Consider the following 57,519-nt stretch of genomic DNA (forward strand, 5'->3'; position numbering starts at 1 on the left):
TATGAAAGTGAAATGTTTTAAAGATGTTGTAAGGAATTGAAATCGACCCAAATCTAAGGTGGTAAAGTGTAATTTATCCTTTTTGTTTTGGTACTTACATGTCATTTTACAAGAGGGTAAAATTGACATTAAAATTTAGGGGTGTGATATCCACACACCCTTTTTTACTTGCCACACACCCTTCTAATTTTCGGCCGTCGAAGCAGATGAATTGAAGAAGATCAACAAACAGAAATTAACAAAGGGTGTGTGAGAAGTAAAAAGGGGTGTGTGGATAGTACACCCCTAAAATGTATACTAAAATGTGGGTGGGGAAATAAGATAACGGAGTGGGTTTATCAGCACTCTTCTCAAATTATCATGACATGTGATGTTTCACCCCCGTATTTCGGTTACACTGAAGAATTTTAGTGAGGGTGGTGAGTGAAAAATGAAAAAGGCTCCCTATTCGTCATCATGTTTCTACCAACCACTTATTAATTTCAATAAATTAAGGGAATTGCAATTGACACTCCAAAAATCTTATTTTGCATTTTAAACTTTCTATAATTAGAAAAAAATTACAGTGCTCAAGAGTGTAGAATTAAATTTTTGAAGTGCTAATAATAGTTCCCCAAATTAATATACATGCCTTTCGCTTTTCTCATCCAAAATTTGGAATGTCTTTTGAAATTTCAAAAAATTTCATCCTTTATTTGCGATCCAATATATCCTGAAATCAAACCCCCAACACGAATATATTAATTGTAAAAGTGTTCCAGTATGATACAATAATTTTTTTTCGACGTGCATACGTGGTACATGACCATCAAAATCAGGAACATGAAGTTTCTATGTTATTTTCTAGGAAACAACGTACAAATTTATGTGGGGTTGATAATATCAATAGCATATACATACATATTGATACATCACAATTGAAAGAATAAACACAGAATTAAGATTAACATACAGCCGGTAGGATGGCGGCGCAGACATTCTAATTTACAAATAAGAAGCAGGTTTCGGAAACGGATTTAAACGCCGGGTTTAACACCGAAAGTTTCATGCAAAACTTCCACATCGATCGCGTCCTAAATCACGTTTGCAAAATTACCTCAAGCGATTAATACAGAGCAAAGATGATCAATCCAACAGCAACATGTCTGAGCACTGCGGACAGGAAGAAAGTGGGGGGCTTAGCTAGTAGAGAGCTTGCTGCACCCTTGGTGGGACGGGGGCGCCTAAGGTAGACGCCGCTACCGTAGACTGGTTTTGCTCTCAGGGAAATCCTTAAATGCTGAACTTCATGCATTCTTTGATGGTCTTTTCTGCTTGATTTGTTCATCATATCATATACATCTGCAAGCGTATAACATTGATACAATTAGCGAAAAAGAACGTTGGGAGGTCGGATATATTTCTCGACATGTCGAGAGAATTTGTGAGCTTACCCTTACGCTTAAGGTGGTCATGCTGCTTCTTCAGAGGTGTATAATCTCCAGTTTTAGGGTTGGAAGTGCTTTCACATGCAGAATGAACAACCAGACAGAGCATAAAAAAGGACCATATTAGTAATTCTGTTCTCATCTTCTCTTAAATATTAACTGTGAAAATTTTTCAAAGGTTGTTGATGAGCAAGAGGGACACACTTAAATAGACTTCTGCTGCTATCTGTTTAAGTGTAATTAGCACTAATTATTAGGCATAAAGATAAAGAGAAAAGCATGGGCGGAGTTACTGAGGGACTAGAATGGTCTCCGGCCCATCCTGCCTTTTTTTCCCCTGCTAATCTAATAGTAGCTTCATGCTAATGCTGTATATCTGTTTAATATCCTTAAAATTCAAATGTGTTTTCAATTCAAACTCTTTTTCATTCCATGCTAGACCTCATTTTTCTCTCCATCCCTCTTATTGCGGTGCAATCTTCACTTCCCCTCCTTATTCTATCAACTTTTCTATTTAGCTTTTAACTTGTATTTTAAACAATTTCTTGCTTACTCTTTATCTCATATTCGGGTGAATTTGTTCAATGTTTTTAGTTCTCTGTATTGAATTTAGGATCTTTCAATTCTGCAAATTACTCCAATTTCACATGTTTTGAGTTTAAATTACCTATATATGTGAAAGACCTCCTTCCACAAACATGAAATCCTTACTTCGTCACCGGCGAAAAGTAGAAAAAAATAAGTTGATTAAGGATTTCTTGGCCAGTGGATAAAGTAAAGATTCTTGTTAATTGGAATAAAATAGATCTACTGCAGGCACATGTATATGTGCATGCGTGTGGTTTTGCTTTCTTGGTTTGGAATCGTATCGAGATTTTATTCACAGTGCATACTTTAAGCCATACAAGGGCAGCACCTAGTCAATTACATATGTAAACATGTACAAACTGGGCTGGGGAATTTGCGATTCTATGGTGGCCGCGATCTATTAAGGTCTGTTTCTGACGTAACCATAGTATAGTTGTAGAATCTCTTTTTAATATCAGAAGATGTTTAAGTTAGAATCTCACTCTTTGCGAATCATAGAAGATTGTGCTCCAAAAGTTATAGTGAGGAGAGAGGCTTGATGAAAAAGAATAATTAGCTAGAGACCTTTTCTTAAGGGTCGACCAAATCACTTTGAATGGATAGAAGAGAATGTGATGCCTCTAATATCCTTTTCTTGGAGAGCCCTCAAAGACAAAGGAATCAATGGCTTACTTCTATTTCCATGTCGATGGATGCTTCGTTTATTTATCAAGGAATATTTTTGCTCACTAGCCTCAAATGATGATGATGCTCACCACCTTATTTATCATCGTTATATGAGTTTAAATTTCAAGATTTGTGTTGTGAATAAATACAAATCTCAAAATTTAAACTCAGTCAATGATAATAAGTATAGTGGTCAATTTTACCACCACTCGAGGATGATGAGCAAAAATGCACCCTATTCATCATGTTTCTAGTTACCACTTAGTAATAAAAGTCAAGGTGATTCGATGAAAAGTATAAAGCAATTAACAAAAAGACTTACGTAATTTAATATGGTGGATAAATAATATCGGGGAAAATAACTAGGTTAATTGAAAATTCAGGTGTGAGCAAATGGAAGATGAGTAAAAATGCACCATATTCCTCGTGCATCTAGCTACCACTTAGTAATGAAAGTCAAGTTGGTTCGATGAAAAGCGTAAAGCAATGAACAAAAAGAATTAGTTAATTTAATAGTGGATTAATAGCTAGTATCTTAAGGGAAAAAAACTAGGTTTGGAAATTTAATTAGGTGGTGAGTATTACTACTACTTGAGGGTGGTGAGCAAAAATACACCATATTCATCATGTTTCTAGCTATCATTTAGTATGAAAGTTAAGGTGATTCGATGGAGAGTATAAAGCACTTAACAAAAAGAGTTAATTTAATATGGTGGATTAATAGTTCCCTAAAGGAGGAAAATAACTAGGTTTGGAAATTCATCTCTTCTTCCATGTCTGCAAATCCAGTCTGAATCTCAATAAATGTGCATGCCTTTTGAAATTTTAGAAATTTTCATCCATTAATTCGGATCCAATACATCCGAGAATCAAACCCTCAACATAAATATATCAATGGTAGAAGTGCTACAATACGACACATTTTTTTTTACATACGTGCGTCGTACATGATCATCAAAATCAGGAACATGAAGTTTCTATGTTCTTTTCTAAGAAACAACACACAAATTTATGTGGGGGTGATGATATCAATAGCATATACATACATCATACATCACAATGGAAAGAATGAACAAAGAACGAAGATTAACACAGCTGGTAGGATGGCGACGCATACATGATGAGAAATTGAGATTGCAGCAGCAGCAGCAGATGTCATATTTGCGTGAGACGAATTAGAAATTTTATTATAATATTCCCGGCAACGTTTCTTCCTGAGGGATGTAGCTCCACCCCCACCACCAATTAACGCACGGCCATGCAACGAAACCACCTCGTTTGTTTGCCCTTGATGCTTCTTGCATACACCTTCCATATAACGGTCGGGATTGCGATCGCGATCGCGATCCTGTTCAGCCAAAGCTCTCTGAGTATGATCGTCACGCGCGGCAACGAAGAGGATTACAAACAATAAAAATATACGTCGAAACGACCTCATCATATTTTTCTCTCTGAAAACCCTAATTCCTTCCGGAGAAAATTAGGGTTTGCACACCTCCTCGGGATAATTTAATTATTAGAGATGATATGGTTTGAGGAGTAACGGTTACGTACATGGTTTTGTTTCTCCCTTCCCTGCGTAGCCTACGATAATGTTCATGCAAATGGAGGTGGTAGGAAAATAGGAATGTAGGGAGACTAACGAATTTACATTAGCCAAACAAAATTGGAATCAGGCTTCTAAAAAGCATATAAAAAAATGTGCTTAAGTAATAACATTTTAGAGGGAGTACACGTTGTACGCAATAAGCTTGATTTGTTGTGTCATTTTTTCGCGTGATTTTTTTAGAATATCGACATTGTATATGTGCTTTTCTCAAATCCATCCTAATCCCAACCCGTTGTGCGATTTGTCAATTTATCGTTGTGCTTGTGCACCGTTGGTATTGAGTATTAGGAGAGACAAAATCCTTTTGCATGACTTTGGGGCCGGAAATTTAACCGCCTTATTTTTTGAGTACCTTTTTGTAAATTTGTGTGAGGTGGACCATTAGAATGGAGAGATTTTTTAATGTGATCGGTACACGGGATGATACACAACGTATCACTATACAAATAATAGGATATGTGTGCTAAAAAGTTAATAACTTATAAAATAAAATTTCCCACCACTTCTATTATAAAATACGTAGTATACCACTTATATTCTCGTTACAATGAAAATTTTCTCATGAGAATGAGTTAATGAGGACCACATGATGTAAAAGTTTGTAAATTGCCATTTGCCAAGCGAAACTAAGTATACATATAAGTCCTTTTCAAGCTTTTCAATACAAGTATGTATACATGTGGGTAATAATAATATTGATAACACAATAACACTTCTAAATTCTAAGAATGGTCGGAGACATATACATATACGCATACGGATATATATACATAGTATACGTACTTGATATAGAGAGAAAAGTATTCCTAATTTGAGTAGCAAGTTGTACGTAAATTGCATCGGAGAATTTAAAAGAGGAAGAAGAAAAGGCAAAGGGATAAACCCAAAGCAAGGGAAGGCATCTGAGTTGAAATTGGGGACGATGATGATTTGGCACGTTGCCCTTTGGGAGTCGGCCTATGTATTATCTTCTTGTGAATCCCAAGCTTCGGAGTACTCAAATCGTAATTGTTTGCAGCGCCTTCTGGTTCCTGCTGCTGCATCCGGACTTGCTGGCCGGCAAGAACCCTGGCAGGATTATTCAGGTGGGCAGTTGCATGGGCTGAGCTGGGAAGAGATTGAGAGGATATCAATAGAAGGAGAACGAGGACGAGCTGCGAGAGACAGACTGCAGACTTCATCTCACTTATCATTCTTCAGGCCAAGAGTAGTTGGTGTTGTTTTTCAGACTTCTGATACTTTACTCTTCCAAAGAACGAATATATACGGCTGGGTTGTAGCATCCATAGGTTCTTCCGCGGGAAGAATATTATGCCCAAGAGACATCACTTTTGCACTCAATCGTGTGGGGTCCCTCTAGTGGATGAGACCAAGTATTGCATAGATTCTTTAGTGTGTTTGAAACACGAGATACCGGATATGTAATATTTTGTCTTGTGTTTCGGGCACACTGAAAAATCTTTTTAAGTATTTGGTTATGTTATGTGTGCATGTGACGATTTATATGAAATAGAATGACTTGCATTGTTGCAAAAAACTGAGATGACAACTTAATGGGTTATGTCGTAATTAGTACATAATAAATACAGTGTTTAAAATATTAGTATAGTGGAAATATTGATATGCAAATTTGTGGAAATATTAACGAATAAATTGAATATTGATATCAGTTGCTTTTGATGGGAAGGATGAAAATTTAAAATGAAACTTTAGGGATTGGCAAACATTCATTTGGACAAAATACAAGAGTGTCTCTGATATTTAACAAATATGTCAAAAATATTAACGATATATGTTAATTTTAGTCTAAATGTAAGAGTGTTTTCGATACGAGGTGAAGTTTAGACTTCACCCACCATTTCCATGTCTTTCTCTGATTTTTTGAATATTTTTATGAAAATATTGAGTGTATCAACAAAATTTTAAACACAAAATAAACAGGAGAATTTATAATGGTTCACTTTAATTAGGCTACATTCATTTTATTTGGATTTGTATTTGAGTATTTGAGGAGCTATTACATTTACATAGAGAGGAGCTAGGATATCTCTAAGGAGGAAAAGGAAGGCTTAGAAAGGCCTCTACATAGAAAATATGAGAGAAAGCAAGTGCCCAGCCAAGAAAAGAGATTTTCTCTGGATTTCTCCCACCAAAATTTAAGGATCTGGAGATTCGAGTTTTTGAAATTTGATCCAAAGGCTACAAACAAGAAACTTCTCTAAAAGTTATAATAATTATATCCGTTAGATCAAATTTTATCCGAATTCCTAAAATTTGATGGTAGAGATCCAGAGGGATCTGTTCCCCACAGCCAACCCCTCCTTCCTTCCAACGATGATTTAGCTCACGATTAACGAGTCTTCCTTTGTAGGTGATGTGGACATGATTGGCGAGTCTTCCTTGATTTATGTGCAAAGTATATAGCATCAGTAACTTGTCCCTTGTATGAAATGGGAACGCCGTCAGTTTGACGTCTCAATTTAGCTATCATGCATGATAAGATTGAGGCACTAAGGTGACAATATATTCATTTCGTATAAGTTGTTCGCATAAATACCTAATCCAGCTCTTTACGCTAGAATTTGTGCTTTTAAGTGAGTCATCGAGCAAAGACTATTAGTCCACACATTTTCATGTGAGTCATCAAAGCAGATAATAAATCGTCTAATTCTAACTTGTTTACAACTAGACATTGAAGTACTACGGTTTAACGATATTTCTTTTACTTGTAAGTAAAAAGTTTTATGTTCAATTCTCGTTAAATGCGAATTTGAACCACATTATTGCTAGCTCATTGTGAGGCTAAGCTCACCTCCTCTCTTTTAATATAGATAATATCGTTTGTTCAAAAAAAAACTTGTTTACTACTAATTATGGATAAATCATAACTATATAATTAAAAGGATAATACTTGAGTACTCACTTTTTAGTTTTGTCCAATAATATTTTAACACATGTTTTATTGTTTTAAAAAACAATGGACATGTTATTAATTTTTTTTAACTTTAAAAAACAAGAGACACATGTCGTTTATTGATTAAAACAAATCCGAAAGAGAATACATAGAGTACTCATTAGTGAAAACCTAAGTATTATCCTCGGGCATCAAAGTTGAATATATTTTCTTGCATCGATACATTGGTACTGATTTCATGATATTATTTAGGCAGTGGTCTCGGGGTTGTCCCGTCTCACTCGAAACCTTTGACCACTAATGTTAAACAGTGAATTCAATTTCTGATTCGAGTCAAATAGCAATGATTCGAAACACTTCTTTATGCACCATTTTAGAAATTCAAGGACTTCATCATATGGATATATAAAATACATCTAATTGCACTTTGCTTTCGAGAAGTTTGAAAAAAAGTCTCAAATCCAACTCATATCAATTCACACGGATGCCCGTGCTCGCATGCGGTACAAAAAATGCAGTGTCGTTATTGTCGGAAAGGAACTTGACTAGGAAATATCATCATCAGCACCCACACGTATTGACACCTCTCACAAAAGCATGTTGACTCCCGCCAATTCTACCTGGCGAGGTTTCCCTCAATTGACATAAATCTCAACCTTTTAAGAAATTTAAAAGATATCTGCTGCGAATTGACAAAGTTCCAAAAGAAAAATAATTCGTAAAATAATTTGCAGAGATGAGGTTTAGTGAAACAGATTGTCAAGAACTTCACGATTGAGCTTCTGCAGGGACATATTTTGGCCCACGAGTCTTGCCAATTCGCCTACCACTCGATCCATGTACATCACATAAAGCCCGTTTCTGCTCTCCAAAACTTCTAATGCTTTACGTGCTTGAAGAACTGATGCCACCCACTCTTCAAACAGCACTGCAAATATCAAACCGCCGTTCGATTATTTCTCACTTCAAAATATCTGGAAGGTAAATTGGCATTTGCTGCATTGTATATGGATAGAAAAAACGCAAGGATGTCGAAAGTTTGTGAAATGAGTAGCAATTACTACACGTACTGGTGTTGAAACCTTCGTCCTTTGACCATTCAGATAAGTAATCGGATACCAAAAACTCAGTAAGCTGGATCCTGTCATCCACATTACAAGAAATCATATCAAAATCTCGTTCCGTAGGAAACTGATGAAGAATGTAAAAGTAAAAAATATGCACTTCAAAGTTATGCTGGTTAACCTTAGGTAAACTGACAAGGAACCATCCACAATTCTGCAGACTCAGTAGAAGAAACATGAGGGAAGAAAGTAGGATGCTTTTTTGTCTAGGGAAATAATGAGACTATTAACGGATTTTTGCCACTCGAAGGACGGATCTCAAATCCCATGGTAATGCCTTTCTGCTCAGTATTTGGAATTGTGGATCCTCAAACAACGTTTTATATCCAAATTGTCAAGGAATAAAAGGATGCCGAAAACAAGCAAGTTGGGTTTCGGTCCCTAATGAATAAGAGTAACTGATGAAAAAATTGGAGAGATGATCACAGTCGAGAATGTGTTTTGTGGATCTGGAATGCTTACAGTATGAACATGCATTGATGCATGTTTGTAAAAGCATCATCAAATGGATCTTTGAAGAGGAAATTTTCCGCCAGGACAGAAATTCTCTGAGAAACTGCGAATAATGCACGTTGTCCAATGTAAGGCTCGCTTCCAACCTTTCGGATCAAATGCTGAACGAAAAACTGAGCCTCAGATTCAGAGTGTTCTGATCCTGGAAAAAAGTATTAGTAACACAATTAGCGAAATGATAGATTAACAATGAAAGAAAATTGTAATCCACAACCTAATTGGAAACAATAGCTTACCATTTCCCTGCAACGGGAAACACATTCGTCTAACCAAACGCGTGATTAAGCTGTTGATAATTCCTTCTATGAGTTCCACATTATTTCCCGTGGATAACAGATTCTTCAGTGAAGCTTCAAGAAATTTGGAAACATAAATTCAGTGTGCCTGCTCCATAGATTATTTCGGATCATGATCAATCAAAACACGAAACAAGCATGCTACCTAGAATAAAATCTACAGCTTGGTGTGACCAGTTCACAAAATTAGCATCGTCTACCTGAAATTCCAATGAATCCAAGTTAAAACGAAAGCATACGATTACAATTAACACACCAGAAAATCAACCTATAATTAACCGTTTCTTTGTTTTTCGAAAGGGAAAAGGCAAATGATAAAGTGAGCTACGGATCTAACAGGAGAATCGGTTTCACAAAGCTCCACAAGAAAATCGATCGAAGCTCTAAGCTGCTCCATTTCATCTTCACTGTTTGTGTCTGCATTAGCAATTACTAAATGCATATAACTTTCCACAAAACCCCCAAATTACAAAGCTCTTAAATATCTTACGATAAAATAACAGAATTTAAAGCCGGAAAATGGTAGGAATCGATACAATAGGATTAAATTGCCATAAAATTAAATTAAATCAAAGCCCAATGCACCTGAGAAATGGCGGCGCTGGGACGATCCGCTTGTCCTTCTTCTTCTCCTTTCCTTGAAACGCACTGCAAGAAAAATGATTTGTTAGAAACGAAGTGCATACACAAAGTTGATGAGAATACGAGAAAGAGGATGGTAATGAGAACTGTGTCGAAGAAATCTGCGTCGCAAGACGTCATTGAGTCTGCATTGAGAGGGATCTGGAAGCCGCTTGCTAGGGCTTAATTTCCCCAAATCATCGAAGAAATAACACTTGCAGGAAGCGCTCTCCGGGAACAAGTCGCACTGCGAAGCGTCTGAAACCGAAAAGTACATCAAACTAAGGATTGAGCAGCTTATAGATGGGGAGAGAGAGAGAGAGAGAGAGGAAGAGAGAGGACCTTCAGCTTCGTTGAGATCCTGCCGGAGTCTCAAAAGCTCGAGCTTTCGCTCCTTGGCCTGATGCACAACTCAATTGATTAGGCTTCTTCTTGGATTTCAGAATTTAACGAAATTGTGATCGGAATTCAAGTGCATTCAATTCAAAGATGCGAGAGAGACCTTTCGCTTCCATCGGAGAGCGTCGGATTGATCGACAGAGGGTGGAGGAGGAGGAAGGGGCTGATTTTGGAGAAGTTTTGATCGGAGAAGAGAGATGGCGACGGCTACCCTCAGCGACTGCTCGTCCGCCACTGACTGCGCTACTTGCTGTTGTTCGCCGCCGGACATCCTCTCTGTCACTCCGCCCAATCTCGCGGGAAAATTTGCTCTGCTTTTCACTTTTGGTTTGTTTATACATCTTTTAAACAAAATTCCGTTGAAAGTTTTATGTGTCAATTAATCGGTAATCCTCCGTAAAAAGAAATGTAAAATATTAATAATAAAGGAAACAGTTCAAAAAAAAAAAAAACTAATGGAAATGATTTAAAAACTTTAAGTTTTAATTAAAATAATAAAAATGTGTTGTAAGTGAATAGTACAGGAGTAACTTTTTAAAGTAAAAATATTTTTTTGTTAAAGATGAACAATATTGAAAATGTTTCGTTAAAATTTTTTTTTAAAAAATTAGTAAAAATTACTCCTCATTTGGCAATTTGTTAGAAATACTGAAGCTAAAGGAGTTATTGACAGACTAGAAAGTGCTAGAAACGTGAGATAGATTGAAGTTAATGTTGTAAAATTACTCCTTACTTTTTGTGTTTGTTACGGATGTGGCTCTATATAAAGAGTACTCTGTGTTTAATTATAATACACAGCAAAGAAAAAAAGTGAAAGTAATAATATCAGTATACCTCTCTTCCTCTTTTACCTGCAATCATTTTGTGTTATAATTACAAAACTAAACAGTGTGATATTTTTCACCCACTTTGCTCTTGTCCTTAGCAAATGTCATATCTCTAACTTTTATTTATTTATAACATGTTATTAGCACGACTTTCTAACCTTAACCAATTAGCGACTGCTCGTTTTCCATTGACTGCGCTACTTGCTGTTGTTCGCAGAGGTCGATTGTCTGCCCTCCTGTTTGGGTGCCCTTCTCATTCCTTCATATTTGTGCGGTCACGGTTAAGCCACGTCAACATTTTATATTCTTATTATTTTTTGTCTTATTATCTGTATAAAATATTAATATAAAATATTAACGTGATTTAACCGTGATCGTACAAAATATAAGAGAATGAAAAGAGTACTCACAAACAGGAGGGCAGACAATCTGCCTCCGTTGTTCGCTGCCTGACATTTCTCTGTCACTCTGCCCAATCTCGAGGGAAAATTTTCTCTACTTTGAACTTTTGGTTTTATTTATGCAATCTTTTTATGCAAAATTCCGTTGAAAGTTTTATGTACCAACTAATCGGTAATCCTTCGTAAAAGGAAAAGTAAAATATTAATAATAAGTTTTAATTCAATATTTTTGTTAGAAAGTGAGGGAGATGGCTCAAAAATTATTAAAAAACACTACTCATTTGGTATATTTAGAAATACCCAAGCTAAAAGAGTTATCCACGTAGTAGTAAAAAACGTGAGAGTGTAATACACGAAGTAGTAAAAAAAATTGCTTCCTGTTACATAAACCACTTTAAATGAGTTTGAAATTCAAAAACATTTTCTCTAAAGGCTTTCAATCATGTTAAAAACACTTTCAAATGAACTCCTGCTTTCAAATTTTTATTTCATGGATCCCCACTTTCCCCATTAATCATCATTTTTTTTTCTCACACATTTTCACCTTAAAACCTGAAAGCAGAAATACGTATAAAACAAAACCCTCGTTTGATCAGTTTATCAGCCGTAGGTGAATACTCGCATTCGGAATAAGACCGGGAGTAGAGGATGAAGATGGATCGGCCACGAAGATACAAAATGCGCCACTCTCTGACGGCAGTCACTCCGGTCCTATTAGGCGAGTCCGGATCCTTGCAGGATCCTCTTTGTAAGGATTCTAGAGATTTGTGGATTGTATTTGTTCATCATATATCATGCAGTCAAAAATCATTTTAAATATTTTTATTTAAAAATAAACATAAACAGTACTTGAAAAAAATATGTTTAATTAAAATGTCATATCTCTAACTTTGATTAATATGTTTAATGATTTGAAAACTTTGAGTTTTAATTAAAATAATAAAAATATGTTGTAAGTGAATTGTACATGAGTGACTTTTTAGAGTAAAAATATTTTTTTGTTAAAGATGAACAATACTGTAAATGTTTCGTTAAAATTTTCTCAAAAAATATTAGTAAAAATTACTCCTCATTTGGCAATTTGTTAGAAATACTGAAGCTAAAGGAGTTATTGACGGACTAGAAAGTGCTAGAAACGTGAGATAGATTGAAGTTAATGTTGTAAAATTACTCCTCACTTTTTGTGTTTGTCACGGATGTGACTCTATATAAAGAGCACTTCGTGTTTGATTATAATACACAGAAAAGAAAAGAAGTGAAAGCAATAATATCAGTATACCTCTCTTCCTCTTTTACCTGCATTCTTTTTGTGTTGTAATTACGAAACTAAACAGTGTGATATTTTTCACCCGCTTCGCTCTTGTCCTTAGCAAATGTCATATCTCTAACTTTTACCTATTTATAACATGTTATTAGCACGACATTCTAACCTTAACCAATTAGCGACTACTCGTCTGCTACTAACTGCGCTACTTGCTGTTGTTCGCGAAGGTAGATTGTCTGCCCTCCAATTTGGGTGCCCTTCCCATTCCCTCTTATTTGTGCTGTCACGGTTAAGCCACGTCAACATTTTATATTTATATTATTTTTTGTCTTATTATTTCTATAAAAAGTCAATATAAAATATCGACGTGACTTAATCGTGATCGTATAAAATACGAGAGAATGGAAAGAGTACTCACAAACAGGAGGGCAAACAATCTGCCTCCGTTGTTCGCTGCCTGACATTTCTCTGTCACTCTGCCCAATCTCGGGGGAAAATTTTCTCTGCTTTGAACTTTTGGTTTTATTTATGCAATCTTTTTATGCAAAATTCCGTTGAAAGTTTTATGTACCAACTAATCGGTAATCCTTCGTAAAAGGAAAAGTAAAATATTAATAATAAGTTTTAATTCAATATTTTTGTTAGAAAGTGAGGGAGATGGCTCAAAAATTATTAAAAAACACTACTCATTTGGTATATTTAGAAATACCCAAGCTAAAAGAGTTATCCACGTAGTAGTAAAAAACGTGAGAGTGTAATACACGAAGTAGTAAAAAAAATTGCTTCCTGTTACAGAAACCACTTTAAATGAGTTTGAAATTCAAAAACATTTTCTCTAAAGGCTTTCAATCATCTTAAAAACACTTTCAAATGAACTCCTGCTTTCAAATTTTTATTTCATGGATCCCCACTTTCCCCATTAATCATCATTTTTTTTCTCACACATTTTCACCTTAAAACCTGAAAGCAGAAATACGTATAAAACAAAACCCTCGTTTGATCAGTTTATCAGCCGTAGGTGAATACTCGCATTCGGAATAAGACCATGAGTAGAGGATGAAGATGGATCGGCCACGAAGATACAAAATGCGCCACTCTCTGACGACAGTCACTCCGGTCCTATTAGGTGAGTCCGGATCCTTGCAGGACCCTCTTTGTAAGGATTCTAGAGATTTGTGGATTGTATTTGTTCATCGTATATCATGCAGTCAAAAATCATTTTAAATATTTTTATTTAAAAATAAACATAAACAGTACTTGACAAAAATTTACAAACACAAATCTCCAGGATCCTCATAAAAAAGATGCAGAGAGGATCCTGTTGGCTATTAGGCTTCGTGAATCTCGGCAAAGCAGCACAAAAATGTAAATTCGATATTGTGAAAAGCGAAACACGAAAATTTGCACTCAAATTCATATCGATTTCATTTCACAGTGGGAATATAAAGACAAGGCATTTTATGAGCTAGTTCCAACATTGAACTAAAATTAATCAGTCCGGAAGATTAAAAAAATGACAAAAACAAAACTAATTGAGTACAAAAAACAACGGGATCCTTCGAGAAAATTCAGCACGCGATTAAGCCATCCTCGTCTCGAGAGCAAAATCCATCGCATTATGATTTCGACTTCTTTCCTCCTTAAACACACACTAACTACGACCTCGGAAAATATACAGCTCAAGTAAAAAGTACCTGTCTTGTCCCTTGGCATCTCCACCTTATCACATCATCTATTGTGTAATACAAATCACTCACCCGAAAAGGAGGGCGAGTGTAGTCCCACGTGGTTACAGAAACTCGAATATGTCCGAGGATGCTTCCTAGAATAGGCTACGGCACGCGTCAATATCAGATGCTTGTGATTCCAACAGGCCTTGTCCTGACGGACTAGATCTAACGACCTCCACTGCAGCATCCAATATAGCTTTCTGGAAATAGTCGTCGTCCACCCCCTTCAGGACATCTTTCACCACCTTGAAATCCAAACCTCCAACCAAGACTAATTTCCCTATAATTTCACCAAAGTTAGTTGGCGCTTTTGGCAGGTCTATGCCAACATCGTTCAGGATAGATGCATAGAGTAAACACCCACTCCTTATGTCACTAGTCGTAAGCACCTTCTTAGAAAACAAATACTCAAGAAGCTTCACGAGTGGTCCAACACATGGTTGACTCTTCTCTAGTGCAAGGGTGATACCTTCCTTGACAACCTCGGGATGGTAAGCAGGAGACTCTAGCTCCTCCACGCACAGTAATGCTTCATCTAAGAGTCCGATACTGAAATATTCCTCAAAAAGGGAGATTGTTTTTCTCCTAAGCTCATCTCGTTTCAACTTTGGAACCGCAGCTGGAGCTGGAGCTTGTGGTTTTTCAACAACCGGTGCTACATAAGGAGCAACAACAGGTCTAGCAGGCACTGGCGCTTGAGCTACAGGCTCTGCACCATAAGCATGGTCGGATGGACGAGCAGGAGGGGCACCACTACCCTGCAGTAAGGCACTAGGTTTGCCACTGCCAAGGCCACCACTACCCTGAGGTAACAGCCTTGTGTTCACAGATGTTGATTTTCCAACCAGCGGCACCTGGCCACGCCCACCACCAGGCTGCATACCAAACCCATCACCCCTTGGCGTTGACCGGTTCCTCTGAACCTCCCAATTGTCATTATCCATTCCAGGCATCCCAGGCATCTTCCTTGTTCCGGGCATTCCAGGCATTCCAGGCATCATACCCCCTAAACCAGGTCGGTTGTTGGGATATCCCCCAGGGCTGGTACTCCCTTGAGCACCAGAAACATTACGACCACTTCGGATGCTTGCAGTAGTCCCTGGACGCAATCCAAGATTTTTTTCTGCCTCTGTATGTATTTCAGTGATGGTTTTGGCTTTTATCTGTGATCAAATTTCAAAATAAGATGACTATTAGTTCAAAAAACATTAGCAATTTAATATACAAGTCGAGCACATATGACAATGGCCTACCTCTTCACGTCTGGGAACCCAGTTGTTGGAACGCAAATCAATTACATCACGAACCATGAACCTCAACCTTGGAGCCAATTGAGGGTTTGTTGTCAGTTCCTTCATTCGGCTGAAGTACATATCGTTTATACTGCGTGATTTTGGCTTCTCATCAAGCTGCTTTCCAATTGTGGTAAAAAAATGACATAGTGCTTCCACGTTTTCCTCAGCAGGACAAATTTTGTTATCAGATCCTAAGAGTTCCTGTTTCACATAAAAAATAACCATGAACAACATATTGAAGAGTAATTGCTGAACAAGGGCAAAGGAGGAGGAAATCCAAGACGAACCGCAACAATGTGATGTACAATCTTTTCAGGTACCATCTTCTGCTTCAGAAGCTCTCCAATTAAACGAATGTTTCCCAGAGTACGAATCTTGGCCAATCTTTCTTTATCCCTACGCTCCATCTCTTGTTCGGGGGCAGTCAACTGTCTAACTTCTTCTCTCAATTTGTCAGTGCCATCAAAAGCCTCCTGGCAGTTATTCAAGAGGATGCGCTTGAAAGTGATTTCTTTACCATCTGGTTCATCTGAGGGGAACCGAGGAAGCTTTTCATTAAGATCAGAACACAGAAGAGCATACATGGGGCAAAATGTAGGTTCTAGCACGGCCTTATCAAATATCAGTGAAATAACCCCCTGGAATGCAAGGAAAATTGTGAGTACAGTTGCCAGAAGTAATAAAACAAAACTGAAAAGCACATTATAATAAGGGTATATAAAAAAATAAAACCTTTAAGATATCAGCCGATGTAATGCCAGAGTCTATAAGTTGCCCTTTGAGGAGATCAAACTTCTCCGGAGTCAGCTTGTTCAGAATCCTGCATAGAAACATAAAGTGAATGCCATTAAACACAATGTTCTCACAGACATCTATCTAAACCAAAACATTACCAAACAATGACAACTTGGGACAGAAGGGTAATCCCATGATTATATGTGGGAAATAGAGAGCAAATAATCAAGATGTAATACAATATGCTGATATTTCATGACATATTACCCCTTCACAGTTTTCAACACACGGTCCTTATCAGATAGAGTACCCCTTCTAGCTGACCATGGCACCTCAGCTTTGATTAAAGTAGGAGCGGGCCCTCCCTGAAATTATGAGAAACCAATTGTATCAGAAATAAATCCGAGTCAATGTTGTCCTCATATACAAGCACAGAAGTTAAAAAGCACAAAAGAATACGCCAGAACCAAACAATTTTAGTAAAGGGTGCACATTCAACCTACTCCCGCTAGATATAACTGCATGAGAAAAGACTATAATCTATTCCCTGAGGCAAAACTCAACACAAAAGATAATCAGGAAACAAATACAAACCAAAATTACAGATAGGAAAAACTATGGAGATAAAATTAAACTGTTCTTAAAATATATACCCCTTGGTTCTGTGTCCTCGCAAATTGAGCCTGATTTGCATCTTGCTGTCTGTAATCAAACCGATTACCAGACTCTTTATTCTCCCGAAGAGTATCCCAAGACCGTTCCTCTCCAGAGGCAGGAATTGGTGCAGAACGGCCACGCCAATCCCGGCTGTCGGGCTCCGAATAACGATTTTGAGCTGGAGATGGAGTTGGAGATTGAGCTGGCAGCTGAATAGGTAAATAAAAAAATTAGGAGTCTTTTATAAAGCACGCAGCTAATATCATAAATATGGAGATCACTAACTTCAAGGCTACATAACTAATCACACCAATAAAAAGAATTCGAGCATTATGAAGTTTAATGACCAAAGATATTTGAAATTGATGATATCGAATATACAGTCCCATCAACTTCAATACTTCAATCGTTGAAATAGAAGTAATAATAGTCAGACAGAAACTCACATTTGTTTCTGCACGACCCCAGCTCTGATCTTCACCACTGAAAAATTCAGCTTCAACTTCTTGTTTCACTTTTAGAATTTCATCAGGGAGCACAACAGCCTACAAAGAAGCGGTACAATATTCCAGAGATCAGTAAAGTTTTTATGAGAATGCATCATCATTTTAGTTCAAAATAATACTACTGTTCAACATCAAGTACATTATAAGATTGAATACCTCTCTAAGCTGTAGGATCTGGTCTCTGGTGTACTTCACTCGCTCACGACCCTCAAACCGTGCATCTCCAGCCTGTCATGAAAAAAGAGTTCAGAAAGTGTGGCCACATTACAGCGCAAACACAAGCTCCAACTTGCAAAGTAGCCAACTCCAAATTATACACTATTGGATGAATCCGATGTTTGTAGGTCCTTTATGGGCAACCTACGACTCAATGCTTGCCCACCTAAAGCCTACATGCAGTTGTTCGTCCATATTTACAGCAGGCACACAAACTAAGCGCCCCGCCAAGAATTAGGACATTGACTTCTTAAAATTACTTGCAAGGAAACCTCCATATGATATAGATAAAGATTTTCATCTATTCAAATACTCAAATGAGTTTCAAGGGTCGGTGGGGGAGCTAAAATCATTAAAGGGTTGCTCAAATCACATTCAAAGTTGATACGAACCCATCTTTGTTTGCACATAATTCAATCCAAAGAAGCAAACTTTACAAGCTTCTTATTCCTAAATCAACAAATTCAAATCAAATCATACATCCAGATGCAAAAATAAAATAAAATTACAGGGCGGTAAAAACCAAGATCCAAAGAAAGTGGAGAGATTTGATAAGTTTACCTTGATAGAGAAATTGGGGGGAGCGCCGCCATGGGGACGGAGGAGAGGGAGATCAGAAGAAAAGGAACCGAAAGCCAAAGACGGCGAAGATGATGCAGACGACGGCCCGGAAGCGGCGGAGGAGGAGGAGTCGAAGCGAGGACCAAGGAGTCTACCGCGACCGCCACCAGGTCTCAAGCTCAACACCGGTTGATCACCCTGCTGCATACCTCGATCTAATCTCCAGAAGAATCTCAGCCGTCCGATCAAGAACAAAGACGGAGAACAGCAACAACGAAAGACTCAGCGAAAACGGACGCTGAATCCTGTCCAATTGGATTTAAATCCCCAAACGAAAAAAGGGATTCGGATTGCGGGTATTGGTTTGTTTTTTCTCTCTTCGGATGTTAAGAGAGAGAAAGAGAGGGAGAGAAGGAGAGAGAAAGGGGTCCGTGGGGCGGTGGAGAGGGCTAAAAACCCTTTCCTTTCGTTGGTGGAAGTGAGAGAGCGTGTGCGCGTCGCAATTGGATTGCCTTTTTTTTTTTTTTTTTTTTTTTTTTTGGTCTCAGATTTTTGGTTCGAGTTATTTATTTATTTTTTGTTTGGTAATGTCGGGTGAGTGTGATCACGTTGTTGTCCACTTTTTGGGTGGAATGACGAATATGTCCTTTTGCCGTGCTCTGACTCGCATCTAAAACTTCCTTGTGTACTTTCGTTTTTTGGGTACTTTGCTTCTTTTTGTATCACCACCAATTTACGAATCATGATTGATAAAAAGGTCAAACAGCATTTAGTTGGGAAAATACTAAAGAGACACTTTTAAAAGTGGGTTATTTTGAAATTACGGTGTGGTAATATTTCTTTTTATTTGAAGGTGAGAGATCTTAAGTTCGAATCTTGTTGATGGTGAATTCGATACCAAATTAGACTGCCTATTATGTAACTTTGCCGAACTTCTCCTTCTTTTAGTGTAAAAATGTCAACGTACTCAAAAAAAAAAAAAAAAAAAAAAAAAAAAGGTGGGACTCTTCGTAGAGTCTCCACCATTTCATTTTTTTTGCATAATTTTCATACCAACATTATAAAATAGCATGCTAAAAACATGAGATAACGGAGTCTCACTTTGAGAAAGTCTCTTTAGCATTCTCTCATTTACTTAACAAAGATCAAGATTTTAAAATGCAATAGGTGCTAGTCAGTGATAGGTAAATGATAGTATGTTTACGAATCCGGAGGAAAGGGAATTGCGCACATTTCAAGCCATTCCAGTGTTTACTAACAATACGTGAAGACTTTTAATCACAATGGGTTCCTGAAATTGAACCATCCAATCAAGAAGGTCCCCGAAATTGAAAATCGATCAATGTAGTCCCTGAAAATAGGTGTCGCAAATTAATGTGATCCTTCCATCAAAACCCTGTTAAATATTCTGCTATATGATGATGTGTCACTTAGCTGGGTCCTGTAAATATAATTAAATATTGTCATATAAATTTAAAATATTTAAATAATAAAATAACAATTTTTATTTTTGTTAAATATTTAATTTTGTTATGTGATGAACTTTAATAGAAATAAAGAAACATTGTTATTTCATGGTTATGTGATGATGTAAATAATAAATTAAATATTCTCATATTATGCTTCTTCCCATTACAAATAGTTTAGTAAACAATTTTAATAGAAATTTAAATTTGTTTTTTCCTTGATTTAGTTCATTCTCAATTCAATTCTTCTCAATCTGATTACGAATTAATAAACGCTAGTGCATTGGATTTAGGCGGCCTCAAGCAGGGCCTTTTATAACACTACATAACACCTAAATCGGGAGAATTTGCGCAAGGATATCCACCATTAGTGAATCGTGTGCTATCTATTAGTATGTGACTATCTTGTAACTTAATAATAGTCGACCTCATGTGATTTTTATTTGAGAATTTTAACGAAAAACTCTCAGTACTGTTCACTTTAAAGAAAAACCACATTTTTACACTAAAAAGTCAATCATGATACTATTCACTTTACCATTTATTTTGTCATTATCGTTAAAATTCAAAGTTTTTAAGCCATTTTCATTAGTTCTCATTTTTTATTTTGTATTTGTGCTAGCCAAACCGGCCAACTAAAATGTTTTTGTCAAAAAAATTATATAACGTCTATTTTCAATCGCATATATAAATCAAAATATAAGAACAAAAATAGAATTAAAAGTATGGGGCATTTTGATATAGATGCCTCAAATTTGATTTTTTTTTTTTAATCAAACTTCTATAACTTTTAAACTTTTGATCAAACATTTTTCTACTAATTTTTAATTAAAAATTATGATTTTTATTGTATTTAATTAACCAATTAATTCAGAAAATAATATCACAAATGTCACATCCAGGCCCGGGGCGGATCACTTCCCGGGCCCGCTCCACTACCATAGCACGATATTGTCCGCTTTGGGCTCCGACCACGCCCTCACGGTTTTGTTTCTGGGAACTCACGAGCAACTTCCCAGTGGGTCACCCATCATGGGATTGCTCTAGCCCCCTTCTCGTTTAACTTCGGAGTTCCTAAGGAACCCGAAGCTAGTGAGCTCCCAAAAGGCCTCGTGCTAGGTAGGGATGAGAATATACATTTAAGGATCACTCCCCTGGGCGATGTGGGATGTCACAATCCACCCCCCTTAGGGGCCCGACGTCCTCGTCGGCACGCACGCGACCAGGGTTAGGCTCTGATACCAAATTGTCACATCCCGCCCTGGGGCGGATCACTTCCCCGGCCCGCTCCACCACCGTATCATGATATTGTCCGTTTTGGGCTTACCATTTCCTCACGGTTTTGTTTTTGGGAACTCACGAGCAACTTCCCAGTGGGTCACCCATCATGGGATTGCTCTAGCTTCCTTCTCGCTTAACTTCGGAGTTCCTACGGAACCCGAAGCCAGTGAGCTCCCAAAATGCCTCGCGCTAGGTTGGGATGGGAATATACATTTAAGGATCACTCCCCTGGGCAACGTGGGATGTCACACAAATATTCTAAAATCACCATAAACATCCTATCTTAACTTATCATAATTCGTTCAAAATGAATTTTTCTTATTCAAATAATTGTTGTTTTAAATTCTAAAAACACATAAACATCCTATTAACATACAATTATGAAATATAACATGCACATATATTAAATATAACGTACCAAATAGATATATTAAATATAACGTACCAAATGATTGGTACGTTATGTGTAAGTTGTGTAACAAAAAAACAAAAAAAAAACTTTCCACATTAAAACATTGCACTAAAAAAATATTTTGTCAACTCTTAATAATTAATTATTGGAATAGGGACTCATTTTCAATAAAAATAAAAATGTGAAAACTCTTAGTTCATGTTTCTACTATAAGTAGTTGCTAAAAAATTCAAATTTATTTTCAGTTGCATGAAATTAGGCAGTTTAGTCTACATCTCAATTGTAATTATAAACGACTCTTCTTTTTTTATAATCTATATAAAATGTTGAGTTGGAAATTGGAAAAACTATATTTCATCCAATTAATCTTGAACCCTAGTAGATATAATTGAATCCTTAAATTGAGGAAGGGATGAGATTCCATAAAAATAACAATAAATTAATGAATATTATTGAGTGCATTTTTTTTTTTTTTTTTTACATAGAAATGGATTTAAAAGAATTTATAAAATACTTAAATTAAAAATATACCTTGAATATAAAGTTTAATTAAAAGTAAAAGCACTTTAATCAAAAATTGAAAAGTAACAGAAGTTTAATTTAGAAAAATCTAAAATGAAGCATCTAATTCTAATTTATCCTAAGAATAATTAAACCTCTGATTTTATTCCCTAACCTAATTCAACGTCATTTGCATCTTTTCAATTGGAGTTTGATTTTACATTTATTTTCGAATTTGTTTGGGTCCATTTAAAAAACGTTAGCTCATACGGTACCCACAAAAGTCTGATCGGCCCAATATAATAAAACCCAAAAACATATCTGGCCCAAACAATACATCAAAAAAGTGATCACCCCTCATATCTGTGCACGTCATTCCACCGTTACCCCTCAAATATCCTCAAATTGCCAGAATGCCACCCACTCACCCGCCAATTTCACCCAACAAAAACCATAGCACCCATGTAAATTCTACATAATTCGAGCCCACCTTCCCGACGGAACCCTTCCCTCCCAAAATTCCAGAACGCTCCAGCACCACCTCTACGCTTCCCACCGATTCCCCCTTACACTCTTTTAACCACTATAAATTGACAGATTCCAATCCCCTGAATTCATCACAAAAGAAATCCCACAAAGGTTTCAGCTTTTGAGAAATCTTAAAAAATACCACAAAGCGTTCAGTTTTTCAGAAATCTTTTATTTTTCTCTCAAGTTTGTCTGCAAATCTCGAGCTCTGTTTTTTAAGCAGTTTCAATGGCGGACAAGACGGAAGGAAAGGCCATCGGCATCGACCTCGGCACAACTTATAGCTGCGTTGGGGTCTGGCAGTACGACCGCGTCGAGATCATCGCCAACGAACAGGGCAACCGGACAACCCCGTCCTACGTGGCCTTCACTGACACTGAGCGGCTGATCGGCGACGCTGCGAAGAACCAAGTGGCGATGAATCCGCATAACACCGTATTTGACGCGAAGCGGCTCATTGGGAGGAAGTTCTCCGACCCGTCGGTGCAGAGCGACATGAAGCTCTGGCCTTTTAAGGTTATTCCAGGCCCCGGCGACAAGCCCATGATCGTCGTGACCTACAAGGGGGAGCAGAAGACTTTCTCGCCCGAGGAGATTTCGTCGATGGTGCTGACGAAGATGAGAGAGATCGCAGAGGCGTATCTGGGTCAGGCGGTGAAGAACGCCGTCGTGACTGTCCCTGCTTACTTCAACGACTCACAGCGGCAGGCCACCAAGGACGCCGGAGTGATTTCCGGGCTCAACGTCATGCGGATCATAAACGAGCCGACCGCCGCTGCCATCGCCTACGGGCTCGACAAAAAGGCCTCGAGAAAGGGCGAGCAGAACGTCCTGATTTTCGACCTCGGCGGCGGGACTTTTGATGTCTCGCTTCTGACGATCGAGGAGGGGATTTTCGAGGTGAAGGCCACAGCCGGAGACACCCATCTGGGCGGAGAGGATTTTGACAACAGGATGGTGAATCACTTCGTGGCGGAGTTCCGGAGGAAGCATAAGAAGGATATTAGCGGAAACGCCAGGGCGTTGCGGCGGCTGAGGACAGCATGCGAACGGGCGAAGAGGACTCTATCTTCCACCACCCAGACGGCAATCGAAATCGATTCCTTGTACGAAGGTATCGATTTCTACTCGACGATTACTCGCGCGAGGTTCGAGGAATTGAACATGGATTTGTTCAGGAAGTGTATGGAGCCCGTCGAGAAATGTCTGAGGGATGCGAAGATGGACAAGTCGCAGATTCATGAGGTAGTTCTTGTCGGCGGGTCGACAAGAATCCCGAAAGTCCAGCAGCTTTTGCAGGACTTTTTTAACGGGAAGGAACTTTGTAAGAGTATAAACCCCGATGAGGCTGTCGCTTACGGCGCGGCGGTGCAAGCGGCGATCTTGACCGGCGAAGGGGATCAGAAAGTGCAGGACTTGCTGCTGCTCGATGTCACGCCGCTCAGTCTCGGTCTCGAGACCGCCGGCGGGGTTATGACTGTGCTGATTCCGAGGAACACGACAATTCCGACAAAGAAAGAGCAGATCTTTTCGACTTATTCGGATAATCAACCCGGAGTTTTGATCCAGGTTTATGAAGGAGAGCGAGCGCGAACGAAGGACAACAACTTGTTGGGGAAGTTTGAGCTCTCGGGCATCCCTCCGGCTCCTAGAGGCGTGCCGCAGATCAATGTGGTCTTCGACATTGATGCGAATGGGATTCTGAATGTGTCGGCTGAGGACAAGACGGCAGGGGTGAAGAACAAGATTACGATTACGAATGACAAGGGACGACTGAGCAAGGAGGAGATCGAGAAGATGGTGCAGGATGCGGAGAAGTACAGGGCGGAGGACGAGGAGGTGAAGAGGAAGGTGGATGCAAAGAATGCGTTGGAGAATTATGCGTACAACATGAGGAACACCGTGAGGGATGATAAATTTGCCGGGAAATTGGACCCCGCGGACAAGGAGAAGATCGAGAAGGCGGTGGACGAGGTGATCAATTGGCTGGAGGGGAACCAGTTGGCCGAAGTTGATGAGTTTGAGCACAAGTTGAAGGAGCTGGAGGGCCTGTGCAACCCTATTATTGCGAAGATGTACCAGGGTGCCGGCGGCGCTGGAGGCGGCATGCCGATGGGAGATGACATGCCTGGTGGCGCTTCCACTGGCTCCGCCAATGGACCCGGCCCCAAGATTGAGGAGGTGGATTGAGTTGCTTGAAGTTGCAATTGGGTTGGGCTACTCTGTTTTTGTTTGTGGGTTTATGTGCGTTCTGTGTTTTGAAGTTGCTTGAAGTTGCAATTAGCTTGTAAACATGTTTTCGGTTTTTTGTGGTCTTACACTAAAAGCTCTGTAAGTAGTGTGTTTATGTTAAAATGTCAACAGCTATTTCAATAAGAAGCTAGCAATTTACCTTTTAAGACGTTTGTTTCAGTAAGAATTTGGTTTTTTTCCCATGGCAATCAAGGACAAGACAGTAAATTGGGGATCAACTATACTTCAGCAACCAAAAGAGATGCATATCCCCAATGAAATTTAAATCAATTAATTGGAACATCAGCTTATAAAAGATAGCGTTAGGGATTAAATAGTTAGTTGCTAGATAGAGAAAAATCGACTAAATAGTTAGTTGCTAGAGGAAGAAAAATCGACGAAAGTTAAACTCAGCGCTCTAATCAATAAGTTCGATTGATTCTTGTTATTGCGGTAAAACGCCTGCCCTTACAATCTCATGTACGTATAAAGGTATAACCTTACATTTATCAACTCTAGCGGAATGATGATTCATAGTCGAACTCGAAGTCTCTAACACACTCTGGGCCTCACTGTAGGAGTAATGAGCCCAAACAATTGTGACCCAATAAAGTCCAAGGCCCATGGAGTCCACTCCATTTCATTCGTCTTCAACCAAGCTGTGGTTGTTTTTTACTGTTTGGAGTGTTTGGATTAGCCATGGCTGGGATCGCCACCGGCTTCCCATCGCAACCCATGCTATCATCCCGAGCCACCACTTCCAAACCGACGCCGTGTCCGCTCTCACTCTCCTCCGCCGAGTCCAAACATTTCGGCGGCCTCCTCCGTTTCAACAGCTCATGTTTTGTAAATTCCAGCTCTTTCAGCTCCCTCTCATCCACCGTCGGCAGCCGAATCACCGCCCGTTTCGGCGGCGGGCCCCGCTACAACAACTCCGGCAATGACTCGCGGCGCTCACGAAAAGGCGACTCTCCAACGAGGACGAGGCCTCGATATCTCCAGTGTCAAGTTAATCGATTTATTAAGTGCTCAATGTGCGTTTTTCTGTTTGTGATTACGTTATTCAAAATCGAATTTTGAGGTGGTTCCTTGTTGGATGTTTTTGAAACAGGTCGGATACTGTGAGGCTAATCGACGCGAAGCAGAACATGGTTTGTGTTTTTGTTTTGTTAATTTTTTGCTAATGTTATGTTCAAAATGTGTTCTTTTTGGTTGATGATGAATTGTGGGATTGTTTGTTGTTCCGCGTAGGTTGGAGTGGTGAGTAAAAGTGAGGCTATTCGACTGGCTGACGATGGTGAACTCGATTTGGTATGCGTTTTGCTACTAGTTTTTGTTTTGTTTTACATACAATATAAGCTTATATGTATATGTATATGTGCATGTATATGTATATACATACATTACAGAACTTCATAAGAGGGACTCCGTTCTTTCGTTCATGGAGCGAAATAGGTTACCGCCATAGTGTTAACTGTTTCCTGACCGTGAATTGGGCACGTTGTGGGGTGAAAACACTGATCTCGAAAACATGAACAAGGTTTCCCACTCGCTCTATTGAGTTACAGCCCTTGTTGGGTTCTGCAAGGAAGCATCTCGATAGGTCCACAACAAGAAACAGTCAATACGAGGACACTATCTGATCCCACTCACTCTTAAGAAGGGAACTCTATGTATATACTTACCTTAAAATTGCATGCACATACATACTGCACATAGCCACATAAGGTTGCATGGCATGTGTAGGGAGATTATTATAGGAGGAAATCAGTTCCTGAAATCTCATCTGCCAACCGTGAATCCGATCTTCAGTTAGACAGTGTCTGCATTGGATCATGTTGGCTGCCATTGGCGGTGCCAATGAACTTGGTTCAGTTTTCCTTTTGGAATAGATTTCTAAAAGAAATGTGAACTGAGCATTTTGGTTTATTGTTCTGAAACTATGTGTTTTGTATTAGTTCGTAATGAGCACCTGCATTTAGTATATCATGTTGTACAAAATCTCGTTTCTTTGAGAATCAATCATTCTTTTTGAGTTTCTTATATGAGTTAGGAAAATGCTTTTATAACATGGTTTGAAGACTAATATCTTCTGCATTGTTGCAGGTAATATTATCTGCAGAGGCAGATCCTCCAGTTCTCAGGATAATGGATTACAAGTATGATATTTTATAAGATATTAGAAGAAGTTCACAATTCTCTTAGTTTTTCCTGTTTCTTATTTGCGATAAATGCTCAAACTTTACAAATATATCCCCTCATAGTTTATTGTTAGTTTGTTGAAGTAAATAAACATAGATAGCAAGAGCGGTAATTTCATATTCTGTGGCTCGGGAAGACATTGGTAAATGCTTTGTGCAATAATGACAAACTATGGTAGCACATTGACCAGCATGTTGAGTCTCACTAAAAAATTGGGATCTCGGTGATTTACCTATATATCAAGTTTCATACATATGTATTTACAGGAACCAATCGACCTAAATATTATGTATTTTTTTCTTGAATCCTAAAACGAGTAGATCTAATTGTCTATACCCCTTCTCTTTGTCAGTAAATATAGGTACGAACAGCAAAAGAAGAAAAGAGACCAGCAGAAGAAAAGTGCAGGTGAATTTTTTCTCTGTCTTGAGTTTCTGATTAATGCATAGTTCTCTGATTTGAGGAAAGATACTAAACTGACCATAGTCTTATCTTGAATGTTAGCGAGCCGCATGGATTTGAAGGAGCTCAAAATGGGGTAATGCACTAATCTTCCCTTGTTTATTTGTATTTAGTCTTATTTCAAATCCCTAGTATTAACGTGTTTGTTTGACGCGTGAGTTAATTAATGGCTGAATTACGTAGATGGATGCTTATGAAAAAAAAAATGTTGGAAATACACAGATAGATAGCTGCCCAAAAATTTGTATGCATAAATTTTTTTACCATTATCATTGTGTGTACAGTTACAACATCGACCAACATGATTACTCCGTGCGCTTGAGAACTGCCCAGAAGTTTTTGAAATATGGTGATAAGGTTTGCTTACATTTGTCATTGATGCCAGAGTTTACCTCCCTATATTGTTCTTATGTTGTTATGTATTTGGCACTGCGACCAATTTTTGCAGGTCAAGGTTATAGTCAACTTGAAAGGCCGTGAAAAATGGTTCCGTAATATTGCTGTTGAGCTGATCCAAAAATTCCAGAGTGATCTCGGGGAGGTACTGATGTGTATTTGCATTTTGAATCATAAATGGAGTTACATGAACCCCCACCATAAATTGTTTCTTGAGTTTAAGTCTATCTTCCTTATGTCTCGAATCACAAATGAATCCAAAGTGCTTGTTTTTCATATTCCTGAAGTGCTTCAGATTGGTCTGTAATTTTTTTGTGCTAAAAAATAAAATGTTTGCAGTCCGCTTTAAGTTCTGGTTATTTTCATTAGGGTTATTCAGTTGCTCTGGTTTTTGATCTTCAATTGTATGATTGTTTATGTGGGTTGCAGCTTGCAACAGAAGAATCTAGACACTTCAGCGAAAAGATGATGACTATGGTTTTAGTTCCCAACAAGGCTGTTCTGCTGAAACCTCAAAAACCGCCGAAGAAAAAAGAAAGCCCTGCCGCGAAGGAAATATCAGCTGGTGTCTGAGTAGGCTTGAGTTAACTGCAGGTTTTACATATAGGTAAATCATTTGTTGTTTCATTTTGTTTTTTTCAACTATGTTGGGAATCTCTTAGGCTGTGTATAGCACTAGTGTAATATATGATTGTACGAGAATAACACACGTAGATTAGATTTTAATGTCAATTAAGAAACTAGCTGAATCTTGTATACCGTACTCTTAATGTCAATTAAAAAACATTTCTGGTCCACAGATGACAAACATTTTATCATGGTCAGGACCAAAACAGTCACACAAAAACAACTCATCTTGTTTGGACGTCTGATCAAACAATGTTGTAATCGTGTTTGATATAAATCTCTTATTTCGAGTTGTTTTCTCGAGAGGAGGAAATGATATGGCCAAAAGGAAACTATAGGCGACTGCATCATCAAATAGTCTTAATCGCTTATTTGGCCTGGTGCTGGATGGTTGCTGTTGAAGCAGACAAAGTGGTCAAACCTGGTTACGCCTACATTGTTCATGCATACAGGAGATAGCGGGATGATGTTATTCGTTGGCAACGAAGAAAATCTTACAGAGCATGTGCTTGGAATTTGGAAAGGGGTCATGTTCTGGTAAGTTGTAACAGGTCTTGCTGGTCGATTTTATATCGAATTTTCGGGTATTGTGCTAATCTGTCTGTATGTAGATGGGGAGGCTCCAACTCACCTACCTAACTGATTGAAAAGTTGGCTTGGATTCTAAGTATTTTCTGTGTAAGTTGGGTAACTGCTACAGTATTTTAAGTATTTTCTGGCTGTTTGCGGATTAGTGTTTCTTATCGGATACTGGGCCCACTGTTTATGTTATAGTGTCCAGTCTGAATTCGATCAGGTTGAATATCTTTCTTGAATTTGTGATTGAGCTAATGACAACGTAACCAAAAACGTCTTTCCCTTGAGGGAATTTTAGGTTAAGTGGTATGTCCGACCACCAAATATCAACAAGAACATCAACGCGTTAGACATGTTTGTAATCTTGATCATGCTTGTGTGGCTATATGTTTGTCAATGTATGCCGAGGTGGAAAGTAAACGACAACATGACGAGTTTATTGGATGGTCGAACAAGCGACGTAATTAGGCTGTTCTAAGATTTTAAGTTAACTCGTATCTTATTTACAATGTCACGGCCTATGACCAAATAGGTTATTCAAATGGCAATGATATCTTCAACACATCATCAACCATCACCCTTATCCTTACCGAAGACAAGGCAAATTACATTTATTCAAAAGAATAAAAATTATGACGCCACTTTTGATTTTCCACTTGCAAATAAAAAAAAAAAAAAAGGTTTTTGCATCAGAAATTACAAATAAAGAAAGCAACTTTGGATTTCTACCATGCATTTGAAACGAACGGGTTCAAATTTTCTGCATTCATTTTGTGTGTGGTCTTTGTATGATCTATATCATTGATTAACACGTGTTAATAACTTAATCGTCCTTTAAGTGTCAATCAATGATATAGAGGTCATAAAGATGTTACACACAAAATGAATACATAAGATTTGACTCGAAGCAAAACTCTGCGTAGAAGTGGAATTTCACTTGCTAATTACAGTAGAGCAATCTTCTTAGTACGAGTAGCAACCTTCTTGGTACGAGTATATTGCCATGTGAAATCACCTTTCAATTATATAAAGGTACATTATAACTAAACAGTCTTTGTTGAGTATAAAAAACTTCTAGCTAGGGACACTAACAATCTAATTGACAAGAAAAAAGAAACAAAAAAAAAATGAGAAGGTGACAAGGCAAAATCGAGGGTGTTGGGTAACGTTGAAAAAGGCGGGAGAGAAGGCGGTTGAGTAGTACAGTTTAAGAATGGAAGGAAAGCTTAGCTTCAAGGCAACGGAGACCCTGCAACCAACAACCACCTTCCGCCACCTGAATCGTTATGTGGACTCTCTCTCTCTCTCTCTCTCTCTCTCTCTCTCTCTCTCTCTCTCATACATAATTAGGTAAGAGGAGCTGAGAGGGACCTGACCCCCAAAAATCCCATGCCACCCTCCTCATAGCTAGCTGTTACTTCCATTCTTCAACATAAAATAGAAACCTCACCATCTTAGACCATCAGCGTTATTGATCACTCTCGAACCTGAAATCGACACAGGCTGCCGCCATGGAAGCCAGCGCCGGACTTGTTGCAGGGTCTCACAACCGCAATGAACTCGTCGTCATTCGTGGCCATGAAGAGGTAGCTAATAATTTCACCTATAGTTTGTTTTGGTGGTGTTTAGATTCTCAGAGGCATTTCACCTATAGTAGTTGACCTATTATTACAAAACATTTACAACTTGTATCATAATATTCAAAATAAATCATTTGATGTTGTTACTCACCTTAATTATAATGAACAAACAATTATTGCGCATATTATTACCCCTAACATATATGTTCAAAAGTATAGAGTACTACTAGTTCAAATATATATATATATATATATATATATATAGGCACAGTAGTACATATATTTTCAAAAATATTGTACTAATTAATTTTCCTATATATATATAAATATATTTATGATGAGCAAATAGCATATATTTTGTAAGTAAATTAATATTGAATCAAATAACATTCATTTCTTTTGTTGGTAATTATTTTCCATGAATTATTACATATATTTGGCTGATTTAATTATTCTAAGATATATGTACAAATAATAGGCAAATTAATTTTGAATCAAATAAAAATGCTTTATTTTGTAAGTAAATAAATTTTGAATCAAATAACATTCATTTACTATGTAGGTATTATATTTTGTATTATTATTACACACACATATATATATTTTGGGTACATTTATATTGTTATATGTACAAATAATAGGTAAATTAGTATTGGATAAAATAATTGCTTTATTATGTAGGTAAATTATTTTGCATATATTTTACATATATTAAGTAAATTATTTTGCTTTTTTTAGTAGTCTAACATTTTAAAATTTCAATAGTAGGTGCACCATTTGAATCAATAATAATTTTTTTATACGTAAATTTTTTTGTTTGAATTTTTATATATATCATGCACTTTTTTTTATTACATGTGTGTGAAAAATACTTTACCTACATTTATATGTTAAATATAATTTCATTGACTTTTTAAGCATGTATTATTACATATATTATGCATGTTTTATTCTTATTATATATTAGACAATTAATTTATAACATTAATGTTTTTATTTTTGTAAAATCATTAATTCTCCTTTATACAATCCACATGGAATTAATTGTGCGTGTAAAACATTTAAATAGGGGTATTTTAGGCATTCAAAAAAATTTAAATGTATAAAGTCAAACATAATTAATGAATTTGCTGATGTGGATTCTAGTCAATGAGTTTTATTCGGGTAAAAAACTTATGTTGGGTTTTATGTGGAGAAAATTAAGTTTTAAGGGCTAAAGTCTTATTTGGGATTGAGAGGGGCACTTTATGCCTTTGATCAACACCGAATAGCTAATTTCGTTTAATCATGTCTTTTTTTGACAGAAAAAAATTAGTATGTCCTATGACTTGAGTGTACTTTGGTCTGTGTGACTCCGTGTACAAATAGTAACGAACCCCCTACTAATCACGCGGATGTTACATTTTTCCTCGCACTTGCATCTTACCATTTACACAACATGTCACGTGTGAAAAGTCGTGTAACTATTCATTCAATACACGTCAATTTTTTGACGTGAGATTCTTGTATTATTCGGCAACTACGCTTTTGATTTTAGTTAATTTTGTGAACTGGATTGAAGTTTGACTTTTTGTGCTTGATGGATGCAGCACAAGCCATTGAGGAACTTGGACGGACAGGTTTGCGAGATATGCGGCGACGACGTGGGGCTGACGGTGGACGGAGACATGTTCGTGGCGTGCAACGAGTGTGGCTTCCCAGTGTGCAGGCCTTGCTACGAGTACGAGCGGAGGGAAGGCTCCCAGAACTGCCCTCAGTGCAAAACCAGATACAAGCGTCTCAAAGGCAGCCCCCGAGTCGAAGGAGACGATGACGAAGAGGACATTGATGACATTGAACACGAATTCAACATTAATCACGATCATCCGGAAGATGATCACGATCAGATTAACGGCAACAACTCCGGCAGATCGCCCTATTATAAGCCTAACAACGAGCAGCTGGCTGAAGCCATGCTCCATGGAAAGATGAGCTATGGAAGAGGCCCTGATGATCCTGATCAGGAGTCACATTTCCCACCTGTAATCGCTGGAGTCAGATCCCGCCCGGTAATACTGAATGCATGATGACTCTTTTGGAGTACCAATAGCAGCTCTCTCAATAAAATAGGTCATGCTTCACGATTTTTAGCACTATTTTTAACTCATCTACATATGTGCATTCTTGATTTCGTGCAGGTAAGTGGTGAGCTCACATACTCAACGCACGGTCATGGAGATCCGCAGATGTTATCATCTTCGTTGCATAAACGAGTGCATCCATATCCGGCTTCTGAGGCTGGTATACTTCATTTACTTGCTCGTTTTATCTATCTATCCAAATTTTCGTTTTCATATACGTGCGCTTTTGCATGCATACAGGAAGTGAAAGATGGGATGCTGAGAAGAGAGAGGGAGGTGGATGGAAAGAAAGAATGGATGACTGGAAAATGCAGCAAGGCAACCTTGGTGGCAATGATCAACCCAATGACTTGAATGATGCCGACATGGCCATGTACGTATACATATACATATATGTTCTTTAATTAAGCTAATTAACTCAATTCAACCCAATAATCAAGTCCTTAATTCCATTTACTAACATATATAATGTTGTGTATTGGTACTGCATAATGCAGGATTGATGAAGCTAGGCAGCCACTGTCAAGGAAAGTACCAATTGCGTCGAGCAAGATCAACCCTTATCGGATGATCATTGTGGCTCGGCTTTTCATTTTGGCCTTCTTCCTACGATACAGGCTTTTGAATCCGGTCAATGACGCATTTGGTCTCTGGTTAGTGTCTGTCACGTGTGAAATATGGTTTGCAATTTCATGGATCCTTGATCAGTTTCCAAAGTGGTACCCCATTGATCGTGAGACCTACCTCGATCGCCTTTCCCTCAGGTATATATTCGCACATTTGTTAAGTATGTGTACATTAGCATCAAAGCGCTAACTAGTTACTAAGTTAATACAACGGTATCACTGATGCAGATATGAGAGGGAGGGTGAACCGAACATGCTCTGCCCGGTAGATGTGTTTGTGAGTACTGTGGATCCCATGAAGGAACCTCCACTTAATACCGCAAACACAGTTCTTTCAATCTTGTCCATGGACTACCCTGTTGACAAGATCTCATGCTACATCTCTGATGATGGATCTTCCATGCTCACCTTCGAAGCCTTGTCAGAAACCGCTGAATTTGCGCGCAAATGGGTACCCTTCTGCAAGAAATTCTCTATTGAGCCTCGAGCCCCTGAGTTCTACTTCTGTGAGAAGATTGATTATCTCAAGGACAAGGTCCAGCCAACATTTGTTAAGGAGCGTCGAGCTATGAAGGTATGTGTGCATATATAACCACGTTCATGTCACTACTAGAACCTGCTTGATTAGGACGAGGGCTGACTAATCGTAATTATTTTATGCATGACAAAATGCAGAGAGAGTATGAGGAATTCAAGGTTAGGATAAACGCACTTGTTGCGAAAGCCACGAAGGTTCCACCAGAAGGGTGGATTATGCAAGATGGGACACCATGGCCGGGAAACAACACTAAGGATCACCCTGGCATGATTCAAGTCTTTCTTGGTCACAGCGGAGGCCTTGATACCGAAGGGAATGAGCTTCCTCGTCTTGTCTACGTGTCTCGAGAGAAGAGGCCTGGATTTCAACATCATAAGAAGGCCGGTGCCATGAATGCCCTGGTAACTAAACTAAACTTTCAATTCAAGCATTTCGTTTCTTCTGTTTGCTTGAATATCAAGTAAAACGTTCTAATCGTATGTATATGATCAGGTTCGTGTCTCGGGAGTACTTACAAATGCTCCTTTCATGCTCAACTTGGATTGTGATCATTATGTAAACAACAGCAAGGCTGCAAGAGAGGCCATGTGTTTCTTGATGGACCCTCAAATTGGAAGGAAGGTTTGCTATGTCCAGTTCCCTCAAAGATTTGACGGCATTGACAGAAATGATCGTTACGCGAACAGAAATACAGTCTTCTTTGATGTAAGTAATCACCACAGGAAGCACCAAGATGAATTGTTTTCTAACATATGACTGTGTTGCTAAAACAAATTGAATTTTCTTTAATTTTCAGATTAACATGAAAGGTCTGGATGGAATTCAAGGTCCAGTGTATGTGGGCACAGGATGTGTGTTCAGAAGGCAAGCTTTATATGGCTACGATCCTCCGAAGGGTCCTAAGCGCCCGAAGATGGTAAGCTGTGACTGTTGCCCGTGTTTTGGACGCCGCAAGAAGCTTCCAAAGTACTCCAAGCATGATGCAAATGAAAATGCTGCAATCCTACAAGGTGATTTGTCAAAATTAGTCATTTTCGATGATTATTATTATTATTTTTTTCTGGCTTAAGCAAAACTAAAAGTTACATAATATTGAGTAGGAACGCATGATGACAAAGAGCTACTGATGTCCCAAATGAATTTTGAAAAGAAATTCGGACAGTCTGCAATTTTCGTGACTTCAACAATGATGGAACAAGGCGGTGTCCCTCCTTCCTCAAGCCCAGCAGCGATGCTTAAAGAAGCCATTCATGTGATCAGTTGCGGTTATGAAGACAAAACCGAATGGGGTTTAGAGGTAAAACTTTCAGCAATTTTTTTTATTATGCGCTGTTAAATTCGGGGTACCTTATTAGTCAAGTTAGTGCAGATTTTCTTGATTCATTGTGGAATATGTCGCTACTTTTGGATATATGCAGCTAGGTTGGATTTACGGATCTATCACAGAGGACATCCTAACGGGTTTCAAGATGCATTGCCGTGGTTGGAGGTCAATTTACTGTATGCCAGATAGACCTGCATTCAAGGGTACAGCTCCCATCAACTTGTCAGATCGGCTCAACCAGGTTCTTCGTTGGGCACTTGGTTCCATTGAGATCTTTTTCAGTCGCCACAGTCCACTCTGGTATGGCTACAAGGGAGGGAAGCTCAAGTGGTTAGAGCGATTTGCTTATGTCAACACTACTGTCTACCCTTTCACCTCCCTTCCTCTTCTTGCCTATTGTATCCTCCCCGCTGTCTGCTTGCTCACTGACAAATTCATAATGCCACAGGTAACAATTTCTAGCTATCTTTTGCATCACATTGAATCATAGTAGACAATAAATAACAAAAAATGATTGTATTGATCATCTGAAAAGCATAGAAGTTGAACCTCATGCTTGTTCTGCACAGATTTCCCATGTGACAAAGTTGTGTTGTTTTGTTCTTTTTCAAATTTTAGATAAGTACCTTTGCAAGTCTCTTCTTCATCGCGCTGTTTCTCTCAATCTTTGGAACCGGCATTCTTGAGCTGAGATGGAGTGGAGTGAGCATCGAAGAATGGTGGAGAAACGAGCAGTTCTGGGTGATTGGTGGTGTCTCATCTCACCTCTTCGCTGTTGTGCAAGGTCTTCTCAAGGTTTTAGCAGGCATTGACACCAACTTCACGGTCACAGCCAAGTCATCAGATGATGAGGATTTCGGAGAATTATATGCGTTTAAATGGACAACCCTCCTCATCCCTCCGACCACAATCTTAGTCATCAACCTTGTTGGAGTCGTTGCTGGGGTTTCGGACGCCATAAACAATGGGTACCAATCATGGGGGCCTCTGTTTGGGAAGCTCTTCTTTGCTTTTTGGGTGATTGTCCATCTCTATCCCTTCCTTAAAGGTCTTATGGGGAGACAGAACCGGACGCCAACCATTGTCGTCATTTGGTCAATTCTCCTGGCCTCCATCTTCTCGTTACTCTGGGTCCGAATCGATCCATTTGTGCTGAAAACCAAGGGACCTAACACGAAACAATGCGGAATCAATTGCTGAAAATACTTGCATCCTTTTTTGAAATGTGCATCTGCAGAAGATATATAAGATTGAATAAAGGTAGAGTAAGAATTTTGTGTGTAGATTTAAATGCAATCAATGTACCAAGTTTTGTAAGCAGTGTTCTAAAAATCGGCCTAGGTGGCTGCCTAGGTGCTAGGCGGTGAAGGCCTGCCGCGATTTAGGGCAAATCGTCTCGAAAAATCAGTCTGGAGCTTGGCAGCCGCCTAAGCGGTCCTAGGCGGAGGGCTAGACAGGTTCTAGGCGGTCCTAGGCCCCTTTTTTATTAATTGTGTGCTTTTTTCTTTTTTGGTTTCATGGTGTTATACTTATGGAAATGGTGCACCTAATTTGCAAATGATGGATTTACTACAAGTTCATCCAAGAGTGAAACAAATTGGAGCATTTTTTAGGGGATACATACAAAGAAAAGAAATAAACTAGATACAACAAGGTTAAATAATTTAATCTATGTCCAATCCAATACAAGGATCATGAATAAGAAGAATTTAGTTTATCATCTAAGAATCCTCCTCATTATGATTATATGCTTACTGTTGTTTAAATATTGAACTTTTTAGATGTATATACTTCGTGTATTCTTCTACTTCTATTTTTGCATTTTATCATTCTTTTATTATCCATACAAGTATAGTTTTTTTTTTTTTAGGTGTAAATAGACACTTATTTACAAGATATATAATAAATTTACATAAATCTGCTTAGGCGCCGACCTAAATTGGAAAAGTGTTGTTTGTAATGCCTTTGGAACTAACTCACAAGGAGCTCAATGGATTCTCAAATTATTGTTCTGTTCTTATGTTGTTCCACCCCCATTCGCATCTACTTTACATCTGATTTATGAGAAAAACTTGCATGCAACATCTATTTTACGTATATGGTCATGTGCTGCTCACATTATGTTGCAAATGTGAGAGAGATGTCGGATGCAATGGGTGCACCACAAATTTTCTCCTTATTTAGGGTTTAGCATAGAAGAAAGAAAAAATTTCTCAGAATAACAATTAGAAAAGGGTGTATGAAACATAAGCATTGAAAATTCGAAGTAGTTAGACGTGCTTATTTGAACCTCACCAAGTGCCCTTCCTTGGGTTAGGGCGACACAGCAATAAGTAGTTCGCTCCGGGACCCCGCCTCCTTGAGAGTAGGATGTCGGCCGAGATGGAGCTGGGAGCCAACATATACTTTCCTGGGGCTTTCCTTGAAAATACATATAAATAAAAGACGGCGCCGAAAAGGAACCAGCCCAACCTCTTCAAGAAAGCTTTGCTTGGTAGGCGCTGCCTATTCACTTGGACAATGCTCTGAACATGAAAGTGTGCAGTTCCGCCCCCCCTCTCCCATGCTGAGTCACATGCAGCGCCAATTTGTTCTATTTTGAAGTTAAAAATGCTATAACCAAATTACATACAAAGATAATTTGTTCTCTAACTTTCTAGGGCATACATTTTGTTCATCGCCATGAGTTCTGATCTTCACTAGTTAGGCAGGCCGGCAATTTTAGAGTCAATCTAATAAAGTTTTTGACTCTCTCGTACTCATAAATGTTTTATTCTCTTAATCTCACATAAATAAGATTAAAAAAATTCTATAAAGCATATTAAAAATACCAAAGCCATTTAAAAATACACAACACAATAAAAATTTATAATAATTAATTTACAAGTGTGAAGAATGTGTAAAATATATAAATGCTCGTGAATGCATCCTCTATGCTTTTACAATGGGCACATCATCCTTTAAAATTTTAAGACCCTACAAACCCTTGTGAATAGTATTTTTAGGAGAGTTCAAAATAAATAAAAATTCATAATAATTAATGTACAAGTGTGAAAAATGTGAAAGAATATATAAACACTAGTGATTGCATCCTCTATACTTTGACGATGGTTACATTCTCGTTTAGATTTTTAAAAAACCTCCAAACCCTCGTGAATAGTATTTTTTGTTTGAGTGAAAATTTAATAAAAATTCATAATAATTATTGTAGAAGTGTGAAAAATGTAAAAAAAATATTTATATCACTCGTACTGACAAGCTTTACAATTTTTGTGAAGGGGTCAAATACGAAATCCGACACCATAATCCACAAACTCTAGATTTATATTTAATTGTCGATTGTTGTTTACGCTCTATTCTTCTCATGGGATTTAGATTTTTAGATTTCCTTTTTTAAAACATGATCATTTAGCGGATGCAAACAAATGAACGGTTCGGATCGTTGATATCATGTTTTGATTTTTACGGTTAACTAAAATATGAGTCGACGTTATATAGTTTTAAAGATTTTATAAACTCCGAGCAATATTTTCAATAAATGTAAAAATCTGAAAGTGACATCAATGATCTGAGTCGTTCATCTTTTTGAATCCACTAAAAGATCATGTTTTCAAAAAAGAAAATTTGAAAAAAGGAAATTCGATGAGAAGAATGGAGTGTAAATATAAACGATAATCAACGGTTAAAATTCGTCATTGACGAGAATTGAACCTAAGACCTCTCGCTTATGAGTTAAGAGAAATATCACTAAACCGTAAAACTGAGTAGCTTTTGTTGTTTTTAGAAAGCTTGGCTTTTTGTTGATGGAAAAAGATTGTGTGTTTTTTTTTTTTTAATATTATGGGTACTTGAATATCAGCTCGGAGGTCTGCTTTGGGATGAAAAGTTACATTGCTGATGCTCCGTCTGATATACGCCGGCGTGATTTTTCTGTTTGTAGTGATGTAGACTCTCTCTCTCACAGACACACACATAATCCATTAGGTGAGAGGAGGTGAGAGGGACCTCACCACCAAATATCCCATGCCACCCTCTTTATAGCTAGCTACTACTTCCATTGTTCATCATCAAATAGAAACCTCACCATTCCTAGATCATCAGCATTATTGATCGCTCTCAAACCACAAATCGACACAGGCTGCCGCCATGGAAGCCAGCGCCGGACTTGTTGCAGGGTCTCACAACCGCAATGAACTCGTCGTCATTCATGGCCATGAAGAGGTAGCTAATAATTTCACCTATGGTTTGTTTTGATGGTGTTTAGACTCTCTTTTGTTGGTTCTCTCTCTGCGAGGTTTGTTTAATAAAAATATGGGATGGTCGAGGGATTTCTGAATGTGTTGGTCCTCTCTCACTCGGGATAAAGAGAGGATGACACTTTATCCTTTTACCAACGTCAAAGAGTTAATCTCGTCTAATCATGTCTTTTTGAATAAAAGATTAGCATGTCTTATGACTAGAGTGTATTTTGGTATGTGTGACTACATGTACAAATGGTCACTAACCCACTACTAACCACGTTGATATTATATTTTTCTCACACTTGCATCTAGCCATCTGCACAACATGTCATGTGTGCACCCTCGTGTATAACGTCACATTTAATTTTTTTTCAACTTTTTATGTGAGATTCTTGTATTCTTCATCAACTACACTTTGATTTTAGTTATTTTGTGAATTGGACTGAAGATTATTGTTTGTGTTTGATGGATGCAGCACAAGCCATCGAGGAACTTGGACGTACAGGTGTGCGAGATATGCGGCGATGGCGTGGGGTTGACGGTGGACGGAAACTTGTTCGTGGCGTGCAACGATTGTGGCTTCCCAGTGTGCAGGCCTTGCTACGAGTACGAGCGGAGGGAAGGCTCCCAGAACTGCCCTCAGTGCAAAACCAGATACAAGCGTCTCAAAGGCAGCCCCCGAATCGAAGGAGACGACGACGAAGAGGACATTGATGACATTGAACACGAATTCAACATTAATCACGAATATCCGGAAGATGATCACGATCAGATTAACGGCAACAACGCCGCCAGATCACCCTATTATAAGACTAACAATAAGCAGCTGGCTGAAGCCAGGCTCCGTGGAACGAAGAGCTATGGAAGAGGCCCTGATGATCCTGATCGGGAGTCACATTTCCCACCCGTAATCGCCGGAGTCAGATCCCACCCGGTAATACCGAGTGCATAATGACTCTTTTGGAGTACGAATAGCAGCTCTCTCGAGATATTATGGTCATGCATCAAGATTATTTATTACTGTCTTTAACTCGTGTACATATGTGCGTTCTTAATTTCGTGCAGGTAATGCAGCAGGGCAACCTTGGCGGCAGTGATCAACCTGATGGCTTGAATGATGCCGACATGGCCATGTACGTAAACATATACACATATGCTTTTTGTTGGAGGCCAATTCAAAAATTAAATTAATAACAGAATTTGAAATGAATTGATTCTTTATTAAGAAATATATTTGTAATACAAAATGGAATAATGACAAAATAATTACAGAAAACAAAATTATTTAACTTGGTTGACAGATAGAGGCTAGCGCAAAGCTATATCCTTTGAACAATATTTCTATCCCACTCTTACGGTTGTGTGATTTGATGACGTCTACTCGACCAGGATACAACTTTCTAATTCTTCAATCCGGACCCGATTGCAGAATTATGGTGAATTGCCTTGTGTGTTTATGCTTTGGAAGTTTTTGTACGGGAGAAAGAAAGGAAAAAGATATCTTTGTTGAAAATTGAGACTGAATATATATAGGTTGTTTCATACCCTTTCAAATACATGTTGATCGTATTTGAAAATACACAACACTTTTCAAAAATTGTGTTTTTTAATCAAAACATTTTTAATATATTAATTAAAATGTCCCATACCATTGTTTTGATTAATTAATATTAATTATATTAAGGTATATTATAAAAACCTAATCCACACACACTCATCAGCCCAAGCCTTCAATCCTCATTCGAAATGGCCCAAACCAAGACGGTTAGGTCGGAGACGCGACATATATAAACCTATTAACGAACATATGTCCCCGATGTGGGACAAGGAGTCTCAAAACTCCAACGCTTTTTAATGAAGCTAATTAACTCAATTCAACCGAATAATTAAGTCCTTAATTTCATTTACTAACAAATATAATGTTGTGTATTGGTACTGCATAATGCAGGATAGATGGAGCTAGGCAGCCACTCTCAAGGAAAGTACCAATTGCGTTGGGCAAGATCAACCCTTATCGGATGATCATTGTGGCTCGGCTTTTCATTTTGGCCTTGTTTCTTCGATACAGGCTTTTGAATCCGGTCAATGACGCATTTGGTCTCTGGTTAGTGTCTGTCATGTGTGAAATATGGTTTGCACTTTCATGGATCCTTGATCAGTTCCCAAAGTGGTACCCCATTGATCGTAAGACCTACCTCGATCGCCTTTCCCTCAGGTATATATTCGCACAAGTATGTGTACATTAGCATCAAAGCGCTAACTAGTTACTAAGTTAATACAACGGTATCACTGATGCAGATATGAGAGGGAGGGTGAACCGAACATGCTCTGCCCGGTAGATGTGTTTGTGAGTACTGTGGATCCCATGAAGGAACCTCCACTCAATACCGCCAACACAGTTCTTTCAATCTTGTCCATGGACTACCCTGTTGACAAGATCTCATGCTACATCTCTGATGATGGAGCTTCCATGCTCACCTTCGAAGCCTTGTCAGAAACTGCTGAATTTGCGCGCAAATGGGTACCTTTCTGCAAGAAATTCTCTATTGAGCCTCGAGCCCCTGAGTTCTACTTCTGTGAGAAGATTGATTATCTCAAGGACAAGGCCCAGCCAACATTTGTTGAGGAGCGTCGAGCTATGAAGGTATTGCATGCATATATAACCGCGTTCATGTCACTACTAGAACCCGCTTGATTAGGACGGGGGCTGACTAATCATAATTTTTTTACGTATGCAAAAATGCAGAGAGAGTATGAGGAATTCAAGGTTAGGATAAACGCGCTTGTTGCGAAATCCACAAAGGTTCCGCCAGAAGGGTGGATTATGCAAGATGGGACACCGTGGCCGGGAAACAACACTCAGGATCACCCTGGCTTGATCCAAGTCTTTCTTGGTCACAGCGGAGGCCTTGATACCGAAGGGAATGAGCTTTCTCGTCTTGTCTACGTGTCTCGTGAGAAGAGGCCTGGTTTTCAACATCATAAGAAGGCCGGTGCCATGAATGCCCTGGTAACTAAACAAAACTTTCAATTTAAGCATTCCTTTTCTTCTGTTTGCTTGAATACCAAGTAAAAACTTCTAATCGTATGCATATGATCAGGTTCGTGTCTCGGGAGTACTTACAAATGCTCCTTTCCTACTCAACTTGGATTGTGATCATTATGTAAACAACAGCAAGGCTGCAAGAGAGGCCATGTGTTTCTTGATGGACCCCCAAATTGGAAGGAAGGTTTGCTATGTCCAGTTCCCTCAAAGATTTGACGGCATTGACAGAAATGATCGTTATGCGAACAGAAATAGAGTCTTTTTCGATGTAAGTAATCACCACAGGAAGCACCAAGATCAATTGTTTTCTGACATATAATTGTGTTACTAAAATAATATTCAATTTTCTTTAATTTTCAGATTAACATGAAAGGTCTGGATGGAATTCAAGGTCCTGTGTGTGTGGGCACAGGATGTGTGTTCAGAAGGCAAGCTTTATATGGCTATGATCCTCCGAAGGGTCCTAAGCGCCCGAAGATGGCAAGCTGTGACTGCTTCCCGTGTTTTGGACGCCGCAAGAATCTTCCAAAGTACTCCAAGCATGATGCAAATGGAGATGCTCCAAATCTACAAGGTGATTTATCAAAATTAATCATTTTCAATGAGAGTTTATGTTTTTTTGGCTTAAGTAAAACTTAAAGTTACAAAATATTGAGTAGGAATGCATGGTGACAAAAAGCTACTGATGTCCCAAATGAATTTTGAAAAGAAATTCGGAGAGTCTGCAATTTTCGTGACTTCAACAATGATGGAACAAGGCGGTGTCCCTTCTTCCTCAAGCCCAGCAGCATTGCTTAAGGAAGCCATTCTTGTGATCAGTTGCGGTTATGAAGACAATACTGAATGGGGTTTAGAGGTAAAATTTTCAGCAATCTTTTTTATCATTCGCTGTTAAATTTGGATACCTTATGAGTCAAGTTAGTGCAGATTTTCTTGATTCATTGTGGAATATGTCGCTACTTTTGGATATATGCAGCTAGGTTGGATTTACGGATCTGTCACAGAGGACATCCTAACGGGTTTCAAGATGCATTGCCGTGGTTGGAGGTCAATTTACTGTATGCCAGATAGACCTGCATTCAAGGGTACAGCTCCCATCAACTTGTCAGATCGGCTCAACCAGGTTCTTCGTTGGGCACTTGGTTCCATTGAGATCTTTTTCAGTCGCCACAGTCCACTCTGGTATGGCTACAAGGGAGGGAAGCTCAAGTGGCTCGAGCGATTTGCTTATGTCAACACTACTGTCTACCCTTTCACCTCCCTTCCTCTTCTTGCCTATTGTATCCTCCCCGCCGTCTGCTTGCTCACTGATAAATTCATCATGCCAGAGGTAACAATTTCTAGCTATCTTTTGCACCACATTGAATCGTAGAAGACAATAAATAACCAAAAATGATTGTATTAATCATCCGAAAAACATAGAAGTTGAACCCCATGCTTGATCTGCACAGATTTCCCATGTGACAAAGTTGTGTTGTTTTGTTCTTTTTCAAATTCTAGATAAGCACTTTTGCAAGCCTCAACGTCATCGCGCTGTTTCTCTCAATCTTTGGAACTGGCATTCTTGAGCTGAGATGGAGCGGAGTGAGCATCGAAGAATGGTGGAGAAACGAGCAGTTCTGGGTGATTGGTGGTGTCTCAGCTTACCTCTTCGCTGTTGTGCAAGGTCTTCTCAAGGTTTTAGCCGGCATTGACACCAACTTCACAGTCACAGCCAAGTCACCAGATGATGAGGATTTTGGAGAATTATACGCGTTGAAATGGACAACCCTCCTCATCCCTCCAACCACAATCTTAGTCATCAACCTTATTGGAGTCGTTGCTGGGATTTCAGACGCCATAAACAACGGGAACCAATCTATGGGGCCTCTGCTTGGGAAGCTCTTCTTTGCTTTTTGGGTGATTGTTCATCTCTATCCCTTCCTTAAAGGTCTTATGGGGAGGCAGAACCGGACGCCAACCATTGTCATCATTTGGTCAATTCTCCTGGCTTCCATCTTCTCGTTACTCTGGATCCGAATTGATCCATTTGTGTTGCAAACCAAGGGACCTGACACGAAACAGTGCGGAATCAATTGCTGAAAATACTTGTATTCCTTTCATCCTTTTCTGAAATGTGCATCTGCAGAAGATATATCTTTACAGAGTATGCACAAGTATGAATAAAGGTAGAGTAAGGTACCAAGTTTGTGTGTAGCTTTGAAGTGCAATCAATGTACCAAGTTTTCTAAGGGTAGTTTGGTATTGCTGTGTTGTGAAAATAAACAGCTGTAAAATAAAGTTGTTGGGTGTTTGGTAAATTTTTTTTTTGTGAAGTGCTTTTAACCAAAAAAATAGTATCTAAGTGTTGGGTAAACTTTTATTTAATATCTGTGTAAATATGTTAAATGACTAAAAATGATATGGTATTTAATGTAATATAATAATTGCCAAAGACAATAATGCAGGTGCAAAGATTATCATATTGTAAAATGTAGAGGGGATACTGGTAATGTGCTTTGAAAAAAAAAAGCACTTTTTCAAAAGCATTGTAGACCCTGCTTCTGCTTTTCTACTGTCATTGACAACTGTTTTTCAACTAAGTACTTTTTTTTTTTTTTTTTTTTTTTTTTTTTTTTTTTTTTTTTTTTTTACCAAACACATTTGATGTTTCAGATTTTTTAATAAGTTAAAAAAAAAAAAAAAAAAAAAAACAAATTCCACAATCCCAAACCAGCCATAAGTGAATTGGAAAAGTTTTGTTTGTCATGACTTTGGAACTAACTCACTCACAACGGAGCTTAGTGGATTCTTAGTTTATTACTCTGTTATTGTGTTGTGACACCGCCATTCGCATCTTACTAATGTTTAATTTACAAGAAAAACTTGCATGCAAAATCCACCAAACGTATATGATCATGTGTGGCTCACATGATGTTGCAAATGTGAGTGAGATGGATGCAACGGGTGCATCACAAGTTTTTCTCCTGATTTAGGGTTTAGCACAAAAGAAAGAAAACATTATCGAAATAATTATTGAAAAAGGGTGTAAAAACATAAGCATCGAAAATTCGATGCTGTTAGATGTGCTTATTTGAACAATTTCTTCTATTCTGAAGTTAAAAATGCTATCACCAAATAAAATACAAAATAATTTGCTATTGAAAAAAGAGCACCAGATCAAGAATGTAATATCTCGAAGATCGTCGAGGTTTGTACTGAATAGCCATGAATCAGAATACAGTGCAGGATATATGCTACAGGTGCTTGCCGGACGTACACTAGGAAGAGAGTGTTGAAACAAGTCTTTCCCGTGTTTCCTGTAATTTAGTCGTTCCATGCCAGAGTATCGGACGGGGTTCAGCTTCATCTATTTTCGGCCAAGAATGTCCTTCAGTATCCTTGTTAAGCTGTGAAAGTTATTGATGAAGTGACTCTCCAGTTTTACCACATGGAAGCAACATGAAACTGCAGAACTTGATGCTTGCATACCGGTGCAGAAAACTTTTTGTCACCAATAGTCTCCACAGGAACAAACTCCGTCTTTGCAATGATGGAATCTATTAGCATCTCTAACTACAATAACTCTTTCTGTGATCTTGGATATAAATTTAGTTGCATTATGGCAATCCAAACAAACCCGGAGATTCTTAAAGATTCTAATTTCTGTCCCGGGTGCTGTTTCAATCAGGGCAAAAGCAATGGCCAGCTTCTCACTATGAACCTTCATCATTAACTCCTTCTCTTCCTCCTCAACGTCATGCAAAGCAGTCACAGTTTCAGTCTGAAATCCAGCCTCTGCCATTTTTCCCATTAACTCATCCAGCATCCTGTAGATTGCCGCCGTTTGAGGATGAGATCGATCACCACATGTAAACACATGCGGGATCTCACCAATCTCAACGAGAGTGCACCCCGGAGTCTTTGCCAAATTTCTGTTCTTAACTACCTGTCGTACTGAAGCAGCCTTCGGAAAGTTCCTGTCAGCTGAGTATACGTTGGAGAGCAAGACATAATATCCTGTATTATCTGGGTCCAGTTCAAATAGCCTTTCAGAAGCCACATGCGCCAGTTCGGTGTTCTTGTGAATCATACAAGCACCAAGCAATGCACCCCAAACGGGAGGACCTGGCTCAACTGGCATTTCCTTTAGAAATTTCAACGCCTTCTCTAACTTTCCAGCTCTGCCAAGGATGTCAACCATGCAAGCATAATGCTCGGGCAAGGGCTCAAAGCCATGGTTGTGAACCATATGATCGAAGATCTCTTCACCTTCTCTCACCAAGCCCGCATGGCTACAAGCATACAAGACAGATAGAAAAGTAACCGCGCTTGGGGAAATCCTAGAATGCAACATCTCTGTAAAGAGTTTTAGTGCTTCGTGCCCATCACCATGAAGGCCGTAAGCAGATATCATGGCGTTCCAAGTAACCACATTTTTCTCTGTCATCGAGTCAAATAACTTCCGAGCTTCCACAACGCTCCCACACTTTGCATACATGTCAACTAGAGAAGTCAATACATAGATGTTAGACTCAAGATTTTTGCTCTTAATCAAACCATGGACCCATTTCCCAAGACTTATGGCTCCGAGCTGAGCACAGGCCGAAAGAATACTTGTAACTGTAACAGGGTTTGGATTGAATTCGGACATCATTTCGTGGAAAAGAGATATTGCAGTCTCCGTCAGCCCGTTTTGGGTATAACCTGAGATCATGGCGTTCCAAGATGCCAAAGTTTTCTCCTTAGAATGATCAAAAAGCTGTCGTGCCAATTCAATCTCATTCAGTCTACAATAAACAGTAACAAACGCAGTCGAGACAGAAGGATGCGAAACAATACCAGATTTCACACAGAAGGTTTGAAGAGAGCCAGTGAGATGCAGATGACCAAAGGGAGAAGACACAGGAATCAACCCAACAATTGTGCTTGAATTAACTTTCTCCCCAGAAGCAAGCAAATCCCTGAAAAGACTAACAGATGATTCGGTCTCATTGTTCCAAGTGTATCCAGCAATCATTGCATTATAACATATCAAATCCGGCTGACTAATGTGCCCAAATAACAACCTTGCTGTCTCTAGCTCCTTACATTTCGAATACAACGAAACCAATCCTGTAAGCACATGAACATCTGAATGATATCCAGCCTTGAGAGCCAAGCAATGAACTCCTATCCCTGATTTCAACTCCTGCAACTCTGCCACTGCAGGAAGCACGGTTGCCAAAGTTGTCGAATCAAAACCCATCCCACCCCCAACCATATCTCCAAAAACCTGCATCGAATCGGCGTAATAACAATTCCTCACCAACCCAGATATCATCGTATTCCACAAAACCGTGTCCTTTTCGGGCATTCCATCAAACACCTTCTGTGCTAGCTCAACCCGGGAAAACTTGAAGTAGAAGTCAACAACAATCGACCCGACATACAAATTCGATCCTAACCCATCAACAATCGAATGGGCGTGCAGCAAAATCCCATATTTCTCGTCCTTAAACCCCGAAGCGGCCGACACGGCGAAAGCGTAGGTAAACTTGTCGGGTTTAAGATTAGTATTCTTCCGCAAATGGGTGTAGAGAGAAATCGCAGATAAAGGCGCGGCATTGGCGGCGAAGCCTCGGATGACGACGTTGAAGAGGAAAAGGTCAGGTCTTGGGATGGAGAGGAAGAGGTCACGTGCGTTGCGCATGGCCTTGAGGTCGGAGAACTTGTGGGTGAGCTTGGTGACGGTGGCGAGGTCGTTTTGGTAACCATTGAGGATGATCTGCGCGTGGGTCTGGGTCAGGTGAGAAAGACAGGTCGCCTTGTTGAGAAGTCCGAGGAAGAAATTCCGATCAAATTGTGGCGCGCGGCAGCTGCTTATGTTCCTGCTAATCATATGCGTGTGTGTTTTGTTTTGTGTCGAAACGCGGCAGTCATATTTAGCGGTTGCTTTTCCCGGTCTATGGCGGGAATTCCATTTTCTCTTTCTAAATAAGAAAATTAGGTAAATGGGTCTTTATGTTTGTCCCCAATTTACATCTGGCATTTCAGGATTTATGAGATTTGTGTAACTTTTTATTTTGATTCTTACAATTTAAATTGATAGAAGCTGTTTTTGAATTTGTCCACCGTTGATCATTCAGTAACTCTGTTAAATAAGCATCAAAATAACAAAAATACCTTCAATTTAATAAATAACGGACGAAAATGATTTGACAAAAATTGAGGATGTTTTTGTCGTTTTCTTCTTATTTAATGGAGATTTTTTACGGAATGACCAAATGATTGACGGTGGACAAATTCAGAGACCATTTATATCGATTTTAAATCTTAAGGACCAAAGTGAGAAGTTTTATCAATCTCAATAACCATTTTGGTCCCTCAACTCATTTATGTAGTCCCTCGACTAGACCATACTTGTGCTAGGCAGAAGACAACCATGTAATAAGAATCTTTTGAAGTTGAGGTGAAAGTCTAACGTATGGCCCGACAGATCAACGGGTGGGTTGGGTCAGATTAACAGGTTGGGATATACAGACCGGCGTTAAGTAGAATTTCTCAGATTTTAGGTCTAACGGAAACCGTTAAACCAATAACACACACACCTCTTCAAAAGTAAAGACGATGAACGATGGTGAAAAAGGCATATGGTAATTACAATGTTTCCTATCTCATTTCCTTTGGAACTTTTGTTTCTACACTGAATTCAATCCTTTGCTTCCTTTGCATTTCCTTTTCATCTGCGTAACACAAAAATTACACCGGAAAGCACGAAGCCATCGGCCCTTTGCTCCGAAAAGAAAGAAAAAAAATTGGAATATAACAAGATGACATTCCAAGGCTAAAAACGAAAAATCAATTTACAATCACGGTGAACTGACGGAGACACTTATCTCTGCCCGGGTATGTATTTATCCCTTCGGAATTGACAACGCGAGCTTATCTTATTGGCTTTGAAGCTAGTCAGGATCAAGAAGATGTCTTGGTTGCCAAAATTGGCCGCTCGCCTTTGCCAAGTCTTGTTTCGTTTGCATGAGATGGGTCCTCAGGCTGTATTCCTCTACCTGTTTTGAGCAGCCAGTAATCAAAAGTTAATCGTACAGTTTTTATCAGCAATTAATGTTGCAACATGATTTATCAAACTGAAGACACGCTCGGTTGACAAGAAATCAGTGTTCATCAAACTGAAGAACATTCAATACTACGACATAACATATATAACAGAGCCCCCAACCTCCCAAAGCATTCAAAAGTATTTGCTTTTCCTAATTACATTCTGTTCTTTAAAATAAATGGTCTAATTGTTTTACCTGCATAGCTGCTGCTGAAGCCAGCAGCGCTTCACACTCGTCAAGCATGGCTTTTTCCTGTGCTGCTACAACAGCAAGTTCAGAAACCAAACTGTTCACGCCCTCCACCTACATCACATGAATGTAAAGTTCTGTGTTATTAGGTCTATCTTTTCCGAAAGATAATATCCTTCAAACACAATTTTTTTTTTTTTTTTGCACAAGATATGCAACCTCCACATCATTGATCGTAGGTGCTACTCAGTGTATGTCATAAAGAATGTGATAAAAGGAAGAAGGTTGAAAGCTATCACAACGTGGTCAACGTGAAAATATAGAAACATGAATCTCACCTGTGAGAGCAAAGAGCATATGAAGGATACCATTGCCTGCATCACATCAACAGCTGAGCAGATCGCTACCTTCAAAGAATCCAAATCTGCCTGTAAAAGCGTAAGTTTATAGTGATGAGAAAAAGTCTCTTTCCATAAATCAAATTAATGATCTTTTACAACTTAACATACCCTTGCCCCTCCAGTCACTGGAAGACGCAGAGTGCTTGCCTCCAAATCTTCCATAGCCCCCGAGAATGCAGCAATATGATCGCTTTCAAGTAAATCCCAGTCATCAAGGTAAGCCATCTGACCAATAATTAGAAAGGGTATAAATTCAAAAATAAATAAATAAATAAATAAATATATATATATACATATATAATATGAGACCAAAATTTAACAGGAAACCTCTGAACTAAGACATGCACAACATGACTTATTATTTCTAACAAATGTCAACCTTGGCACTATTTTGCTCGGTTTTACGAACTGAATATGATTACAAACAGAACATGATGATAAGTTTGCCTTCATTGCCAACTCTCTTCTATTAGACAGATGGATTCTTAAAAATAGTTCCTAGTCCCTGATAACAAGGCCAGTTAAAAGCAATTTCAAACATTTTCCAAAGGTTCACACGGATCAAATCTTAGAATGCATCCCAACTAGTCATAACCTAGATTTCAAACATTTTCCAAAGGTTCACACGGACCTAAATTCTTATATATTTTCCGTCATAACCTAGTCATTGACTTACAGGAACCTTTATGGATTAATGCAATCAATAAAAACATCGCAGATAACAAATCATCACTGTTGTGGGAAAGAGGCATTACTTGATCATTCAATACTGACTTCAGCTTAAGTTCAAGCTTCAACTGCTGGAGATCAATTCGTTTCTTGATTACTGAGTCCCACAAGCTTAGTGTAGTGTTCCACACATTCAATAAAGTTCTCTGCAACATCAATTAAATTCCGATGTAAGTTAGTTGACATAATAATCTTCACTTGCAAATTTGCAATAAGTTTGCACAACCCTGATCATGCAACAAATCAATACAATTGATAAAACCATTCAGTAATCTGAAATTAGTAAGATGGGACATGATAAACAATACTAGGAAATAGTTAAGAAATTAGTAGGTCAAAGACTTATGCCTAAAAGTTTTCTAATTCAAAGGGAACAAACACCCACCTCTGCATTTACTTTCTGAACATAAAGTACAGCCTCTGCCCTTGCATTAGCAAATCGCCATTGCAAACATCTATTGTAAAGTAACCGCAACTGATGAGCATCTTCAATGCAACTTGCACCTTTTTTCCCCTTAAAATCTGCTATGAAACTAAGCACAGAAGTTGAACTGCTTGACTGACTAGAAGTACCAGATGGCCTTGCCTTAGATGGGCTAACTCCTCTTGAAGGAGGAGTAGATGGTCTTGATTGAGACGGGCTTAAACCTCTGGTAACAGAGGATGCAAACATTGAGCTCCTACTAGGCGAGGATGGTCGTGATTGTGATGGAGTACTAGGCAAAGATTGAGATTTCAGTGAATGAGTTGTTGATGACAACCTGCCCGATAAACTTGTCGAGGCAAGCTTGTGAGGTCCAGATACCTGCAGGGAATTACCATCAGCTGAAGCCCCAAGTCCAGCTCTACCACTTTGATGAAGTGATAATAACGCAGCAGCATCACTATTGGATTTTTGTAAAGGTTTACCCGAAGAATCAGATGGCCGTGTTCTCCTCAGTGTAGACAACCCAACTACAGGAGATGGTGCAGCAAGCCCGACAATCTTAGCACCAAGATCTACACTTCTATTTAATGAATTGGAAGATACTTTTCCACCTATTCTACTTGGCCAACGATGCTGATCTATCAGTCTGGAATGCAAGGCATCAACCGGCTTAGAATTCTCTGTTTGATCAGGCGCATTTTTCCCCTTAACAGGGCTCCTTTTTCTCTCTGGTGTAAGCTTTCGAGGAGCAGCAGGCGTTTCAGCCTGTCTATGAGCCACATTCGAAGATGACCTCAAAGTGCGGTCAGACAAAGCACTCGTCACTGGTTTTTCCTTCTTGCTAACAGGAATTGAAATGCTATCAGATTGGAAGGAAACACTCAAACTCCTCATAGTGGAAGGCCATAAACCCTCTGGCATTCGACCGTTCGCTGTTCTTCTGGACGACAATTGCACATCTGCAGAAGAATCCTGGACGGGCGTTGATGGACTTGGTGGGGAAGTGGGTGTGGAAGGCCGCTTCCTATCCACAGATTGGGATCTCTTGGACACCAACGGTGAGGATGGACGCGATGTTCTTGTAAGGGTTGGCGATGGGCAGCGCCGGGCACCAGAAGGCGATGAGGGAGTTGTTGAGGAGGGAGTGGGAGACCTGTACCTAGAACTAACTTCTCTCGTCCGAGGGTGGCGGGTAGTGACTGCATTGTTGTTCCTCCCTGCGGGAACCAACGGCAGTCTTGGGTTCTCCACGGCTATTTGCTTCCTCAGCGCTGCTAGGGCTGATTCACGCACATCCATCCACACTATCCAGATCAAATTCAAACCGCATTGATGGAATTCGATTCTTTCATTTCATCAAACCAAATTTACGTACTCAACGTCCTTTTGCATTTCATATAATCCCATCACATTCATATATCAACAGTCAATGGAATAACACAACCTGTTTCTTGAAAAGAAGATACTTTTCCCAGCAATAAATCTGCCACAAAACGCACAAATCAAAAGTAAGAGACAGCGGCAGAGGGAGGGGCTAAGAAAAGGAAAGAATAAACAACCCAGAAAAAAGAAAAAGGAACATTGAAAAAAAAAAAAAAAAAAAGCATACATCTTTACAGAGACTCAGATCCAATTGAGAATCAATCTGGGAACTAGAGCAAATACTGTCAAAAGGGTATTCTGTTTCCACAGAAACAAGCCCAAACCCAATCAGATCAGGCCATGGCAATGAAATTAGGAAGGGGGTAAACAACATCTGGTGCCAAAAACGGTTATGGTTGGAGGTTGGTTTTGATAACCCACAAAACTGAATGCAAGTGTAGGGCTGGTAGGGACACAAAGGATTACTGGGGAGATTGGGAAGAGAGGGTGGACAGTGGTGAGGGTGTAGGATGAGGGTGCAGGATGAGAGAAAAGGAAGGATTGTACCGTGTGTGCTGGATAAAGCGTGTTGCCTTTTGATTTTTGCTCTCGTCCCTCTCACGGGAGTGCCATGGTCGGTCGGGCTGGAAAATGGGCCAACTCAACTCAACTCACACAACAAAACCCCACTCTCTCTCTCTTTGCCCAGTTTTCCCTTCTCTCGCAACTCTCTGTCTGAAAGGGAATTCAATGAACGCGATCCCAAAACTTGCAGAAACAATCCAAAGCTTTTAGCTCTCTCTCTAACCTCTCTCTCTCTCTCTCTCTCTCTCTCTCTAACTGTTTCCAAAACAAAACTTAAATACAGAGTAATCCGGATCAACTGCCATAAATTTACTTACTTTACTAAAATAATGCTTAAAAGGGTTTTTCTCCTCTATTTTGACTCCCACTGTCTCACACAAAATTTTGCGAAAAAACAATAAAAATCCCCTTTGCTTCTGTGGGGTTTTGTCTGCATCCACAATATTAAAATCTCCAATCATAAGAAGGTTGAAACTTGCAGGTGCTATTGTTCTTCGGGAAATGAGAAAAAGACACGGAGGTCCACGTGGAAGGATCATCGTCCCTCCCCATAATTGTTTCAGTGTAAAAACATCAAATTATGGGACAGCAGCAAACGCACATAGAATAAAGTAAACAAAACACATCGTTAATCGGAAATTCGATAAAAATATGGTTTTGTTTTTTGCTTTGACCATCATAATTCATTTGTTTTTGTTTCATGGATAGATTTAGGAACGGGTGTCGATGAAAACGCAGAAACAATTTTTAAAATTTGACAAGAGAAAATTTGAAAAGGATTTCAACGAGGGATCTATGACATATGTCGGCAGTCGACAGGGCCGTGTCCCTCAAATCCAAAACACGTTTACTGCTTCACCGTTCAATGTTCATGCAATGTCTCTCTCTCTAAACACCAAAGTTTCAGTCTTGAGAAAGAGAGCTCAAGAATTCCCCAAAAAATGAAAACCCATGATTAATCAATTAATTTCCGGAAACTGAAAAGGAAATATTAACCGTCGGTAACTACGGTTAATCGAAATTTAGAAACAAATAATATTGAATTTGAAAAAAATTGCACGAATTCCTCAAATCGTCAAAACCCTAAATTCGCACTCCCAATATATTTGAGACTCACCGAAATCGGAAGAAATTAAGTTGATCTCTTTGAGAATTCGAATCGCGAGGTCACACGGCGGTGGCTGGGAGGCGTCGCCAGAAACGAAGGATTCGCCGGGAGGTGATCGGAGAGTCAAAGATACCCGGCGGGAAGTCAAATATTTCCGGCGGGAGGAGGAGTTTGAAGGAGATGCCGAAATGGAAAATGGAGAAAGGAAAAGGTATGTGTATCTTAGGAAATAATTAATATTATTTTCTGGTTTATTTAATTTGAAAAATGGATATTTTGAAATTTTTAAAATAAATAAATTGCGCAGAAACGGTTATGGTTTGGAGGGAGGGACCGTGAGAGGACGTTGCTTTCGCGCCACCTATGTTGATACGGGGCCCCTATCTCCTGCGCTCAGTTCCACAGAAGCGCTCATTGGGACCGCATGATCCAATTTATTTATTAAATTCAGAGCTTTGCCTTTGCCAGCATATTTACTAGGAAAAATGTCAAACACCAGTTTTCCATTGTTGCTTTGTATTTTCTAATATTCAAATGCACGCCCACTAAATTTTCTTGAAATTTTCAATTCAAAGTTCAAACCTAACAGTTAAATTTAACAATTAATGTACTCTAGACTTCTCGTCGAAAAATAAGACTTAGCATGGGCACAACCGTCTGTAATACGTATCACTATCATATTGTCTGTACTTATATTCCGAGTATCTCTCTTAATAAGCAATTATGGTGCTGTATGTTTCCTTGTTGTCCAAATCAATTTACATGAAGTTTTTGGGATGAAATATTTGGTATATTGTAACCTACAAAATGGTAAAAATATTATATAAACACCATCATGTTAGAAATCAAGAAGAAGAGCAGAAAAGGTTTTACTCTTTCGTCACTTTAGAAATTGAATCGACAAGCCAAGACAGGCTGGTAGATAAGCCAAACTTAAAAGGAGGTTTTACTCTTTCATCACTTTAGAAATTGAACCGACAAGCCAAAACAGGCTGGTAGATAAGCCAAACTTAAAAGGGTCTTACAATGATTTTTTATTCTGCTCTATATGTATCTACATCCATACATACATAGGGAAAAGGATCCTCACCGGATCCTCTTTGTCGGGATCTGGGGGATCCATCAATCACGACCGTTCATCGTATATCGTACGGTCAGGGATCTCCCTTTTTTTAAGTAAATATAAGGGCTTGTTATGGGGTCCATTATACGTTAAACTCCAACAATTCTAGCTGTTTATTTTTAAGTCTTCATTCATAGAATATTTTTCAAAAAAATCAATTCAATTCGAAACTATTTACTCATTTGATTGTCATGATAAAATATTAATATTTATTAGAATATAGTGTTCGTCATTTTTTTCTAAACTCAATTTGATGTTTCAAACATTTCTGATTTTTCAAGAATGATCTAAAAAGTACAACTTGAAAAATAAACGATTCGAATCATTGAAGTTGGATGTAAAGTAAGCCCCACAATTAATTCTCATTTTTGCACAAATATCTCTATAATCTCCATTAATTAATAAAACTCTCTTTGTCAACTAAAAGAGGGTGAAAAGCCAACTTAATCTTCTATCACACAAAAAAAAAATGATGGACAATAACGTAATTTCATAGGTTCAAATTTTACTATTTTTTATTAAAACCTCGCGTGTAAACGATGTTAAAATAAGTGAAAAAAAAATGCATATATTATATATATAGTACATGTAAGCTGATCAGACCAAAAGTTACCTTTTGTGACCAAATTGCTGGCAGGACAATGATCAGCAGTGCATGTGTGAGTAGTAAGTTTTATTGTGTATCCAAAGATGCACGAAGAAAAGATAAAAAGAAAAGGAGAAAGAAGGATGATGATTACAAGAACTACCCTCATCTTTGTTTTCGCTCTCCCTCCACTTCAAAACTTTATGTTCAAACTGTATAATTAATAAATGTTAATTAAAGCTTATGACTGAGCTAATTAAAATCATTTACTTTTGCACCTTAAGTTTCGACTTTAAATTCTTCTTCCGTGGTATCACTTATATAAAAATAATAACAAATTTGCATGGCTAACCATCCCAAAGCAACTTCTTCTTGCTCTTCCTTTTTAATTCATATTTAAACTTAATTGTTAATCCCTTCTTTATTGCTAATTCTTCCCTAATTCCTCATGTTTTCCACCCATATTTTCCCTCTTTGTCAGGCAACTACAAGCCTACAGGGGCCATGAGAGCAACAAGATAATAATTATATAAACTGCCCTTATGATATTGTTTTTAGGGAGTTTTAATGAAAAGTCCACGGTACTGTTCAATTTAACAAAAAACCACATTTTTACACTAAAAAGTCAATCCTGGTACTATTCACTTTACCATTTATTTTGTCATTATCATTAAAACTCAAAGTTTTCAAACTCTTTTCATTAGTTTTCCTTTGTTTTTAACCATAAGCTAAACATTAACCACTTAAACAGCTAGCTTGTATGTATGGCATTGGCAGCATAAGCTGCTTTTAGCCGAAAGCTCGAAGCTCCATTTACAGCTCGGAAGAACCCAGGAAAGTGAAAGTTGGTCACACATGAATCATTTCAAGGCTGGAGTCTATACAACCGGGTACGCAGTGCCATCCCAGACTAAATAACGCGGTGCCATCTGTTCTTGGAGCGAAATGTCAAGGTGGCGTAGGTATAAGGTTAAGTCTCTCTCCCAAGCACTGGGAGCCAAATTAACCTGCATTTAATCAAAAAATCTGGAATACAAGAGATTTTTCATTGTGTTCGAGACACAAGCACATACGTGGAGGGATACTTAAAAAAAAACTTTCCTCCACTCTTGTATTACCGTCCCATGTTTTGGGACGTAAGCTAATCATTTAATCTGCAATTAGGTGCAATAATTTATCTGAAAACGAAACTTGAAATTATGAAGTGTGAAGCAAACTTTTTCCTTTTCTTCGAAAATTTTGCGACGTGTGAAGATGTGGACACATCACATGATATGAAACAGCATGTCTGCTAAAAAGTTGAAAACCCTAAACCATCTGTCTCGGTTCATTTTGCTTGGGTTTTTCTGACTTTAATTAATATTTTTCTTATTTTTTCAAATCCAAATGGGAACAATTGGTCGGGAACAATTGGTCAGGAACA

At 38.6% G+C, this 57,519-nt stretch overlaps 8 protein-coding genes, 1 non-coding gene and 1 pseudogene across 13 annotated transcripts; 4 read left to right on the forward strand and 6 right to left on the reverse strand.

Annotated features, from left to right (window-relative positions):
- Window positions 1-708: 708 nt before the first annotated feature.
- Window positions 709-1,902, reverse strand: LOC148690897 (uncharacterized). The gene is made up of 2 exons (XM_088685529.1): window positions 1,434-1,902; window positions 709-1,341 (listed from the first exon to the last, which is right to left on the reverse strand). The coding sequence occupies exons 1-2, from the start codon at window positions 1,567-1,569 to the stop codon at window positions 1,106-1,108; spliced, it is 372 nt and encodes a 123-aa protein (XP_088541655.1). The 5' UTR covers window positions 1,570-1,902; the 3' UTR covers window positions 709-1,105.
- Window positions 1,903-7,645: 5,743 nt separating this feature from the next.
- MPS1 (multipolar spindle 1) lies at window positions 7,646-10,499 on the reverse strand. 2 transcript variants are annotated; one of them, XR_015956264.1, is made up of 11 exons: window positions 10,261-10,499; window positions 10,101-10,158; window positions 9,867-10,016; window positions 9,723-9,785; window positions 9,475-9,554; window positions 9,283-9,337; window positions 9,078-9,191; window positions 8,791-8,983; window positions 8,450-8,709; window positions 8,275-8,345; window positions 7,646-8,132 (listed from the first exon to the last, which is right to left on the reverse strand). XR_015956264.1 is itself a non-coding variant. In XM_068454761.2 (10 exons), exons 1-10 carry the CDS (start codon window positions 10,426-10,428, stop codon window positions 7,948-7,950), a joined length of 1,137 nt encoding a protein of 378 aa, XP_068310862.2. In that variant the 5' UTR covers window positions 10,429-10,497; the 3' UTR covers window positions 7,646-7,947. The 2 variants fall into 2 exon arrangements, 1 of the variants encoding a protein (XP_068310862.2); XM_068454761.2 differs by lacking the exon at window positions 8,450-8,709 and having other exon boundaries at window positions 10,261-10,497.
- A 3,550-nt stretch (window positions 10,500-14,049) lies between these two features.
- EIFISO4G1 (MIF4G domain-containing protein / MA3 domain-containing protein) lies at window positions 14,050-18,935 on the reverse strand. The gene is made up of 9 exons (XM_068482736.2): window positions 18,350-18,935; window positions 17,729-17,800; window positions 17,513-17,611; window positions 17,063-17,275; window positions 16,677-16,774; window positions 16,407-16,494; window positions 15,962-16,312; window positions 15,633-15,875; window positions 14,050-15,542 (listed from the first exon to the last, which is right to left on the reverse strand). Exons 1-9 carry the CDS (start codon window positions 18,554-18,556, stop codon window positions 14,472-14,474), a joined length of 2,442 nt encoding a protein of 813 aa, XP_068338837.2. The 5' UTR covers window positions 18,557-18,935; the 3' UTR covers window positions 14,050-14,471.
- Window positions 17,905-18,009, reverse strand: LOC137720424 (small nucleolar RNA snoR103). The gene has a single exon (XR_011066514.1). It is a non-coding gene; the product is annotated as a small nucleolar RNA snoR103 (small nucleolar RNA).
- A 3,541-nt stretch (window positions 18,936-22,476) lies between the features above and the next one.
- LOC137716154 (heat shock 70 kDa protein-like) lies at window positions 22,477-24,936 on the forward strand. Its single transcript, XM_068455563.2, has one exon. It carries the CDS (start codon window positions 22,766-22,768, stop codon window positions 24,725-24,727), a length of 1,962 nt encoding a protein of 653 aa, XP_068311664.2. The 5' UTR covers window positions 22,477-22,765; the 3' UTR covers window positions 24,728-24,936.
- A 493-nt stretch (window positions 24,937-25,429) lies between these two features.
- Window positions 25,430-29,260, forward strand: LOC137714204 (translation initiation factor IF3-2, chloroplastic-like; annotated as a pseudogene). Its single transcript, XR_015956167.1, has 9 exons — window positions 25,430-25,777; window positions 25,881-25,920; window positions 26,021-26,080; window positions 26,876-26,928; window positions 27,324-27,379; window positions 27,476-27,509; window positions 27,718-27,790; window positions 27,882-27,974; window positions 28,259-29,260. The product of XR_015956167.1 is annotated as a translation initiation factor IF3-2, chloroplastic-like (transcript).
- Window positions 29,261-30,169: 909 nt separating this feature from the next.
- On the forward strand, window positions 30,170-36,778 carry LOC137744176 (cellulose synthase A catalytic subunit 7 [UDP-forming]). The gene is made up of 12 exons (XM_068484045.2): window positions 30,170-30,618; window positions 32,202-32,660; window positions 32,790-32,892; window positions 32,973-33,105; window positions 33,230-33,496; window positions 33,587-33,932; window positions 34,034-34,297; window positions 34,389-34,601; window positions 34,693-34,906; window positions 34,997-35,193; window positions 35,315-35,668; window positions 35,839-36,778. Exons 1-12 carry the CDS (start codon window positions 30,544-30,546, stop codon window positions 36,418-36,420), a joined length of 3,207 nt encoding a protein of 1,068 aa, XP_068340146.2. The 5' UTR covers window positions 30,170-30,543; the 3' UTR covers window positions 36,421-36,778.
- A 2,527-nt stretch (window positions 36,779-39,305) lies between these two features.
- On the forward strand, window positions 39,306-44,828 carry LOC137708857 (cellulose synthase A catalytic subunit 7 [UDP-forming]-like). Its single transcript, XM_088685873.1, has 11 exons — window positions 39,306-39,441; window positions 39,937-40,395; window positions 40,527-40,594; window positions 41,410-41,676; window positions 41,760-42,105; window positions 42,208-42,471; window positions 42,563-42,775; window positions 42,868-43,081; window positions 43,167-43,363; window positions 43,484-43,837; window positions 44,008-44,828. Exons 1-11 carry the CDS (start codon window positions 39,367-39,369, stop codon window positions 44,587-44,589), a joined length of 3,039 nt encoding a protein of 1,012 aa, XP_088541999.1. The 5' UTR covers window positions 39,306-39,366; the 3' UTR covers window positions 44,590-44,828.
- A 668-nt stretch (window positions 44,829-45,496) lies between these two features.
- On the reverse strand, window positions 45,497-48,464 carry LOC137712352 (pentatricopeptide repeat-containing protein At4g30700). The gene has a single exon (XM_068451446.2). The coding sequence runs from the start codon at window positions 48,365-48,367 to the stop codon at window positions 45,998-46,000; it is 2,370 nt and encodes a 789-aa protein (XP_068307547.2). The 5' UTR covers window positions 48,368-48,464; the 3' UTR covers window positions 45,497-45,997.
- A 655-nt stretch (window positions 48,465-49,119) lies between these two features.
- On the reverse strand, window positions 49,120-54,727 carry LOC137740296 (AUGMIN subunit 8). Of its 3 annotated transcripts, none has more exons than XM_068480168.2 (7): window positions 54,397-54,727; window positions 51,291-52,815; window positions 50,932-51,051; window positions 50,285-50,401; window positions 50,114-50,203; window positions 49,782-49,889; window positions 49,120-49,535 (listed from the first exon to the last, which is right to left on the reverse strand). In XM_068480168.2, exons 2-7 carry the CDS (start codon window positions 52,629-52,631, stop codon window positions 49,431-49,433), a joined length of 1,881 nt encoding a protein of 626 aa, XP_068336269.2. In that variant the 5' UTR covers window positions 52,632-52,815; window positions 54,397-54,727; the 3' UTR covers window positions 49,120-49,430. The 3 variants fall into 3 exon arrangements, with proteins under 3 accessions (XP_068336269.2, XP_068336261.2, XP_088542242.1); XM_068480160.2 differs by having other exon boundaries at window positions 52,942-54,655; XM_088686116.1 differs by lacking the exon at window positions 54,397-54,727 and adding an exon at window positions 53,262-54,205.
- Between the last annotated feature and the right edge of the window lie 2,792 nt (window positions 54,728-57,519).

Source organism: Pyrus communis, chromosome 15 (assembly GCF_041283825.1).
Source record: "Pyrus communis isolate YQ-2024b chromosome 15, ASM4128382v1, whole genome shotgun sequence".
In the NCBI taxonomy this organism is placed as follows: Eukaryota; Viridiplantae; Streptophyta; class Magnoliopsida; order Rosales; family Rosaceae; genus Pyrus; species Pyrus communis.

Coding starts and splice junctions, on each gene's coding strand:
- LOC137740296 (XM_068480168.2), bottom strand. CDS start 52,631: ATGGATGTGCGTGAATCAGCCCTAGCAGCGCTGAGGAAGCAAATAGCC. Junction 50,402..50,931: donor AGTCAGTATTGAATGATCAA/GTAATGCCTCTT, acceptor ATTATTGGTCAG/ATGGCTTACCTTGATGACTG. Junction 49,890..50,113: donor TATGCTCTTTGCTCTCACAG/GTGAGATTCATG, acceptor CATGTGATGTAG/GTGGAGGGCGTGAACAGTTT.
- LOC137716154 (XM_068455563.2), top strand. CDS start 22,766: ATGGCGGACAAGACGGAAGGAAAGGCCATCGGCATCGACCTCGGCACA.
- LOC148690897 (XM_088685529.1), bottom strand. CDS start 1,569: ATGAGAACAGAATTACTAATATGGTCCTTTTTTATGCTCTGTCTGGTT. Junction 1,342..1,433: donor TGACCACCTTAAGCGTAAGG/GTAAGCTCACAA, acceptor ATACGCTTGCAG/ATGTATATGATATGATGAAC.
- LOC137708857 (XM_088685873.1), top strand. CDS start 39,367: ATGGAAGCCAGCGCCGGACTTGTTGCAGGGTCTCACAACCGCAATGAA. Junction 42,472..42,562: donor CCGGTGCCATGAATGCCCTG/GTAACTAAACAA, acceptor GCATATGATCAG/GTTCGTGTCTCGGGAGTACT. Junction 43,364..43,483: donor ATACTGAATGGGGTTTAGAG/GTAAAATTTTCA, acceptor GGATATATGCAG/CTAGGTTGGATTTACGGATC.
- MPS1 (XM_068454761.2), bottom strand. CDS start 10,428: ATGTCCGGCGGCGAACAACAGCAAGTAGCGCAGTCAGTGGCGGACGAG. Junction 9,786..9,866: donor ACGCAGATTTCTTCGACACA/GTTCTCATTACC, acceptor TTTTTCTTGCAG/TGCGTTTCAAGGAAAGGAGA. Junction 8,346..8,790: donor CATCAATGCATGTTCATACT/GTAAGCATTCCA, acceptor TGTGGATGACAG/GATCCAGCTTACTGAGTTTT.
- LOC137744176 (XM_068484045.2), top strand. CDS start 30,544: ATGGAAGCCAGCGCCGGACTTGTTGCAGGGTCTCACAACCGCAATGAA. Junction 32,893..32,972: donor ATATCCGGCTTCTGAGGCTG/GTATACTTCATT, acceptor GCATGCATACAG/GAAGTGAAAGATGGGATGCT. Junction 33,933..34,033: donor AGGAGCGTCGAGCTATGAAG/GTATGTGTGCAT, acceptor GACAAAATGCAG/AGAGAGTATGAGGAATTCAA.
- LOC137712352 (XM_068451446.2), bottom strand. CDS start 48,367: ATGATTAGCAGGAACATAAGCAGCTGCCGCGCGCCACAATTTGATCGG.
- EIFISO4G1 (XM_068482736.2), bottom strand. CDS start 18,556: ATGCAGCAGGGTGATCAACCGGTGTTGAGCTTGAGACCTGGTGGCGGT. Junction 17,801..18,349: donor CCCCCAATTTCTCTATCAAG/GTAAACTTATCA, acceptor TTTTCATGACAG/GCTGGAGATGCACGGTTTGA. Junction 16,313..16,406: donor CATCGGCTGATATCTTAAAG/GTTTTATTTTTT, acceptor CTTGCATTCCAG/GGGGTTATTTCACTGATATT.